Source organism: Nicotiana tabacum, chromosome 19 (genome assembly GCF_000715075.1).
Source record: "Nicotiana tabacum cultivar K326 chromosome 19, ASM71507v2, whole genome shotgun sequence".
NCBI classification, from domain to species: domain Eukaryota; kingdom Viridiplantae; phylum Streptophyta; class Magnoliopsida; order Solanales; family Solanaceae; genus Nicotiana; species Nicotiana tabacum.
The window spans coordinates 80,642,029-80,714,117 of record NC_134098.1 but is presented as its reverse complement, the minus strand read 5'-3'; the positions used below and the strand labels follow the sequence as shown (position 1 = coordinate 80,714,117).

The window sequence follows — 72,089 nt, the reverse complement described above, 5'->3', positions numbered from 1 at the left end:
ATGGTTGTATTTATGATATGTAATTGCTTTTGGCTAGATTTGGGCCATTCGGAGCCGGATATTCGTGGAAAAGGCATTCTTACCGATTGATTGAGTTTGGTTCGAGGTAAGTGGCTTGCCTAACTTTGTGTAGGAAAAATCCCCTTAAGATTTAGAACTATTGTGATATGTGAGCGCCGTGTACGTGAGGTGACGAGTACGAACACGGGCTAGTTGTGGTAAAACCCGATTTTCTTACTGAGGAGCAACATGTTTTCCTTTTATTTTGAGTTATACCATTTTAATGAGTATTAATCTATTTTCATTCTTAATTGAGTGATTCCAATATGTGTAGCTATACGGTTTAGTCTAATACAATATGTCTACGTATCTTAATTGTTTATGTGAATTCTGTGCAGCATGCTTAGTGAATTTTCTGCTTCTTCCTTAACTGGTACTTAGTCTAAATCGTAAGATTTCATGATGTAGTTGTATTTCTATTATTTGCGCTGCATATTTACTTTGGGACTACAAAACGGTATTTCGGGAGATCCCCCTGTACTGCATATTTACTTTGGGACTACGGAACGGTATTTTGGGAGATCCCCCTGTACTACATATTTACTTTGGGACTACGGAACGGTATTCCGGGAGACCCCCATGCACATTTACGTTGGGACTACGAGACGGTATCTCGGGAGATCCCCTGTTGTGTTTCTGTGTACTGAGCTGTTACCATCTATGATTTCATTGTTGTTAAATTTCAGCCTTTATTTTATTGAGGTATTTCATTCTATATTATTTTATTATATATTTACCAGTAGAGCTCTGACCTGACCTCGTCACTACTCGACTGAGGTTAGGTTTGGCACTTACTAGGTACTGATTGTGGTGTACTCATGCTACTCTCTGCACATGTTTTTCATGTGCAGATCCAGGTGCACTTTATCAGCCGCACTATCAGTGAGTCGGGACAGTTTTGGAGACTTCAAGGTATATCTGCCGCGTCTGCAGACCTCGGAGTCCCCTTCCACTCTTTTTCATGTCCATTATCTTCTGTATTTTTCCTTGTTAGACTCTGATGTATAGAGACACTAGATTTTTCCTTCTGTAGTTTGTGATTCACGATATTCCGGATTTTGGAATTTATTGTGTATTTTTGAATAGTTGGTTAAATTTATATTTTTATTTCACTATTTCGCAAAAATGTTAGGCTTACCTAGTTGTGGAGACTAGGTGCCGTCATGATGTCACACGGATGGAAAATTGGGTCGTGACATCAGGTGAGCATAAATGGAGTAATATGGTCAAACATGATTCATATAGTTGACCTTAACTTGTTTGGGACTGAGGCTTAATAGTAATAATTGTTGTTTGAATAAACTATGGTGTAAGATAGGTTTGAGTTGCAATTAAATACCCAGTTGGGAAGTTCACTGTCACGACCCAAAATCCCACCTCAGGCATCGTGATGGCACCTAATCTCTAAGACTAGGTAAGCCGATTTCAATTACATTTCAAGCCATTTTTTAAATAATAAAATAACAACGAAAATAGTTACAACAACCTCCCAAGACTGCTAATACTGAGTCACGAACTCTAACTGAATACATGAAATGATCTCAAGGATCGAATACACAATACTGTTTAAATAATAATTAACAGTACAATAAAATGGAAAGATTTCAAGGAACTGCGACGACCAAGAAACTCTACCTTAAATTCTTGCGATCACACTTTAACTCTATCCGAGTCCGATAGCTCCAATACCTGACTCTTCACAAAAATATACAGAAGTGTAGTATGAGTATACCACGGTCGATACCCAGTAAGTATCAAGACTAACCTCAGAGGAGTAGAGACGAGGTACAGTCAAGACACTCACTAGTCTAATAACCTGTGCAATATAATGTACAAAATAATAGGAAACAAATAACAATAAGGGAAACACAAATCAACCAGTAATAACAACAAGAACACCATTAATATTGCTCAACAATTAATAAATACAAGTACACCCATTTAAATCAAGTCTTTCAAATATAAATCTTTCGCCTATATGCTTCTCAAATAATACTCTTTTAAATATAATTTCCTCAAATCAATATCTTTCAAATATAATTCTTTCAATAAATTTTTTTCAAATATAATTTCCTCAAATAACTATCTTTCAAATACAATTCCTTCAAATACTACTTTTTGAATAAAAATTCTTCCAAATAAATATTTTGAATATAATTCTTTCAATTAAAAGTCACCATGTGACACCTCATTTCATAATCATAAAAGTACGGGTCTCAGCCCTTTTCATATTTTCACAGCACTTCGTGCCCATAATTAAATCATCAAATTTCTCCGGCACCTCGTGCCCATTTTTCATATCACATCTGCATGGACAGTTCACGTGTCAATAATAAAATCATCATATTTTCTCCGACACTGCGTGCCATTGTTTCATATCTCAACTGCACATACAATTCACGTGTCAATATCATCATTATTTACTCATGGCACCCCGTGCCCACATTTCTTTTCATAATCCGCCTGGCAATAGCCACAGGCTCCCAATTTCAACATAAATCGGACTATTATCAATTTACCAACAACAAGACAAATTGCACAAGGTATAAAAATAAACACAAAAAAAAATCACAACATCACATAAAATTACCAATGCAACTACTCCACATCATCACATATCTTCCCTGACAATAGCCACCCTTATCTCTCATATAGCCACCCTTATCACTCCTATAATAGCCTCTTTTATCCCTCTGCCCTGACAATACCAATAGCCATCATTATCGCTCCTATAGCCACCCTTATTGCTCCGTCCAGACAATATCCCAACACACATAACAACAGTGAAATGTCTCCCTTATACCCACATAATATCAACAGTGAAATGCCACCCTTATATCCTCAAAAATAATAACTCAATTAACACAAGATTTACACGGAATATTATCACGGCAATGTAACAAAATCAATTCATATCACAATTTGCCCAATGGCCACAATCAATTCTAAGGATATAATAAAATCAATTAATTTCACAACAAATAGCCCAAGGCTCCACACAATATTTATAAAATCTCAAAATCAAACAATAAAGATGGAAAATAATCAGCATAGGGCAACGCCTTCATTAATTCAAATTTAGATAACTATATTAACACTTCTTCTTAAGCTTGCTTAATTAATTATTTGCATAGGAAAAATTCATAATAAAATTAAATTCCAAGAAATATCAAACCATCGAACTCACGGAATTCACATAAATATACAAGTAATAATTACATCGAATTATCATATAAAAATAAGTTCAATAAATGTGATTCGAGGCATGGTAATTAGATGATTAAATGTATGCCAACAATTATTCAATTTACTACACAATATGCCTAAGACTTTAACTCAATAAATTTTGCACATATAAGCCCGGATACGTACTCGTCACCTCGCGTACACGGCTTTTCACATTTCACAAATGGCACATAAGACTCGATGCCTAAGGGTAATTCCTCCACTCGAGGTTAGGCAAGACACTTACCTTTTTGAAGTTATGCCGATATTCCAAAATCGCCTTCTTGCTTGAATTGTCCTCTGGACCACTCAAATCTATCCAAATTAATTGTATAATTTCATTAAAATTTATCGGAAATAATTCTGGATAATAATACGTTGACTTAAAAAGTTATTCCAAAAAGTCAACAAAAGTCAAGGCGGGGCCCGCCTCTCGGAATCCGCCATAATTTTTACGAAATCCGAACACCCATTACGATACGAGTTCAACCATACCAATTTTATAGAATTCCAATAACAAATCGTCCTCCAAATCTTGAATTTCCATTTTTGAAAAATCTTTACAAAAATTCTCATTTCCTCTATTAAACTTGAATTAAACGATGAATATAATCATAGAATCATGAAATATAATCACTTTAGGACATAGAATACTTACCCAAATCAAAGTCTTGAAGAACTCCTCTAAAATCACCCAAAAATCGAGCTCCAAAATCCCAATCGAAATATGGCATAATGACCAATTTTGGTCCTTTATGATTCTGCCCAGATTCGCACCTGCGGGCAAAATGTCGCATCTGTGCACATCGCTCATGCGATGGCTAGTGTGTACCTGCGGTGGGTTCCGCTTCTGCGCCTCCTCTGCCTGCTTCTGCGATCACGCAGGTGCGGAAAATTCTTCGCACCTGCGGCCTCAGTCCAGCCCAGCCAATTTCGCTTCTGCGATGGTCACACATGCGCCCATAATTCCGCAGGTGCGATTCCAATAGCTGCTGCCATTTTCCAGCAGCTTTCTTCAAGTCCAAATTGCTCCGTTAACCTTTCGAAATCCACCCGAGGCCTCCGGGACCTCAACCAAACATACCAACATGTCTCAAAATATAATACGAACTTAGTCGAGGCTTCAAACCACGTCAAACAACGCCGAAATTACGAATCGCGCATCGAATCGAATTATGAGTTTTTAAATCTTCCAACTTTTATATTTTGTGCCAAAATGTATTAAATTAATTCGAAATGACTTTAAATTTTACACACAAATCATAAACGACGTAATAGAGCTATTCCAATTTCCGAAATCGAAATCCGACCTCATTATCAAAAATTCCACCTTCGATCGAACTTTCCAAAATCTTCTACTTTCCAACTTTCGCCAAATGCGTTGAATTGTCCTACGGACTTCCAAATCCAAATCTGAATATACACCTAAGTCCAAAATTATCATACGAAGCTATAGCCATCATCAAAGTTCTATTCCGGGATCATTTTCTCAAAAGTCAACTCTTCGGTCAAGTCTTTCCATTTAAACTTCTAAATAAGAATTGTTCTTTTAATTAAATTATGAATCTTCCGAAAATCAAACTCGACCACACCCGCGGGTCATAATACATATTGCAAAATTACTCGAGACCTTAAGTCACTGAACGGGACGTAAATTCTTTAAACGACAAGTCGGGTCGTTACATTCACCCATCACCCGAGCTACACGGTCATCAGGAAAAAAGGAAATAGAGAACCTTGGTATAAGATTAATTTGCCAAGAATTGTCCATTATCAAGCTTATATCACCTCAAGTCAATTGTCCATGAATCTAACATTATGTTGCTCCAATAAGAGGTGTTGCAAACTTGCAAACTGTTGGCAAAGGGAGAGATAATTATCTTTAATTGTATATTATAATAGTTACCCATTTTTGACTAGTACATATCCAACCTGACTCGATCGTTTGCCACCCCTATATCATGCCTATGAACGTTTGTTAATCTCTTTTACTATTAGCATCTTTTTTGTATACTATCTGTTCGGCAAAAAATTCAACTTTAAAATATTTTTTATGACAATCGTCAATTATCATGAGTTACATTTTTCCGTTTCCCTCTGCAACCATAAACAAATAATTTCCCTCTAAACCTTAACCCCTTTGACTCCATATAGCTTGAAAAAGCCTTACAATTTCGCAGTCTAAAGCCTTGTGTGTGTATCTTGTGCTCCAAAAATGGTGGCTACACACCTTGTCTCTCACTCTCTATGACTTTCCAAATCTCTCAAATACCCTTCAAACCCAACACCAAAGCTCTCATTTTTCAAACTTGTTTTCCCATTAAAGCCCATTTCAAGAAATCTAAGCATAAGGACAGTTGTATCTACTTCTGAGCCTCAAACTCAGAAATTTCAGCACTGTTTCGGAAAATCTGGAGATAGGTTTTTCTATTGTGAAGGTGTAGAGGTTCAAGATCTTATGGAAACTGTAGGAAAAAAAAGCCTTTTTATTTGTATAGTAAGCTCCAAATTACTAGGAATGTTGAGGCTTATAAGGCGGCTTTAGAGGGTTTGAATTCGATTATTGGTTGTGCTATTAAGGCCAATAATAATCTCAAGATTTTGGAACATCTGAGAGGGCTTGGTTGTGGTGCTGTTTTGGTTAGTGGGAATGAGCTCAAGTTGGCTCTTCGTGGTGAATTTGATCTTACCAGGTAATATTCCTAAATTCAAAATCTTTGTTCTCGGACACCACTATTATTAAAAAAGGATAGGTTTGAGTTCAAGCTCGACATTGATCATGTGGGCGTAAATGGAGTAATATGATCAAACAGAATTCATATAGTTGACTCTAACTTGTTTGGGATTGATAAATAATAGTAGTAGTAATTGTTTGAATAAACTATGGTGTAAGATAGGTTCGAGTTGTAATTAAACACTCAGTTGGGAGGTTCACCCATCACCCGTGCTGCACGGTCATCAGGAAAAAGGAAAATAGAGAACCTTCGTATCGGATTAATTTTCCAAGAATTGTCCATTATCAAGCTTATATCACCTCAAGTCAATTGTCCATGAACCTAACATTATGCTGCTCCACTAAGAGGTGTTGCAAGCTTGCAAACTGTTGGCAAGGGGAAAGATAATTATCTTTAATTGTATATTATAATAGTTACATTATGCATATATCAAATGATTTTTATATATATATATGTCACCAAAGTCTATCATGAATTTTTATTATTTAAAAATTGCTCTACAACTACAAGAATATTCTCATACAAAAGGGAAATATTAGAAGAAGTTTTAAAATCTCAAACAGAGGACTGGATGTGAAAGAGAAAGGAGGGTGACTCTATTTTGGTGACCATACCGTACAACACATCTTGATCATATTATTTTCCATTTAAACAGTTCACCTCTAGAAAGTTATTTCCATCATTTCGAACACTGTTACTTTCGAAAAGTAAAAGTCTGCTCTCTTTATACAAAAATGAATTGGCAGCTGGAGTCGGTCAACTTCTATCAAAGGTAAAACCACCGGGTCAGTGGAATTAGTGTAATTGTTAAAGTAGTAATTAGTAATTATACAGTTTAATAATTATACAGTAGTATAATTATGATAACTTATTTGTTTATCATAATATAATTACAGTGTAATTACAAATGACTGTTTGATTGCACAAGTACAATTACTCAATTAAAATAAATTTTAAATATAAAATTAATTATTAAAAGTTAAGATTTAAAAAATATACATCTTTATAAATAATATTAAATTTAACATTTAAGATAGATATTGTTTCTTGAAAGTATATTAATTACTAATCATATATTTGTAACTAATATTGTAAATTAAAAGTACATATATTGTAAGAACATCATGGATTGCATGCTTGATAAAATGATTAATATTTATAAATATACTGCCATAATATTACTCAAACGTTTTACGAAAAAATAATCTATCAAATCTGACTGAAAAATGAATGGCATGCAATCTGAATTAATAAGTGAATACTACTAAATCAAATAATATAGAAGCGAAAATCTAACTTAAATTCAAAATTCAAAAAAATAACATAATACTCTTATGTAAAATTATAACATAACATAAAATAAGTTTCATGTCACGACCCAAATCTCCCTTTGTATGATGTCGTGATGGCACCTAATCTTAGGAACTAGGTAAGCCTAACATTTACTGAAATAATAATAATATTAAATAACAACTAACAAATACGAAATATGAATCTTTATACAATGCTTGCAATCCCCAAACCGGTAGTACAAGTGATAAACTCTACTGAGTTACTTGTCACGACCCAATTTCACCTATAAGTCGTGATGACGCCCAACACTATAGCTAGGCAAGCCAACTAATAAATTAAGCATACATTGATAAAATTTAAAGCCAAAAAAATATAATAAAACCCAAACTCTACCAATGTGTGTGCCAAGACCTGGTGTCACAAGTGTATGAGCATCTAGTAGATTATACAAAACTCCAAATAATGTCTTAAATGAAATAGACAGAATGTAAATATAAGAAGAGACACTGGTAGTTGCAGAACGGCTCAGAAAGGCGGCTCGCCACTATGCCTCGGGATGACGTGGATATGTGATGATAGGTCCTCCACTAGTACCTGTCTCAGATATTGCACAAAAAGTGCAGCAAGTGTAGTATGAGTACGTAAACAACGTGTACCCAGTAAGTATCAAGCCTAATCTCGAAGTGGTAGAGATGAGATGGCCGACTTTGACACTCACTATGGGTCAATAATAATAATTGAAATAAAACTAGAATATTTAAATCAACATGATTCACAGAATATAACAATAATTTATTTAACCAGCAGAAATAATTAAATTCCTTCAAAATGCAACAATTCTCAATATATATATTAAATCCTTCAATTTTAATAAAATTCCAATTTGTCAAATAGCTTTACAAGCTACGATTCAATTTCAATGGATTTTTCAATTTATCAAATAGCTTTACAAGCTGCAATAAACCGTCAAAGTACCGTGTAATTATTATTATTAAGCACGATTTCTGCCAAGGACGTACGGCCCGATCCAAAGTGTCGTGTACACTGCCGAGGGACGTGCGGCGCGATCCATAGATGCATCTATCCTGCCGAGGCGTTCGGCCCGCTCCACAAAAAAGGATGATATTTTCTTATGTACCTCTTGAAGTAGAGTATATTTATTATAAGATAAATTCGGGAGAAAGAACAATTTCTCTTAACAATTAATTAATTTAAACAGAAAATCAAGTATATGAGATTTTCATCCTTTAATATTTTTATCTAACAAATCACAATATATGTATATATCAAATAATATTAAATAAATAAAGAATACAATTTACACAAGTAATTCATGCTTTGAGTCCTAAACTACCCGGACTTTAGCATTAATAGTAGTTACGTACGGACTCTCGTCACCTCGTGCGTACGTAGCCCCCACAATTATCAATAATTATTTAATTTAAATCACCTATGAGGTAATTTCTCCCTTACAAGATTAGACAAGAGATTTACCTCATCTTGCTCCAATTTAATCCACTATAAGTCCTTTTCCACGATTATCCAACTCTATCTTGCTCGAATCTAGCCAAAAATAATCGATACAATCACTAAAAATTATAGGAATCAATTCTATAAGAAAATATTACATTTTCAATAAAAAATCTGAAATTAATTAAAAATTCGTCCGTGGGACCCACGTCTCGGAATTCGGCGAAAGTTATGAAATATGAACACTCATTCAACCACGAGTCTTCCCATACCAAAATCACTAAATTCCGATAACAATTCGGCCCTCAAATCCTCAAATCTATTCAAGAGGGTTTTCAAACTTTTCCAACTCACTTTACCAATTAAATGATAAAAATAGTGATGGATTCGGGTAATTTAACCAATATTGAGTTTGGAACACTTACCCCATTGTTTTCTCTGAAAATCTCCCAAAAATCGCCTAAATTCGAGCTCCAAATCGTTAAAAATGGAAAATGGGACGAACCCATTTTCAGAACTTAAACTCTCTGCCCAGTGATTTCTTCTACGCGATCGTGAACTTCCTCACGCGATCGTGTAGCACAAATTTTCTGCCCAAACATTAACCCTACGCGATCGCATCAAGTCCCACGCGATCGCGATGCACCAGGTTCTGACTCTACGCGATCGCATCCCTCTTCACGCGATTGCGTAGCACAAACGCGTGGCCCAGCTTCCTCCCAAATTTCCCCTACGTGATCACAAACAATGACATGTGATCGTGATACACACACTGGCCAATCCTACGCGATCGTGGACGTATCCACGCGATCGCAGTGAATAAATTTCCAACTGCCTTAATTAACCCTACGCGATCGCAACTCCATTCACGCGATCGCGTAGAACAAATCCACCTCTGCCTAAATTACTCTACGTAATCGCAGACCAACTTACGTGATCGCGTATAAGGATACGAGAAGAAAATACCAACAGCTATCAGCAGTGTTCCAAAGGCCAAAAGTGATATGTTAGTCGTCCGAAATTCACCTGAGCCCCTCGGGACCTCAACCAATAATACCAACAAGTCCCAAAATATCATACGAACTTAGTCGAACCCTCAAATCACACCAAACAACGCTAAAACCACGAATCATCCCTCAATTCAAGCTTAATGAAACTTAAGATTTCCAACTTCTACATTATGTACCGAAACCTATCAATTCAAGTCCGATTGACCTCAAATTTTGTACACAAGTCATAAATGACATAACGGAGCTATGAAAATTTTCAAAACTAGATTCCGACTCCAATATCAAAAAGTCAACTCCCCGGTCAAACTTCCAAACTTAAATTCCTATTTTAGCCATTTCAAGCCTAATTTAACTACGGACTTCCAAATAAAATTCCGAGCATGCTCCTAAGTCCAAAATCACCATACGGAGCTGTTAGAATCGTCAAAATTCTATTCCGGGGTCGTTTTCTAAAAATATTGACCGAAGTCAAATTTAGCACTTTAAGGCCAACTTAAGAAACCAAGTATTCCGGTTTCAATCCAAACACTTCCAAATCCCGAACCAACCATCCCTACAAGTCATAAATCATTAAAAGCACATACAGAAAATTTTATTTTAGGGAACGGGGTTCTAAGAGTTAAAAATGATCGGTTGGGTTATTACATTCTCCACCTCTTAAACAAACGTTCGTCCTCGAACGGGTTTAGAATTGTACCTGGAGTGCTGAATAAGTGTGGATATCTGCTCCGCATGTCTTCCTTGGCCTCCCAAGTCGCTTCCTCGACTGGTTGGCCCCTCCACTGGACCTTTACTACAGAAATCCTCTTGGACCTCAACTGGCGAACTTGTTTATCAACAATGACAAATGGCTCTTCTTCATAACCCAAACTCTGATCTAACTGAACTGTGCTGAAGTCCAACATATGTGATAGATCAGCATGATACTTCCGGAGCATAGATACATGGAAAACCGAATGAACTCCCGATAGACTGGGAGGCAATGCAAGCTCTTAAGCAACCTCCCCAACTCGTCTCAACACCTCAAATGGGCCTATAAACCTTGGGCTCAACTTGCCCTTCTTTCCGAATCTCATAATCCCTTTCATTGGCAAAACCTTCAAGAGAACTTTTTCACTTACCATAAAGAATAAATCACGCGCTTTCTGATCCGCGTAACTCTTCTGTCTGGACTGTGCTGTACGAAGTCGCTCCTGAATCAACTTTACCTTTTCCAAGGCATTCTTTACCAAATCAGTACCATATAACTTAGCCTCACTGGGCTCAAACCACTTGATGGGCGAATGACATCGCCGACCATACAAAGCCTCAAATGGAGCCATCTCGATGCTGGATTGGCAACTGTTATTATAAGCAAACTTGGCCAAAGGCAAGAAACGATCCCACTGACCTCCAAAGTCAATCACACATGCCCTGAGCATATCCTCCAAAATCTGAATTGTCCGCTCTGACTGCCTGTCGGTCTGGGGATGAAAGGTTGTGCTGAGCTCTACACGGGTTCCCAACTCACTCTGTACTGCTCTCCAGAAATGTGAAGTAAACTGAAGGCCTCTATCTGATATAATAGAAATTGGCACACCGTGCAACCGAACTATCTCCTGAATATAAATCTGGGCCAACCTCTCTGAAATATACGTAGTCACAACAGGAATAAAGTGTGCCGACTTGGTCAACCTGTCAAAAATCACCCAAACTGCATCAAACTTCCTCAAGGTCCGCGGCAACCCAACTACAAAGTCCATGGTAATTCATTCCCATTTCCACTCTGGTATAGTCATCTGCTGAAGTAGGCCACCTGGCCTCTGGTGCTCATATTTAACTTGCTGGCAATTTAGACACTTAGCTACATATTCAACTATGTCTTTTTTCATTCGTCGCCACCAATAATGCTGCCTCAAGTCACGATACATCTTTGCAGCACCTGGATGAATAGAATACCGAGAACTGTGCGCCTCCTCTAGGATCTTTTTCCTCAGTTCATCTACATTAGGAACACACAGATGATCCTAGAGTCGTAAAACACCATCCGCACCAACAGTAACTTCCTTGGTACCACCTCGTAGTACCGTTTCTCGAAGAACCATTAAGTGTGGATCGTCATACTGACGAGCCTTGATCTGCTCAAATAGTGAAGACTGAGCTACAACACATGCAAGAACTCGGCTGGGCTCTGAAATGTCCAACCTCACAAGTCGGTTAGCCAACGATTGAATATCCAAAGCTAATGGCCTCTCCTCTGCTGAAATGAAAGCCAAACTACCCATACTCTCTGCCTTCCTACTCAAGGCGTTTGCGACCACATTTGCTTTGCCCGAATGATATAGGATAGTGATATCATAATCTTTTAGTAACTCAAGCCATCTACGCTGCTTCAAATTTTGGTCCCTCTGCTTGAACAAATGCTGCAAACTGTGATGATCAGTATAAACTTCACAGGACACCCCATAAAGATAATGCCTCCAAATCTTAAGGGCGTGAACAATCGCAGCTAACTCCAAATCATGTACCGGATAATTCTGCTCGTGGGGCTTCAACTGACGTGAAGCATATGCAATAACTCGCCCTTCCTGCATTAATTCACAACCCAAACCAATGCGTGAACCGTCGCAATACATTGTATACATTCCCAAACCGGAAGGTAACACTAACACTGGTGTTGTAGTCAATGCTGTCTTGAGCTTCTGAAAGCTTGCCTCACAATCATCGGACCATCGGAACTGAACACCCTTCTGGGTTAATTTGGTCAAAGGTGCTGCAATAGATGAAAAACCTTCCATAAACCGACGATAATAATCTGCTAAACCCAGAAAACTCCTGATCTCAGTCGCCGAAGTAGGACGATGCCAATTCTGAACTGCTTCAATCTTTTTGGGATTAACTTTAATACCTTCGCCCGATACAATATGTCCCAAAAATACTACAGACTCTAGCCAAAACTCACATTTAGAGAACTTAGCATATAGCTTTTGTTCCCGCAATGTCTGAAGCACTACTCTCATATGCTGATCATGTTCCTCCTTATTGCGCGAGTAGATCAAAATGTCATTAATGAAGACAATGACAAACGAATCAATATATGGCCTGAATATCCTGTTCATCAGATCCATAAATGTTGCCAGGGCATTAGTTAAACCGAAAGACATTACCAGAAACTCATAATGACCATATCTAGTACGGAAAGCAGTTTTCGGAAAATCCGAATCTCGAATCTTCAACTGATGATACCCCGACCTCAAGTCGATCTTAGAGAACACCCTAGCACCCTGCAACTGGTCAAATAGGTCATCAATACGCGGCAATGGGTACTTGTTCTTAATAGTCACTTTGTTCAATTGGTGATAATCAATACACATCCGCATTGTTCCATCCTTCTTTTTCACAAATAATATTGGTGCACCCCAAGGCGATACACTCGGTCTGACGAATCCTTTGGCTAATAATTCTTCAAGCTGTTCTTTCAACTCTTTCAATTCTTTCGAAGCTATGTGATACGGCGGGATATATATAGGCTGAGTATACGGAGCCAGGTCAATACAGAAATTAATATCACGATCAGGTGGCATACCTGGAAGATCTGAAGGAAATACATTGGAGAACTCCCGAACTACTGGCACTGAATCAATAGCCGGAGTCTCTGCAGTAGTATCCCGAACATAGGCTAGATAAGCCAAACAACCCTTCTCAACCATGTGTTGAGCCTTTATAAAAGAAATAACCCGATTAAATGAACTAACCGACGAACCCTTCCACTCCAGCCTAGGCAAAGATGGAATATCCAAGGTAACATTTTTGGCATGACAATCTAGAATATCATGATATGGAGATAACAAGTCCATACCCAGAATAATTTCAAAATCGATCATGTCGTGCAATAAGAGAGCTGCTCTAGTTTCATAACCACCGAATGTAATAATACAAGACCGGTAGATCCGGTTCACAATAACAGAATCGCGGTAGATCCGGTTCACAATAACAGAATCGCCTACAGGATTGGACACATAAACAAGAGTACTCAAGGACTCACAAGAAATACCCAGAAATGGAGCAAATAGAGATGACACATATGAATACGTGGATCCTGGATCAAATAATACTAAGGCATCTTTGCCGCAAACAGAAATAATACATGTAATCACAGCATCTGAGGCCTCTGCATCTGGTCTATCAGAAAAAGCATAGAACCGAGCTGGAGCGCCAACTGGCTGGCCTCCGCCAGGCTGACCTGCGCCTCTAGGACGACCCCTACCCACCTGTCCTCCACATCTTGGTGGTCGGACTACTGGTGGAGCAACTAGTCCGGTAAGTATAGGTTGCTGACCCTGCTGTACTGGTCTACCCCGAAGCCTGGGGTAAAACCTCTGCATATGACTGGGATCCCCGCACTCGTAACAACTCTTCGGTGCGATGGGCTGTTGACTAAGTGTCTGGCTCTGGGGACCTGAATACCCACAGGAAGAACTCTGAATACCTGGTGGGCGATAAGAACTCTCTGGTATAGCACTGAAATAAGGTCGTACTGGAGCACCCCGAGGAGGCGGGGGTACTGGATTTGGGGGCCTGCTGGACTACCCTCTCACGAACTAACCTCTGCCCCCAGACGGAGCACCTTTGAACTCTCCAGAATACCTAAATCGCTTATCTCTAGTAACCTTCTCTCGGCTATGCTGACGTACACCCTCAATCCTCCGGGTTATCTCCACGACTAGCTCATAAGAAGTACTCATCTTAACCTTTCGAGCCATAGTGGCCTGAATGCCAGTATGTAAATATGCAACAAACCTCTGCACTCTCTCCGCCTCAGTAGGGAGTATCATAAGTGCATGGCGAGATAATTCAGAAAACCTCGCCTCATAATCAGTCACTGACATCTGACCCTACTGGAGCTGCTCAAACTGAAACCGCAACTCTTTCTTCTGGGAGGGTGGAATATACCTGTCCAAGAAGATACAGGTGAACCTGTCCCAAGTCATGGGAGGAGAATCTGTTGGTCTGCCAAGAGCATAAGACTGCCACCATCTCCGGGCTCTGCCCTCTAACTGAAAAGTAGCAAAGTCAACCCCATGAGATTCTAATATACTCATATTGTGTAGTCTGTCCATGCAACGATCAATGAAGTCTTGTGGATCCTCTGTCGCTCACCCCCAAAGACAGGAGGATGTAGTATAGTCCATCTGTCCAATAGTTTTTGAGGATCGGCGGCTACAGCTGGCCTGGGCTCAGGTGTAGCTGCTGCCACTGGCTGGGCTCCACCGACGGGTAGTGCACCCTGGGTTTGATATACAACAGTTGCCTGTCCATGAGCATGCGCGATAGGGATCTGTGTTTCCCCGCCCGCCTGAGATGTGGCTGGGTCTGCCAGAAATAAATCGGCCTGAGTCATATTGTCCATGAACCGCAACATACGACCCATGACATCCTGAAATCCCGGTGCAGATGTGAAATCCACCAGGGCTAGCTCTGCCACAGGCACCTCACCATGCTCCTCAATAATGGGATTCTCCGCTGGACCAACTGGCGGCATAACTGGAACAGTCCTGGGATGTCCTCGCCCTCTACCACGGGCTGGAGCCCTCCCTCGGTCTCGGCCTCTAGCAACTGGGGGAATAGCTCTTCCCTGGTCTGGAATTTCATTCGAGCGCTTTCTCACCATCTGTGAGAGAATAAGAGAAGGATATTTAGTACTACATTAATTGCACGATGGAATATGAAGAAAGGTAATTTCCTAACACCCTATAGCCTCTCGAAGATAAGTACATACATCTCCGGACCGATCCGCAAGACTCTATTAGGCCTGCTCATAACTTGTGAGACCTAAGTGAACCTAGTGCTCTGATACCATATTGTCACGACCCAATTTCACTAATAAGTCGTGATGGCGCCCAACACTACAGCTAGGCAAGCCAAGTAATAAATTAAGCATACATTGATAAAATTTAAAACCAAGAAAATATAATAAAACCCAAACTCTACCAATGTTTGTGCCAAGACCTGGTGTCACAAGTGTATGAGCATCTAGTAGATTATACAAAACTCCTGTCTGAAATGAAATAGACAAAATGTAAATATAAGAAGAGACACTGGTAGTTGCAGAACGGCTCAGAAAGGCAGCTCACCACTATGCCTCGGGATGACGTGGATTTGTGATGATAGGTCCTCCACTAGTACCTGTCTCAGATACTGCACAAAAAGTGCAGCAAATGTAGTATGAGTACGTAAACAACGTGTACCCAATAAGTATCAAGCCTAATCTCGAAGTGGTAGAGATGAGATGGTCAACTTTGACACTCACTATGGGTCAACAATAATAATTGAAATAAAACTAGAATATTTAAATCAACATGATTCACATAATATAACAATAATTTATTTAACCAGCAGAAATAATTAAATTCCTTCAAAATGCAACAATTCTCAATATATATATTAAATCCTTCAATTTTAATAAAATTTTAATTTGTCAAATAACTTTACAAGCTGCGATTCAATTTCAATGGATTTTTTAATTTATCAAATAGCTTTACAAGCTGCAATAAACCGTCAAAGTATCGTGTAATTATTATTATTAAGCACGATTTCTGTCGAGGATGTACGGCCCGATCCAGAGTATCGTGTACACTTACGAGGGACGTGCGGCACGATCCATAGATGCATCTATCATGCCGAGGCGTTCGGCCCACTCCACAAGAAAGGAGGACATTTTCTTATGTACCTCCGGAAGGAGAGTATATTTATTATAAGATAAATTCGGGAGGAAGAATAATTTCTCTTTACAATTAATTAATTTAAACTTAAAATCAAGTATATGAGATTTTCATCCTTTAGTATTTTTATCTAACAAATCACAATATATGTATATATCAAATAATATTAATTAAACAAAGAATATAATTTACACAAGTAATTCATGCTTTGAGTCCTAAACTACCCGGACTTTAGCATTAATAGTAGCTACGCACGGACTCTCGTCACCTCGTACGTACGTAGCCCCCACAATTAGCAACAATTATTTAATTTAAATCACCTATGAGGTAATTTTCCCCTTACAAGATTACACAAGAGACTTACCTCGTCTTGCTCCAATTTAATCCACTATAAGGCCTTTTCCACGATTATCCAACTCTGTCTGGCTCGAGTCTAGCCAAAAATAATCGATACAATCACTAAACATTATAGGAATTAATTCTATAAGAAAATACTACATTTTCAATAAAAATTCTAAAATTAATTAAAAATTCATCTGTGGGACCTACGTCTCAGAATCCGGCGAAAGTTACGAAATATAAACACCCATTCAACCACGAGTCTACCATATAAAAATCACTAAAATCCGATAATAATTCGGCCCTCAAATCCTCAAATCTATCCAAGAGGGTTTTCAAACTTTTCCAACTCAATTCACCAATTAAATGATAAAAATAGTGATGGATTCGGGTAATTTAACCAATATTGAGTTTGGAACACTTACCCCGTTGTTTTCTCTGAAAATCTCCCAAAAATCGCCTAAATCCGAGCTCCAAATCGTTAAAAAATGGAAAATTCAGAACTTAAACTCTCTGCCCAGTGATTTCTTCTACGCGATCGCGAACTTCCTCACGTGATCGTGTAGCACAAATTTTCTGCCCAAATATTAACCCTACGCGATCGCATCAAGTCCCATGCGATCATGATGCATCAGGTTATGACTCTACGTGATCGTGTAGCACAAACGCGTGGCCCAGCTTCCTCTCAAATTTCCCCTACACGATCGCAAACAATGACACGCGATCGCGATACACACACTGGCCAATCATACGCGATCGTGGACGTATCCACGCGATCGCAGTGAACAAATTTCCAGCTGCCTTAATTAACCCTACGCGATCGCAACTCTATTCACGCGATCGCGTAAAACAAATCCACCTCTGCCTAAATTACTCTACGTGATCGCAGACCAACTTACGCGATCGCGTATAAGGATACCAGAAGAAAATACCAGCAGCTATCAGCAGTGTTCCAAAGGCCAAAAGTGATTTGTTAGTCGTCCGAAATTCACCCGAGCCCCTCGGGACCTCAACCACTTATACTAACAAGTCCCAAAACATCATACGAACTTAGTCTAACCCTCAAATCACACCAAACAACGCTAAAATCACGAATCATCCCTCAATTCAAGCTTAATGAAACTTAAGATTTCCAACTTCTACATTATGTACCGAAACCTATCAATTCAAGTCCGATTGACATCAAATTTTGCACACAAGTCATAAATAACATAGAGGAGCTATGAAAATTTTCAGAACTGAATTCTGACTCCGATATCAAAAAGTCAACTCCCAGGTCAAACTTCCAAACTTAAATTCCTATTTTAGCCATTTCAAGCCTAATTTAATTACGGACTTCCAAATAAAATTCCGAACACGCTCCTAAGTCCAAAATCACCATACGGAGCTGTTGGAATCGTCAAAATTCTATTCTGGGGTCGTTTTCTAAAAATGTTGACCGAAGTCAAATTTAGCATTTTAAGGCCAACTTAAGGAACCAAGTGTTTGGGTTGGTGTTCCGGTTTCAACCCAAACACTTCCAAAGCCCGAACCAACCATCCCCGTAAGTCATAAATCATTAAAAGCACATACGAAAAATTTTATTTTACGAAACGGGATTCTAAAAGTTAAAAATGACCGGTTAGGTCATTACATTACTAGAAAGGCCTATAAATACAATTATGCTCAAATAACAAATTGACAGTACAATGAAAGGAAAGGACTCCAAGGGATTGCGAAGACCAAGCAGCTCTACCTTCAATCCTCACGATCAATAATCTAACTCTGACCGAGTTTGATATCTCCAATACCTGGCTCTGCACAAAAATGTGCAGAAGTGTAGTATGAGTACACCACAATCGGTACCCAGTAAGTATCAAGACTAACCTCAGTGGAGTAGTGACGAGATACAATCAAGACACTCACCAGTCAAATAACCTGTGTGATACCAAAATAATCGAAAACAAATAGCAGTGATAGCAACAATAATCCATTAGTGCTATAAGCAGTAAGGCAGCAAAAATATCATAACTATTACTCAGACGAATAAGAAATACCAGAACAACCAATTAAACAAGTCTTTCACATATAATCTCTTCAAATAAATATCTCATAGCATAGTCATAAAATACGGTTCTCGATCCCTTTTTTATATTCTCACGACACCTCGTGCCCATATCTCTAATCACAACCGCACGAACAACTCTCGTGCCAAATATTTCAATACATAAGATCCGCACAATTAATTTATTTTCAATAAAGTAAGGTTATAATTTATTTTTAAACCAAGTAAGAATTCAACAAAGAAATGAGTTTATTTTAGAAATAGTTTGAGTAAAGAAAAATGACATTTCAATTTAAATAAAATATCAGATAATCTATTGCTTCGGATGTAAAACTTATTAATTCAAAACATAATAGTAACTTCTTTTATTTAAAACAACTCAGTCATCGAAAATCAGTAAAAATCAGGAATATAAATCTTCAGAGTCTCGTACTAAAAAGCCCAAGCCAACACAAAACAACAAGGAATACAAGAACATAGTAAAAATTAAATAATACATCACGGCAGATCAGAAGGATTGACCTATCACAGAAATACAAAATAACCAAAAACAAGTGCAACCATAGAGAGATGTCAACAAAGGGCACTCCCGAGATACCGTCTCGTAGTCCCAAAAGTAAATGCTCAACAGGGGATCTCCCGAGATACCGTCTCGTAGTCCTAAAAGTAAATATGCAAGACATGGGGATCTCCCGAGGTACTGCCTCGTAGTCACAAAGTAAATATGCAAGACAGTGGGGATATCCCGAGGTACCTCCCCATAGTCCCAAAGTAAATATGCAAGACATGGGGATTTTTTGAGGTACCGCCTCGTAGTCACAAAGTAAATATGCAAGACAGGGAGATCTCCCGAGGTACCGCCTAGTAGTCCCAAAGTAAATATGCAACAAACAACAATACACTTAGGCTATCACAAATACACACACACACACACACACACACACACACACACACACACACACACACACACACACACACACACACACACACACACACACACACACACACACACACACACACACACATATATATATATATATATATATATATATATATATATATATATATATATATATATATATATATCGCCTTGTCACGCCGCATGTGCATAAATCAATAGTAATAATAGCACGACAGAAATCTCGTGCAAACACCCGAACAAAACTTCCCAACAATATAGCGTGCCAATATCACATCTCATAAATTGCACCTCAAGTGCTCAAATATTACAGCATATCACAGATTTGCACATCAAGTGCTCAAAATATTACAATTTATCACAGATTGCACATCAAGTGCTCAACTATTACAATTTATCACAGATTGCACATCAAGTGCTCAAATATTACAACTCGCCAAAAAATTCAACAATACATTATTTTTCACAATAAGGAGCTCATGTCTCGACCATAATGTGCACAAAATCTTAACAAATATATCCGAGAGTGAACGACTCAACAAAATAATATTTAACTTAAAAATCAAGGTGGCAATCACACCAAATCATTATATAAAAATAAATCCAATAAAACAAAGATTTAGGCAAGACAATTAAAGGATTTAATAAGTGCCAATAATTTCTAATTTAATACATAAGGGCGTTTAAGGATCTTAACCAATGTAATTTACACATATAAACCATGTACATACTCATCACATTGCGTGCATGGTTTTCAATTATACAAATTGCACATAAGACTCAATGCCTAAGTGAGTTTTCCCCCACTCAAGATTAGGTAAGATACTTACCTCAAAACGTGAAATTCTTTACTCCGTTGTGCCTTTACCTCACGGATTAGCCTCCGAAAGTCTCGTATCTAGTCACAATTATTTTGATATACTCAATACAAATCGTAGAAATTAATTTCATAGGAATTTACTAATTTTCTAGATTAAAATCCGAAATTCATCTCAAAAATCAATAGTGGGCCCACGTCTCGAATCTCGAAAAACTTACGAAATCCGAACACCAATTCCGAGATGAGTCCAACCATACAAAAATTATCAAATTTCAATGAAAAATGGACCTACAAATCTTAAATTTTTATTTTTGGAAAGTTTTACAAAAATTTCAATTTCTTCCATCTAAATCCGAAATAAATGATGAATATAATCATAGATTCATGAAATATAATCACTTTCGAATGTATAACACTTACCCCAGTCGAAGTCATAAAGAGATTCTCAAAATCGCCCAAAAACCGAGCTCCAAAAATTCCAATCGAAAATGAAGAAATGACAGATTTCCAATCGTTAAGTTTCTGCTCAGGTTCGCATTTGCGGACAAATTGTTCGCAATTGCGAGTGAACAGTGTTTTCGCAATTGCGATAAATGGTTCGCAATTGCGAATGAACAGTACCTCACCAGAAACCAGCAAACTCAAACTTCTCCGAAATGATTCGAACCTACCCTGAAAACCATCTGGAACCTCCCGGACACAAACCATATATGAATTTCAATCATAAAACATGCAACGGACCTGCTAGCACTCAAAACACTGAAAAGAGATCATCTTGACCCGATATTGACCATGGTCAAACTTCTAAATTTTTTAACTTTACTAGTCTCTCAACCAATGATCCAAAAATACACCCCAAGCCCCTCGGGACCCCGTCAAATCATACCAACAAGTCCCAAAATATGATACAAACTTAGTCGAGGCTTCAAATCATATCAAACAATGCCAAAACAATGAATCACGCCTCGAATCGAATTATGAGTTATGAAATTTCCAAATTTTATAATTTGCGCCGAAGCATATCAAATCAATCCAGAATGATTTCAAATTTTGTATACAAGTCATAAATGACATAATGGATCTGTTCCAATTTCTGGAATCGAATTTTGCGCCCGATATTAATAAAGTTAACTCCCGGTCAAACTTTCTAAATATTTTCCATTTTCCAACTTTTTCCAAAATGTGTCGATGTAACGACCCGGTCTGTCATTTTGAGAATTTAAGTCTTGTTCAACGGCATAAGGCCCTGAGAAGCTTTGTATTATATGTATTGACTTACGTGCATGGTTGAATTCAGTTACCAGATGATTCGGAGTGATTTGGGACACTTAGTCCCTAAAACGAAAGCTTAAGTCTTAGTATTTTGACCGTAGTCGGAACTGTGTGAAGACGACTCTAGAATGGAGTTACGTCTGTTCCTTTAGCTACGTTGGGTGATTTTGGACTTAGGAGCGTATCCGGATTGTGTTTTGGAGGTCCATAGCTTATTAAGGCTTGAATTGGCGAAAGTCGAATTTTAGGAGTTTTGATCGGTAGTGGAATTTTTGATATCGGAGTTGGAATCCATTTCCAGAAGTTGGAGTATGTCCAAAATGTTGAATATGACTTGTGTGCAAAATTTGGGGTCAATCGGACGTGGTTTGATAGGTTTCGGCATCGGTTGTGGAAATTTGAAGTTTCAAGTTCATTAAGTTTGAATTGGAGGGTGATTCGTGATTTTAGCATTGTTTGATGTGGTTTGAGGGCTCGACTAAGTTCGTATGGTATTTTAGGATTTGGTTGGGATGTTGGTAGAGGTCCCGGGGACCTCGGGTGAGTTTCGGATGGTTAACGGATCAAATTCGGACTTAGAAGAAATCTGAAGTTTCTGCCTTGTGGTGCAATCACACCTGCGGAACTTGGCTCGCAGGTACAACCACGCAGAAGCGCAATGGACATCGTAGGTGTGCAAGGTCCGCAGAAGCGGAAGGGATTTTCGCAGGCGCGCACGCACATGTGCGGCCCTTTCATCGTAGGTGCAGAGGCATGAGGGCAAGTGATTGCGCAGAAGCGCTCATTTTGTTCGCACAAGCGTACGTGCAGGTGCGAGCCCAGGCTCCGCAGGTGCAGAAATGCCTAGACAATGTTCAAAACCGAAGGGCTTTGTGATTTTTATCATTTTGGACTTTGCAAACTCGATTTAGGGCGATTTTTGAGAGCATTTTCGAGGGATTTTCAGAGGAAGCTTTGGGGTAATGATTCCTAACTTATTTTTTGGTTGTATTCCATTAATCTATAGTTGTTTTCTCCATCTAATTTTGGATTTTTTGGGGTCGAAATTGGGAAAAAATGGAAGAACTTCTTCAATAAAGATTTCGAGTTTTGAAAGGGGATTTGTGGTCGGATTTGAGTAATTCTTATATGGTTGGACACGTGAGTGAATGAGTGTTCGTATTTTGTAAATTTTACCCGATTCCGAGACGTGGGCTCGAGTCGACTTTTTAGGATGGATTTCGGAATTTTTACTAAAATCTTGATTTCATTAATTAGATTAGCCTATTATAGTTGTATTTATGATATGTAATTGTTTTGGCTAGATTTGGGCCATTCGGAGTCGGATATTCGTGGGAAAGGCATTGTGACCGATTGATTGAGCTTGGTTTGAGGTAAGTATCTTGTCTAACCTTGTGTGGGGGATTTTCCCATAGGATTTGAGTCTTCTATGTTGATTGTAGTCTATGTACGCGAGGTGACGAGTGCGTGCTCAGACTTATTTGTGGAATGTTGGCCTTTTAGGTTTCTTAGGTCCTTATATTCATTGAGTATGAAGTTGTTCTTGATATGATTAAGTTCCTATTTACTAGTTTCACTTCTACATGCTTTAATTAGAATTAATTGCTTCAGGATTCACTCTTATTTGACTTAACTGAAGATTTTATCTCTTCTATTGCCATGCTATCTTTTCATATCTGCTTATCTTTATTTGGAATCATTATTATCTCATCCTATAACTGTTCAGTCTTAATTGAGGTTATGATTATCTTTCTGCTGCTTATCCTTAATTGAATTGTTGAATATCCTTCGAAATTCCTCAACCTTAAAAGAAGTTTTAGATATCCTACATCTTAGTCTACTTATTTTATTTGGAAATTATTTGACTCGTGTTAGATTCCCTATTGTTGAAATGTATATTGTGGAATCGTTGCTACATATTAGTTTTTCTTTGTTGAGATGTTCTATTTACGCCTGACATCCTTTAATGTGGTTATTCCTTGTAAATTGGTTCTACCGTTTATTTATGAATTAAAGTTCTTGAGTTGATTTACTTGTCGTACTTTGTATTATTGTCATTGTTGTTGTTGTACTTGTTGTGGTGATGCACGAGGTTTCTGCCATGCAGTTGTTATTATTGTGATGCACGAGGTTTCTGCCGTGCGGTTGTTATTATGGGGTTGCACGATGTTTCTGCCGTGCTATTGTTACTATTGATATTTGCACATGCGGCGTGATAAGGCGGGATATATATATGGGGGGCGCATGTGGCGAGACAAGGTGGGAACATTATTATGCACGTGTGGCGAGACAAGGCAGGCATTTATGTTACTATTGCACACGTGGCGAGACAAGGTGGGCTGTGTCAGGGATTGAATTGTGATGATTTGTGGCCCGGGGGGCATTAGTGTTGTTGATATTTGTGTAGTTTTATACGTACCTGTGTAAACTTTATCTTGTGAAATATGTGAGAAAATATTCTACGTGTTGGCCGTTCTTTTTCCTTATGCTTATTTGCTGATATGGACTATGGTAGGACACTTGCACAAGCATACACGTAGTTAAGCACTCTTATCGGATAAGATGTGTTCTTGATATTGTTGAGCATAGATGCTCACCCTTGTTTACTTGCCTTCTATGTGAGAATGGCTCTATTGGCACGTGAGTCGTCAGTGCGGTTATGAGGTGTTATGAGGGCACAAGATGCCAAGTGTTAGGGTTCAGGTATTGAGACCCGTGAGTTGTGAATTGTCCGAGGTTCGGTACCTCGTGGAGTTGTTGACTAAAACCTGATGTAAAAGCGGTTGTAGTTGCTGAATTATTACTTGCTCTTGCTGTATTTGTGATTCCGGATTTAGGTTGTGTTCCATTCATTTTTCTGTGTCATTTTCATGATATTTCGCTGACACTTATTGTTTCCTTCCTTATTGCCATTACTGTACTGTGAGCCATATTGCATAGTCTTTATATAAACACCATACTTCTGCTGCTCATATACTTGTACCTGTTTAGTTTATTAGACCAGTGGGTGTATTGACTGTTTCTCGTCACTACTCCACTGAGGTTAGTCTTGATACTTATTGGGCGCCGTTGTGGTGTGCTCGTGCTACTCTTCTGCACATTTTTGTGCAGATCTAGGTATTTGTTCGTTAGCTAGCTGTGTGGGCTGTTGCTGTGGAGACTCAAGGTAAACCTGTCACTGCGTTCGCAGGCTTCGGAGTCACCTTCAAGTTTTCGTTGTGCACTATTTATTCCTATTTTCTGGACAGTTGTATTTAGAGGCTTTCTAGCAAAAGGTTCTGTAGAGCTTATGACTTGTACTATCGGTTTTGAGAATTTGTAAGAGATTCTATTTAAATAATGTTGTTGTTTCAATTATTGTTAGGCTTACCTAGTCCCTATGACTGGGTGCCATTACGATACTTAAACGGAGAAAAAGTTAGGTCGTGATAATCAAATTGTCCTATGGACTTCCAAATCCAAATCCGGACACACGCCTAAGTCCGAAATCACCATACGAAACTATTGACATCATCAAAATTTCATTCCGGAGTCGTTTGATCAAAAGTCAAACTCTCGTCGACTCTTTTCATTTTAAGCTTCAAAATGAGAATTGGTCTTTTAATTAAATTCTGAATCTTCCGAAAACCAAACTCGACCACGCACGCGGGTCCTAATACATATTACCAAGCTGCTTGAGACCTTAAGTAGCTGAACGAGACGTTAATTCTTAAAACAACAAGTCGGGTCGTTACATTTCAACATAATTTAATAAATATAATTCAAAAGAAAAGGAAAATATAAATCTATAGCCTCATTCAATAATGATATTTTACTTTAATGACATCACTCATTAAATGCTAAGTTTATTAATGATTCATTACATCTAATATTAGGAGAAGTAGTCTCAAGACCATAATAATAACACAATTTATGCTAAATGAAGGAAAAAAATATGAGCAACTACATGGAATTACAAAAAATAAAATGGAAAATGAGAATATTATTTAATATTAAAAAGTAATCAAAAATATTAACATAGTTAAGTTTGCATATAACCTCATCCAATATCAAAAGTTCAACTTTAATGACATTACTCGTTACAAGCCAATTTTGTGGATGACTTAGAGCCCGTTTGGACAGAAGAATTTTTTCACTTTTTTTTGAAAAAATTTTACTTTTTTCGAAATCAATGTTTGGCCATAAAATTTCCAATTTTCATTTGAAGATGAATTTTGAAATTTTTTAAAAATTTTAAAAACTCCAAAAAGTTGCTTTTCAAAATTTTCACTCAGATCACTCACAAAACTTCAAAAACAACCCAAAATTATATTCAAGTCCAAACACAACTCTAATTTCAAATACTATTTTCACTTGATTTTTTTTTTTTTTACTCTTTTTTGAAATTTTACAATTCTTATGTCCAAACACCCGTTTATTCTTTTTAAGATTATGAAGTATAATATTTTAGAAAAATTAGAATAATAACATAGCTAAGTGTAATAAAAAAATAAAGAAAAAATACTTAAGAAAGAAACAAAATATGAGACATTATGTAGAAACATGTGAAGTAAAGGTTGGGAAATGAGAAATAAGAAAATAAAAAATAATATTTGAAAAAAAAAGGAATTAAACAGATTTTAAAAATTAAAAAGAAAAAAATAGAATTAAAAAGTAAATTAAAAGGAAAAGAAAAGAGATTCAAAAACATAAATTGAAAAAATCTTCTTATCTCTTTAGAGGTTTGGGAATGAAGAGGTCAGTCCTATGACTTATGCAAATAAATTGATAAATGGCAATATAAAGTATAAAAACAACTAATGTTAAGTTAAAATTTTATAAAAAAATTAATTAATAAAAACTCAATTAGAATACGTTTGTTTTCTACTTTTTTAATCCTTGTGTAGCGCTTTTACCAAATCTGGGTCTTAATACTGAAATTAATAGAATTAGATTTTTTTCTTCTAATATGGTATTTTAATTTAAATATTTATTCTTAATATTAAAGAAAATAATTTATTTTTTGTGATTCAAATTTTTAATATTTAAATGTAATAGTTATTTTATCTACTAAGAGTTCTCTTTTTAAAGGATTTGTGTTATAGATAGGACAAAAAACATATAAAATTTGATATTCTATTTTATATTTGTCATGACCCAAAATCCCACCACATGCATCGAGATGGCACTTAGTCTTTAAGACTAAGTAAGCCGATTATAATTACAATTCAAGCCATTTTTTTTATTCAATACAAGTGTCAATACCAACAGCGAAAATAATTACAAACAACCTCCCAAGACTGGAAATACTGAGTCACGAACTCTAACTGAATACATGAAATGATCTCAAGGATCGAATACTCAATATTGTTTGAATAATGATTAACAGTACAATAAAATGGGAAGACTCCAAGGGACTGCGGCGACCAAACAGCTCTACCTTGAATCATTGCGATTTCACTCTAACTTTGTCCGAGTCCGATATCTCCAATACCTGGCTCTGCACAAAAATATGCAGAAGTATAGTATGAGTACACCACAGTCGGTACCCAATAAATATCAAGACTAACCTCGGTGGAGTAGTGACGAGGTACAGTCAAGACACTCACTAGTCTAATAACATATGCAATATAGTATACAAAAATAATAGAAAACAAATAGCAGTGATAGCAACAATAATCAACTAGTAATGCAAACAGCAAGGCAGCAAGAACTCCATAAATATTGCTCAAACAGATAATGAACACAAGTACAACCAATAATCAAGTTCTTCAAATAAAATTCTTTCACCTATAAGTTTTTCAAATAAATATCTTTAGAATATAATCCTTTCAAATAAATATCTTTCAAATAAAAGTCACCATATGACACATCATTTCATAATCATAAAATACGGGTCTCATCCCACCTTCATATTTCCAAGGCACCCCGTGCCCATATTTCTATCACAACTGTACGGACAACTCACGTGCCAAAAATATCAATATATAAAAATCTACACGATCAATTTACTTTAGAAATAGTTTGAGTGAAGAAAATGACATTGCACTTAAATTAAAGCATCATATAATCTACTACTTTGGATGTAAAACTTATTAATTTAAAACATTATAGTAACTTCTTTTGTTTAAAACAACTCAGCCATCGAAAATCAGTAAAAACCAAAAATATAAATTTTCAGAGTCTCGTACTAAAAAGCCAAATCCAACACAATACAACAAGGAGCACAAAACACATAATAATAAAGTCAACTAATACATCACGGAAGAAGACAAGAATTTAAATATCACGAAAAAATAAAATAACCAAAGGCAAGTGCAACCATAGAAAAATATTAACAAAGGACACCCCCGAGATACCGTCTCGTAGTCTCAAAAGTAAATGCTTAACAGGGGATCTCCCGAGGTGCCGCCTCATAGTCCGAAAAGTAAATGCTCAACAGGGGATCTCCCGAGGTACTGCCTCATAGTCCCAAAAGTAAATGCTCAACAGGGGATCTCCCGAGGTACCGCCTCGTAGTCCTAAAAGTAAATATGCAAGACACGGGGATCTCCTGAGGTACCACCTCGTAGTCCCAAAGTAAATATGCATCGATAGGGGCACTACAAGTGCTCAAATATCATAACATTTCACAAGTTACACCTCAAGTGCTCAATTATCACATCATTCACAAATTGCACTACAAGTGCTCAAATATCACAACATATCACAATTTGCACCTCAAGTGCTAAAATATTATAACTTGCCACATAAATCAACAATAATATTATTTTTCACAATAAAGAGTCCACGGCTCGACCATAATGTGCACAACATATTAACAAAATATTCGGGAGTGAACAACTCAACCGAATAATACTTCACAATATGGCACTTTGCCTCAATATGATTCGCGGCCTTTATAATTCAATACCAAGTTTTCAACAACATGAACTGAAAGGTAATTCATCAAGGAACAACACCTTTTTATAAATCACAACTTCAGAAAATAAATAGATTTATTCATCTTATTAATTAAATTTCACATTTAAATTATCTGTAGATAAAATCAATAATGAAAGTATTTTCCATAAAAATTGTAACTCAAACAAACACAGAGTTTACATAAAAGTCAAGTGGCAATCACACTAAATTATCATATAAAAATAACCTCGACAAACAAGGAATGGGGCATGACAAATAAGAGATTTAATGAGTTCCAATAATTTTCCAATTTAATACATAAGGGTGTCTACGAATTTTAATCGATATAATTTGCACATATAAACTAAGTATGTACTCGCCACCTTGCGTACATAGTTTTCAATTGCACAATTTCCACATAGGACTCGATACCTAAGAGATAATTCCCCCACTCAAGGTTAGGCAAGATACTTACCTTTTTGAAGTTAGGCCGATATGCCAAAATCGCCTTCTTGTTTGAATTGACCTCCGGACAACCCAAATCTAACAAAATTAATTGTATAACTTCATTAAAATTCATCAAAAATAATTCTGTATAATAAAATGTCAACTTAAAATTTTACACAAAAAAATTAACCAAAAGTCAATGAGGGGATCGCATCTCGTAACCCAGCAGAATTTTTACGAAATCCGAACACCCATTCGGATACGAGTCAAACCATACCAATTTTATCAAATTCCGATAACGAATCGTCCTCCAAATCTATATTTTTTGTTTTTGAAAGGTTTTATAATTTTCGCCAATTTCTAACTCAATTCACTGATTAAATAATGAAGATAACAATGGATTTGTGTAATATAGCCAAAACAAAGTTAGAATCACTTAGCCCGAAAAATTCTTTGAAAATCCCCTGAAAAATCGCCACAAACTGAGCTCCCAAAGATCAAATGTAAAATAATACCCTAACACTCGTTTATATAATACACAATCTGACCTCTCATTGTATTGACCCTACATTTTCTTGTGCGGTCGCACATCCGAGGTTCTGCGGCCGCGATCCAAATTGTGCGGCCGCACTTTAGCAGTGACTGCACTACTAGGCTTCGGTAAATTAGCCATAACTTTCTTTATAAATATCCAAATGATGATAAGTTTATCTTTATTGAAACTAGATTCAAAGGGTTACAACTTTTATTTTTTAATAATCTCCATATTTCTTGTAGGTTAAAAGATATAAGCCTCCGAAGTCAGACTAGCGAACCGGCGAAAATCACCTTTCTGCGACCGCGAGAAGAATTCTGCGGACCGCACAATTCCAAGTACGGCCCGCACATCTTCAAGTGCGGTCCGCACAATTCCTACTGCTACAGCACTTTAGGAGTTTGCGGCCGCACTTCTGCACTCTAAAATGTGCCCTCCGCACTTCAACTATCACATAACATCATCAGAGTGCTGAAATGCCCCGGCTCGCTCAAAACTCACCCCATAACTCATTCGAGCCACTCGGGACCCCCGTCCGAATGTACCAACAAGTTCTAAAACATGATACAAATTTATTCGAGCCCTCAAATCATATCAAACAATATCAAAAACATAAATCGCACTCCAATTCAAGCCTAATGAAAAACTAACAATTTCCAACTTCTACCTTCAATGATGAAACCTATCAAATCAAGTCTGATTGACCTCAAATTTTGCACACGAGTCATAAATGACATAATGGAGGTATTCTAATTTTCAGAATCGGATTCCAGCCCCGATATCAAAAAGTCAACTCCCCGGTCAAACTTCCAAACTTAAATTTCTATTTTAGCCATTTCAAGCCTAATTTAGCTACGGGCTTCCAAAAAATAATTTCGGACATGCTCCTAAGTCCAAAATAATCATACGAAGCTATTGAAATCATCAAAACTCTATTCCGGAGTCATTTGCTCAAAAGTCAACTCTCCGGTCAACTATTTCTTTTAAGCTTCTTACATAAGAATTGTTCTTCCAATTTGATCCTGAATCATTCGAAAATCAAACTCGACCACACACAAAAGTCATAATACACATGACAAAGCTGCTTGAGACCTTAAGTCGCTGAACGAGATGTTAATTCACAAAACGACAAGTCGGGTCGTTATAATATTTAGCTATGTTAAATAGTCAATATTTTGTTTTAATTTGATTCCTTTGGATTATGTTCGTTATTCTTATTATTATGACAAAAATGAGTGTCTTTATTTTTGAACTCTTATCTTACATATATTGCAATAATTTTAATTTTTGCTTCCTTATTTAATCATATAAGTATTAAGTATCATTTATTGACTATTCCATTATTCAATTTGATTTATATATGTAAGGTAAGTTGCATTACGTTGGTGCTCCTTTTAATATATTTATTGTTTAAATTGAAGTGGTAAAAATTGAACGTAAACATTATGACTTCGTACATAGTTTAAATAAAGAAAAATAAATAAAACTTAATTGATTCTAAAGTCCTAAAAATTTAAAAATAATAATTAAATGACTATTTATTTTAGTGTGAAATCTATTTTGAAAGGGCAAAAAAGGCAAATAATATTTCGCCAAGGATATTTATGTTTTATTACAGTATAAATATAGAGAAATAATAGGTTTACTTGGAAATTTATGTCGAATTATATATTATTATAGACATCTTATTGCCCTTCTCAGTTTTATTTAACAAATTGATGAACTATCTTAAATTTTAAATTTATGGGATTCAAGTTTAGAAGTAAAATATATCGATGCTACAATGGCCGGTTGCAACTAGAAAGAGATAAGGAATAAAAATTCTTTAGTTAGCACTGTAGAGAAACGTATAACAAAGCACCTCTAAAAATAGCATTTTTCCCTAAATAATGTGGAGTTGTATATTAGTTACGGGTAATATGATAGATAAGAGGTATTATAGTTATGTTATACAACTTAAATAAAGGAAGAATTTATATAAAGCAAAAAATCTTCATTGATTTTAAAGTCCTAATACAAAAAGATTTAATAATAAGAATTTTAATTGATTTTGAAGTCTTAAATATTGGGTGATTAACTAAATGACCATTTTGTCTAATCTAAACTTTATTTCTAAAGGGTAAAAAGACGAACAATATTTTGCTAAGGGCATTCGTGCTTTTAATATAGTATACTAGGGTACGCGTTTTACGCGTGTACCTCATCTCGATGAGTAAATATATTTAAAAATATATAGATATTATATTAAAACTATGTTTGAGTAAAAAAAATAAAATTTTACATAATTCAAATAAGAAAAGAATTTGTACAATATATTTAATATTAAAATTTATATACATTTCAAATTTATATAAAATTTAAATAAGTAAGAATTTAGTGCACAATATTTAATTAATTAAAATCTTTAAAATATTAGGAAAAACCTAAATGACGATTTTGGCCAAATGATGATAATGTCGTATATAGTTACATTTATTGTTCTAATAAAGTTCAAAATAAATGGTGACAATTCTGGACTTTTATTTTTGGTGCCTCCGATTACGTTATTGAATTTATCCTATTCTTCTTTATTTTGGAATTAATTAATAGAATATACTTGATATATATAATATAAATGATAAGGATGTCATAATAATATTTTTGTCTCCTCTAGATTTAGATATATTATTTGAAGTTGATGTACAATTATTAAGTGTTCTATTATTAATTAAATATTCTAGAATTTGATATTGAATTAAAGAATATAATGATAGCGAGTAATGAAAAAATTTATTAGATTATGTATTTATGATTTTGTACATAAATGTTATGGAATGAGTGCTTGTTTTTAAGGTTAAAAGGTTATTCAATTTTACATAAGGGTTTTGGTTTATTGATTCACGTGAATTTTAAAAAATAACCTTTGAATATATCTTTTGAAAAATATTATTATTTGTATGGCCAAATATTAAATCCTAAAATTATGGATATTTGTTACTCCATATGCTTTTATCATAATTTCTCAAAGATTTATCAACTAATACAAATAACTTAACATATGAAAAACAACACTGAATTATTTGTTGGAATCAATGGAAAAAGGAAAAACTTCCTTTGGTTAATATGTACTTAGGTGAATAGCCACCATATTTGGTAGGATTTTTGGAAGCCATATTTGGCGCTCGTATGCTTTAAAAATAAATCATTCATATAGACTTTAACGTTTAACTTTCTTTGTTTGAGAATAGAAGTGATAAATTCATTAATAATTTGAAACTCCTAAATATTAGTAATTTATTTATAAAAGAAAATTTAGTGCATTTAATGTCATTATACAAAGATACATATTTCAAATAAAGAAGGATTTAGTCACCAAAATTTGGCTAATTTTAAAGTCCTAAAAATTAGAAAAATAATTAAATGACTATTTTATCTAGTGTGAACTCTATTTTTAAAGGGCAAAAAAGGCGAACGACATTTCGCTAGGGGTTTTCGTGCTTTTAATATAGTATAGATAGATATAGATAAATAGATAAATTTACAAAACTTGATCAAACAAACATGACAAAATTGTGTAATTAAACTCAATTATACCCTAATCCAATTACACGGTGACTTTCCAAACATGCCCTAAGTTTACTTATTTTGTTAGTGTGATGACCCAAAATATCATCTTTAAATTTAATAATTAATTATGTGTTCTAAGACCACGAAAAGTACCATTTATCATTTCTCGACTTGCGTGCGCAAACAGTAAAATTTTTCGGAAAGTTTTTATGTGAAAAATGGATTAAAATGTGAATTAAAGTTTTAAAACTCAACTAAGTTGACTTTGGTCAACATTTTAAGCAAACGGACTCGGATCAGTATTTTGACAGTTCCGATAGGTCCGTATTGTGATTTGGGACTTGGGCGTATGCCCGGAATCAAATTCCGAGGTCCCTAGCCCGAGATATGGAATTTTGATAAAAAATTAAAAGTTTAAGTTCAAATAGTGTCCGGATGTCAAATTATGTGCAAACGACCCCAGAATAGAATTTTGATGATTTCAACAGCTCTGTATGGTGATTTTGGACTTAGGAGCATGATCGGAATTTTATTTGAAAGTCCGTTGTGAAATTAGACTTGAAATGGCTAAAACAAGAATTTAAGTTTGGAAGTTTGACCGGAGAGTTGACTTTTTGATACCGGAGTTGGAATAGAGTTCCAAAACTTTTTATAGCTCCGTTATATTATTTATGACTTGTGTGCAAAATTTGAGGTCAATCGGAGTTGATTTGATAGGTTTCGACATCGAATGTAGAAGTTGGAAATTCTAAGTTTCATTAAGCTTGAATTGGAACATAATTCATGGATTTAGCATCGTTTTAGGTGATTTGAGGTTTCAAATAAGTTCGTATGATATTTTAGGACTTGTTGGTATATTTGGTTGAGTTCCCGAAGGCCTCGGGTGAGTTTCAGATGGTTAACGGATCAAAAGTTAGACTTAAAAAATTGCTGCAATTTTTCCTTCTGCTGGATATTTTGGTCTGTGATCGAGCCCAGGGTCGATGGCCTGAGGCAAAGTCAGGGACGAGGCTCAGTATCGAAGCCACGATCAAAGGTCCAGCTCGATGGCCAGGATCAAGACCCAAGATCGAGGGTCACAATCGAAGGCTCAGACTCGATGCCATGATCGAGGCTATGATCGAAGGACCAGACTCGATGCCATAATCGAGGCCATGACCGAGGTCCAGGCTCGAGCCTGTGATCGAAGCCACGATCGAGGCCTAGGCTCGAGAGCCATGATCGAAACCACGAATTTTGGATTTTATTGAAAAATGTAGTATTTTCTTATGGAATTGATTCCTATAATTGTTAGTGATTGTATTGAATTATTCTTGGCTAGATTCAAGCCAGACAGAGTTGGATAATCGTGGAAAATGCCTTCTATTGGATTAAATTGGAGCAAGACGAGGTAAGTCTCTTGTCTAATCTTGTGAGGGGGATATTTCCCATAGGTGATTAAAGTAATAATTGTTGCTAATTGTGGGGGCTACGTACGCACGAGGTGACGAGAGTCCGTGCGTAGCTACTATTAATGCTAAAGTCCGGGTAGTTTAGGACTCAAAGCATGAATTACTTGTGTAAATTGTATTCTTTGTTTAATTAATATTATTTGATATATATATATATATATATATATATATATATATATATATATATATATATATATATATATATATAAGGAGTTATCTCATATGCTTGATTTTCTGTTTAAATTAATTAATTATTAAGAGAAATTGTTCATCCTCTTGAATTGATCTTATAATAAATATACTCTCTTTCCGGAGGTACATAAGAAAATGTCCTCCTTTCTTATGTAGCGGGCCGAACGCCTCGGCAGGATAGATGCATCTATGGATCGTGCCACACATCCCTCGGCAGTGTACACGACACTCTGGATCGAGTCGAACGACCTCGACATAAATCGTGCTTAATAATAATAATTACACGATACTTTGATAGTTTATTGTAGCATGTGAAGCTAATTGATAAATTAAAAATCTTTGAAATTTAAAGAATTATTATTCCTGCTTGTTAAGGAATTATTGTTATTCCTGTAAATGTGACTAATTGATAAATTTGGAAATTTGTTGGAATTGAAGGAATTTAATTATTTCTGCTGGTTAAATAAATTATTGTTATATTCTGTGAATCATGCTGATTTAGATATTCTAGTTTTATTTCAATTATTATTATTGACCCATAGTGAGTGTCAAAGTCGGCAATCTCGTCTCTACCACTTCGAGATTAGGCTTGATACTTACTGGGTATACGTTGTTTACATACTCATACTACACTTGCTGCACTTTTTGTGCAGGACCTGAGGCAAGTACTAGTGGGGGACTTATCGCCTTACACTCACGTTATCTAGAGGCATAGTGGTGAGCTGCCTTTCTGAGTTGTTCTGCAGCTACCAGTGTCCCTTCTTATATTTATATTCTGTCTATTTTTATTTCAGACAGTATTTGAGATTTTGTATAATCTACTAGAATGCTCATACACTTGTGACACCAGGCCTTGGCACACACATTGGTTGAATTAAGAGTTGCTTATTTTCTTGGTTATTTTAAATTACTGGTTGGCTTGCCTAGCTATAGTGTTGGGCTCCATCACGACCTATAGGTGAAATTGGATCGTGACAGCATGGTATCAGAGCACTAGATTCACGTAGGTCTCACAAGTTATGAGCAGACCTAATAGAGTCTTGTAGATCGGTACGGAGACGTCTGTACTTATCTTCGAGAGGCTATAGGGTGTTAGGAAATTACCTTTCTTCATATTCCATCGTGCAATTGATGTAGTACTAAATATCTTTCTCTTATTCTCTCATAGATGGTGAGAACACACTCTAATGAGGTTCCAGACCAGAGAAGAGCTACTCCCCCAGCTGCTAGAGATTGAGGCAGAGGCCGAGGGAGGGCTCCGGCCCATGGTAGAGGACGAGGACGTCCTAGGACTGTTCCAGTTATGCCGCCAGTGGGTCCAGCAGAGAATCCCATTGTTAAGGAATAGGGTGAGGTGCATGTGGTAGAGCCAGCTCCGGTGGATTTCATATCTGCACCGGGATTCTAGGATGTTATGGGTCGTATGCTGCGGTTCATGGACAATATGACTCAAGCCGGTTTATTTTCGGCAGACCCAGCCATATCTCAGGCAGGCGGGGAGCACAGACCCCTACCGCACAGGCTCATGGATAAGCAGCTGATGTATATCAGACCTAGGGTACACTATTCGTGGGTGGAGCCCAGTCAGTGGCAGCAGCTACACCTGAGCCCATGCCAGCTGCAACCGCCGATCCGCAGAAACTATTGGACAGATATACTAGACTACATCCTCCTGTCTTTTGGGGTGAGCGACATGAGGATCCCCAGGATTTCATTAATCGGTGCAAGGATAGACTGTACAACATGAGGATATTAGAGTCTCATGGGGTAGACTTTGCTACTTTTCAACTAGAGGGTAGAGCCCGTAGATGGTGGCAGTCTTATGTTCTTGGCAGACCAACATATTCTTCTCCCATGACTTGGACAGATTCACCCGTATTTTCCTGGACATGTATATTCCACCCTCTCAGAGGGAAAAGTTGAGGTTTCAGTTTGAGCAGCTCCAGCAGGGTCAGATATGAGTGACCGGTTATGAGGCGAGGTTTTCTGAGTTATCTCGCCATGCACTTATGATACTCCCTACTGAGGCGGAGAGAGTGTGGAGGTTTGTTGCGGGTTTATATACTGGCATTCAGGCCACTATGGCTTGAGAGGTTGAGATGGGCACTTCTTATGAGCCGGTCGTAGAGATAGCCCGCAGGATTGAGGGTGTACGTCAGCGAAGCCGAGAGCAGGTTACGAGAGATAAGCGGTTTAGGTATTCTGGAGAGTTCATAGGTGCTCCGTCTGGAGGCAGAGGTCAGTTCGTGAGAGGGCAGTCCAGCAGGCCCCCATATCCAGCACCACCGCCTCCTCGAGGTGCTCCAGTTCTACCCCATCTCAGTGCTATACCAGAGAGTTCTTATCGCCCACCAACTATTCAGGGTCCTCCCAGTGGGTATTCAGTTTCCCAGGGCCAGACTTTTAGTCAGCATCCCATCGCACCGAAGAGTTGTTACGAGTGTGGGGACCTTAGTCACATGCGAAGATTCTGCCCCAGGCTGCGGGGTAGACCAGTGTAGCAGGGTCAGCAACCTATGCTTACCGAACCAGTTGCTCCATCAGTAGTCCGACCACCAAGAGGTGGAGGACAGGTGGGTAGGGGTCGTCCTAGATATAGAGGTCATCCAGGCGGAGGCCAGCCAGTTGGCGCTCCAGCTCGATTTTATGCTTTTCCGGCCAGACCAGATGCAGAGGCCTCGGATGCCGTGATTACAGGTATTATTTCTGTTTGCGGCAAAGATGCCTCAGTATTATTTGATCCAGGATCTACGTATTCATATGTGTCATCTCTATTTGCTCCATTCCTGGGTGTTTCTCGTGAGTCCTTGAGTACTCCTGTTTATGTATCCACTCATGTGGGCGATTCTGTTGTTGTGAACCGGATCTACCGGTCCTGTATTATTACATTATGTGGTTATAAAACTAGAGAAGATCTCATATTGCTTGAGATGACCGATTTTGAAATTATTCTGGACATGTACTGGTTATCTCCATATCATGCTATTCTAGATTGTCATGCCAAGACTGTTACCTTGGCTATTCCAGCATTGCCTAAGCTGGAGTGGAAGGGTTCGTCTGTTAGTTCATTTAATCGAGTTATTTCTTTTATAAAGGCTCAACACATGGTTAAGAAAGGTTGTTTGGCTTATCTAGCCTATGTTCGGGATACTACTGCAGAGACTCCGACTATTGATTCAGTGCATGTTGTTCGGGAGTTCTCCGATGTATTTCCTTCAGATCTTCCAGGTATGGCACCTGATCATGATATAGATTTCTGTATTGACTTGGCTCCAGATACCCAGCCTATATCTTTCCCACAGTATCGCATAGCTTCGAAAGAATTGAAAGAATAGCTTGAGGAGTTACTAGCCAAAGGGTTCGTCAGACCGAGTGTATCGCCTTGGGGTGCACCGGTATTATTTGTGAAGAAGAAGGATGGAACAATGCGGATGTGTATTGATTATCTCCAATTGAACAAAGTCACTATTAAGAACAAGTACCTGTTGCCGCGTATTGATGATCTATTTGACCAGTTGCAGGGCGCTAGGGTGTTCTCTAAAATCGACTTGAGGTCGGGGTACCATCAGTTGAAGTTTCGGGATTCGGATGTTCTGAAGACTGCTTTTCGGACTAGATATGGTCATTATGAGTTTCTAGTGATGTCCTTCGGTTTAACTAACACCCCGTCAACGTTTATGGATTTGATGAACATGGTATTCATGCCATATATTGATTCATTTGTCATTGTCTTCATTGATGACATCTTGATCTACTCGCGCAGTAAGGAGGAACATGAGCAACATATGAGAGTAGTGCTTCAGACACTGTGGGAACAAAAGTTACGTACTCGTCACCTCACCTACACGGCGCCCACACATCAATTAATATCAAACATCTTAAGGGAAAAGTTCCCAACGCAAGGTTAGGCAAGCCACTTACCTCGAACCAAGCTCAATCAATCGGTCACAATGCATTTCCCACGAATATCCGGCTCCGAATGGCCCAAATCTAGCCAAAAGCAATTACATATCATAAATACAACAATAATAGACTCATCTAATTAACGATATCAACATTTTAACGAAAAATCCGAAATTAACTCAAAAAATCGCCTATGGGACCCATGTCTCGGAATCGGGTAAAAGTCACAAAATACAAACACCCATTCGCTCACGAGTCTAACCATATAAAATTTGCTCAAATACGACCACAAATCCCCTTCAAAACTCGAAATCTTTGTTGAAGAAGTTCTTCTAAATGTTTTCCAATTTCAACCCCAAAAATCCGAAATTAAAGAGGAAATTAATGATAGATTAGTGGGATATAACCATAAAGGAGTTGAGAATCATTACTCAATCGATATCTCTGAAAATCCCTCAAAATCCCGTCCAAATCCAAGCTCCCTATCTCAAGTTTTTGGTAAAATGGCAAAACCCCCGTTTTTGGAAACTTTAACACTGCCTAGCGATTCCTTAATCGCGATTGCGGAAATAGCCTCATGATCGCGAAGAACAACTTTGCTACCCCAATAATTACTTTACGCGATCACGTAAAACACCACGCGAATGCAATGCTCTGGCTCCCCTACTCACGCGATCGCGAACATCTGCACGCGTTCGCGATGAGCAAAGCGCATGGTCCAGCTTCGGTACACTTAACCCTACGCGATCGTGACCTTGTCTCTGCGTTCGCGAAGCACCACCTCACATCACTATGCGTTCGCATGCCCATGTCCACGAACGCGAAGAACAATTCCATCCTCTGCCTAGCTAAGCCTACGCGATCGCGGATCACCCCACGCGATCGCGTATAAGGAAACCAGAACTCAGACACTAGAAAACTTCAGCAACCTCCTAAGTCCAAAAATCGATCTGTTGGGCGTCCGAAACTCACCCGAGGCCCCCGGGACCTCGACCAAACATACCAACCAGTCCTAAAACACCATACAAACTTAGTCGAGCTCTCAAATTACATCCAACAATGCTAAAAACACGAATCACCCTCCAATTCAAACTTAAAGAACTTGAAACTTCAAAATTCTACAACCGATGCCGAAACCTATCAAATCACGTCTGATTGACCTCAAATTTTGCGCACAAGTCATAATCAACATTACGGACCTACTCTAACTTTCGGAATCGGAAAACGACCCTGATATCAAAAATTCCACTACCAGCCCAAAACTCCAAAAATTCGACTTTCGCCATTTCAAGCCTAAATGAGTTACGGACCTCCAAAACAATCCGGACACGCCCCTAAACCCAAAATAACCTAATGGAGCTAACGGAACCGACATAATTCCATTCCAGAGTTGTCTTCACATAATTCCGACTACGGTCTAAATCCTAAGGCTTAAGTTCTCATTTAGGGACTAAGTGTCCCAAAATACTCCGAAACTCAAAACCAATCATCCCGGTAAGTCACAATAGCAGAAATAAATATGGGGAAAGCAGTTATTAGGGGATCAGGGCTCTAATTCTCTTGGCTATTTCTGATAAAGCAAGCTTGGCTGATGAACTTGAATTGGCCAGATCTGAGGTGATCGAGGCCAATAAAAGAGCTGATGCTAAAGTGGCCCAGTTCAGGATCGATGTTGAGGTCAACCAAGCCAAAGCCAAGAGCATGGTCGAGCATGCTAAATGGCAGGCTCGGAGAGAAGCTCTCGAGGAGGTCAGTGCTCAAGGCTTCGATGTTGGGGCCGAGATTGAAGTTGCTAGGGCGGAGTAAAACAAGGCTCGAAGACTGGCCTTCCCTAAGGAAGACCCCGATAGCTCGAGCGAATCTGAAGGTGAGGAAGATGTCGAGAACGCGGCCTCCGATGAAGATCAAGCTATTTAGGACCTTTGGTAGTTGTTATTTTTTCTTTTGAGACTGCTTTCAATTTTTGTAAAGAACTTCCTTTGGGACGAGTTGCCTTTGTACAAGATTTGTATAAAAAATTTCTCCATTTGAAGCAAAATAGCCTTTTACGTTTGATATGTAGTCTCCAATTCGGGGCAATAGTTTAAATCTGAATTGCATAGCCTTCGATTTTTGTGGATAGTCCCCCCGTTTATCGAGCTCGGATTAAGGTAGCCTTCAAGCTTTAATGGTTAAATGTGTGTTTGTTCGAACTCGAATTAACGTAACCCTTAGGCTTAATAGTCGAGTGAGTATTTGCCCGAACTCGAAGTAATGTAGCACTTAGGCTGAATGGTCGAGTGAGTGTTTACCCGAACTCGAAGTAATGTAGCCCTTGAGCTTAATAGTCGAGTGAGTGTTTGCTCGAACTCGAGGTAATGTGTAGCCCTTAGGCTCAATAGTTGAGTGAGTGTTGGCTCGAACTCGAAGTAATGAGTAGCCCTTGGGTTTAGTAGTCGAGTGAGTGTTTGTCCGAACTCGAAGTAATGTAGCCCTTGGGCTTCATAGTCGAGTGAGAATGATTTCTCGAACTCGAAATAAGAATAGCCCTTAGGCTTAGTGGTCGAGTGAGGACTTGCTCGAACTCGAAATAAGGTAGCCCTTGGGCTTCGTAGTCGAGTGAGAATGATTTCTCGAACTCGAAATAAGAATAGCCCTTAGGCTTAGTGGTCGAGCGAGTGTTTGCCCGAACTCGAAGTATGTAGCCCTTAGGCTTAATGGTCGAGTGAGTGTTTGGCGAAACTCGAAGTAGTGAGTAGCCCTTAGTAGTCGAGTGAGAATGATTTCTCCAACTCGAAATAAGAATAGCCCTTAGGCTTAGTGGTCGAGTGAGGACTTGCTCGAACTAGAAATAAGGTAGCCCTTAGGATTTATGGTCGAGTGAGTGTTTGCCCGAACTCGAAGTAATGTAGCCCTTAGGCTTAATGGTCGAGTGAATATTTGCTCGAACTCGAAGTAATGAGTAGCCATTGGGCTTAGTAGTTGAGTGAGAATGATTTCTCGGACTCAAAATAATAATAGCCCTTAGGCTTAGTGGTCGAGTGAGGACTTGCTCGAACTCGAAATAAAGTAGCCCTTGGGCTTCGTAGTCGAGTGAGAATGATTTCTCGAACTCGAAATAAGAATAGCCCTTAGGCTTAGTGGTTGAGTGAGGACTTGCTCGAACTTGAAATAAGGTAGCCCTTGGGCTTTATGGTCAAGTGAGTGTTTTGCTCGAACTCGAATCAATGTAGCCCTTAGGCTTTATGGTCGAGTGAGTGTTTACTCGAGCTCGAAGTAATGTAGCCCTTGGGCTTCGTAGTCGAGTGAGAATGGTTTCTTGAACTCGAATTAATGGCAGCCCTTGGGCTCGATAGATAATCCTCGAGTGAGAATGATTGCTCGAGCTCGAGTTAGGGTATCCCTTAGGCTTTATAGTCGAGTGAGGATTTGCTCAAACTCGAAATAAGAACGAAATAGAGGAATTTTTCTGGGATATAAGATATCGGTAAAGAAGAATTTTTCCTTTATAAGTCATTATACATGTGTTCATGTTTTGTGTCAGGGCTCGGGCCAACTACATGGGCATGGCTCGTTTGACCATTTGGCCTTTGCAATTTTTCATGTCGAGACCCTATTGCCATGAAGTAACGAAGTAACTTTCTTGCACCGAACTTGATAATCATCGTTGATATATTCGATGAAAATGCCCCCAGTATTCGAGGTTGATTGTAAGGAGGCCTCAGATACTGTTGAATTGTTCCAAGTTAGCACGATCAATGGTTGTCTCATTAAAAACCTTGCCGAAAAACTCATTTGGGACAAAAATCGGTCTAAGCGAAAAAGAGTGCAACACGTGCTTGCAGGCCTAAAGGCTTCGAGTTGAATAATCCATCCTTGTTTTTGGTCGAACACCTGCAAGGGTTAGTTTCGAAATATAATTGAACATGGGAGGGTCGTACCTTAGCAGTAGTGTCGTTTTAGGTGTGACACGTTCCAATTGCTTGGTAGTTGATTGTCGTTTATCACATCGAACTTGTAGGATTTCCACTATACGACCGGTATCGGTCCCCGATTGGCTTTTGTTCTCGGTTGATGTCCCTTTTAATAACGGACCCAGAACCCAACTGGTCGTCTTCGACTCTAATCTTTGATTGATACCGATTATGAACATCGGCCCGGGTAACAGTTAGGTACTCGATCAGGTTTTGCTTCAACCGTCGTGAAGCTATCGAGCTTCGTTCGTCCAGACCTTGAGTGAAAGCTTGAACAACCCAATCGTCTGTGACTGGTGGTAGGTCCATTTGCTCCATTTGGAAACGAGATACGAATTCTCTTAGCATCTCGTTATCTTTTTGTCTTACCTTGAAAAGGTCCGACTTCTTGGTCTCGACCTTTATGGCTCCAGCATGTGCTTTTACGAAAGAATCTGCAAGCATAGCAAAAGAATCAATAGAGTTATACGGTAAATTATGATACCATATAATTGCTCATTTTGATAGGGTTTCACCGAATTTTTTCAATAATACAGATTCGATCTCGTTGTCTTCTAGATCGTTCCCTTTAATGGCATATGTGTAAGAGGTGACGTGTTCGTTGGGGTCGGTCGTTCCATTGTATTTAGGAATTTCGGGCATGCGAAACTTCTTGGGGATCGGTTTTGGAGCTACACTCGGGGGGAAGGGCTTTTGTACGCATTTTTTTGGAATCCAAGCCTTTCAGTATCGGTGGAGCCCCCCGGGATCTGATCAACCCTGGAGTTATACATTTTCACCCTTTTGTCATTTACTTCAATCCTCATTTCTCCTGACTCTATTCGTTTTGTCAGTTCCTCAAGCATCTTAACAATTTCGGGATTAGTCCCCGACTCTTGCTCATTTAATCTTACTACAACTGGCCGAATTTTGTGGGTGATTTCTTGGGGTGGATTGGGCTCCATCCTGGTCGGTGCTTGTGTTTGGCTCTGCAATTGGACTATTGCTACTTGTTGAGCTTGTAACATTTCTAAAATCATAAGTAAGTTGATTCCGTTTTCCTCAGCGTTTTGGGTACTTTGAGCTGCAGATCGAGTTCCACCATGAATGCTATTTCCAGAGCCGGAACGTTGGTTTGCCTCGATGGCCACATGTGAATTAACGTCTATTGGCTCTTCGATCCGAGCTCCAACGAGATCGACAAGTGGCCTTCCACCCCCGGGGTTAAGTTGTTGTTCTCATCTTGAAGGCCAACTTCGTTGTCGATAGGTAGAACCATTAGTTGAGAATTCGTCGTTTTCAACCTGAAATCAAAGATACTTCCAAGAGCAAGTGTAAAATAGTGTGTTTCACAGAGATTCATACCAAATAACCACTATTATCCTTAGCCCCACGGTGAGTGCCAAACTATTTACCCGAAAAACGGATAGAGTTTAATTTATACGTAGTTCTAAGAATACGTAGTATAGCTTGGCACAAATCGAAAAAATGAGTAGAAAAGTATCGAATATTGATTGTAAAAAAGAATGAACTACAAACCAAATTGAGTGGAGAATGATCTATAAACAAGCAAGAGGAATCAATGTACAAAGCCTACAAAATGATAATCTCTACTGTATTTCTCTGTGAATATCAATAATCTTTTCAATATGGGAGTATGTAAATGCCTCCATGTTCCCCCTTTACAAAAATGATAGCCACTCCTCTTATAGTGGGGGAATCCTACTTTGGATATAATTAAAAATATATAGTGAATATCCCATGATAGATTAATTAATTGACTTTTTCTTAATTCCCGCAGAGATTCTCTCCCTTAGTGCAGCTATAACGACTCTTGTCTCTTAGCTCGATCTTGCCCGGACTTGGTAGTGGTCGATCTCCATGTTTCGAGCTCGATATTGACTCGGGCTCAGAATTGACTCGGGCCCCGACTCTTGAGCTCGATCATCTGGCTTCGGATCTCATCTCAATATTATGAAGACGACCTTCGGTCCATTATGTTCCAATCTTGACTAACTATACGAAGGTCGAAACCGGTTTTGAACGTATAAATACTTATCATTTTCTGATGTCGATTACTTTGATAGTTGAAATTTTGGAAATACAGTAATTCTTATTACTCTAAAAGAGAATTTTTTTTACTTCCTTCATTAGTAAACATAACTAATTTTTCTTTACAAATATTACAACTTTTACTTCATATTACTTGTTTTAAGCAACGTGTTAACATTAATTTCACTCTTTTACTACTAAATTATATTCTACCCTTTGTATAGTTAATATCTTCTTTATACCTAATATCAACTTAAATTATTTTTTATGAGAGTCTGTTTTTCACTCAAACTGTAAACCTACACACCGTTGACCCATATAATCGGTAAAGCTAAAGCGTCTGTATCAAAGGGTCTGTATCTTTTGCTCCAAAAATGGCGGCGCACCTTGTCTCTCAAATCTCTCCATCACTTCCCAAATCTCTCAAATACCCTTCAAACCCAAAGCTCTCATTTTTCAATCCCCTTTTACCACTGAAACCCATCTCAAGATATTTAAGCAGAGCTGCTGTATCAGCTTCCGAACCCCAAACTCAGAAATTTCAGCACTGTTTCAAGAAATCTGGAGATGGGTTTTTGTATTGTGAGGGTGTTAAGGTTGAAGATGTTATGGAAACTGTGGAAAGAAGGCCTTTTTATTTGTATAGTAAGCCCCAAATTACTAGGAACGTTGAGGCTTATAAGGCTGCTTTAGAGGGATTGAATTCGATTATTGGTTATGCTATTAAGGCCAATAATAATCTCAAGATTTTGGAACATTTGAGAGGGCTTGGTTGTGGGGCTGTTTTGGTTAGTGGGAATGAGCTCAAGTTGGCTCTTCTTGCTGGATTTGATCCTACCAAGTAATATTCCTATAGTTCAGAATCTTTGTTTCTTGATAATCCTGTTAATTTGTGCTATATCCTAATACAATATACCAGCATTCATTAATTTGTAGCATATTTGCAAAACCTTCAAATTTGCTTCATTGAATGAAGTTTGGTTGTTCGTCAAAGTTACCCGGTTCATGTTCTGGCTGGAATAGTTTAGGCGTGCGCAAGCTATCCCGGACAGCCATCATTTTAAAAAAAGGATAGGTTCGAGTTCCAACTAGACACGCAGGTGAGTGTAAATGGAGTAACATGGTCAATGAGGATTCATATAGCTCACCCCAATTTGTTTGGGACTGAGGCGTAGTAGTAGTTGTTTGAATAAACTATGGTGTAAGATAGGCTCGAGTTGCAACTACACACTCGGTTGGGAGGTTCACCCAACACCTGTGCTACACGGTCATCAGGAAATATGAAAAAGAAAAAGAGAACCTTGGTATAAGATTGGAGAATGGGATGTTATTCCAGTAGTTAATTCTTACTCATTTGCTTGGTGATAGCGGGTATTTTCTAGTTTTCTGGTGCTGAATCAGTACTAGGTTATTCAGTACTAGGTGTATACATGTTATGCCCATAATAGACAAATCTGTCCTGTGCGTTGGCCTAATGCCCACAATATTGTTGGAAATCAAAAAGAATTTCTTGTGGTTACATTAGTGTGTATTGTACCGAGAAGAAATTGTTACTGAAAGAACCCTGATTTATCGTACAAACCTGTTACCATTTCAAAACAATATACCCATACAAACGTTCCTAGCTTACCCAGCTACAAATATGATGCCTTTATCATGAACTCTGTTGCTCTCCTTTACGCGTTAGATCAGACCTAAAAATTCAAACTCTTCCTAGACTAACTACAATAAAGGTTATTCCTTACAAAGTTAGTTGGTGAGTATACTTTCTTCTTTTATTTATCTTGGACGCTGTGATGTATTTATAAACTTTAGAAGTATTTGCAGAGGAGCAAAAACTGAAAAGTGAAATCTATCCTCTTTGTTTTATATAGACTTGTTTTTTCCTCCTATACTTTTTAGCTTAAGGGGATTTCTGCTCATTTGGCCACTCACCGTTTGTATTAAGCTGATTCAACAACTTTTCTAGCATAGGTGTATTTTTAATGGAAATGGGAAGCTGTTGGAGGACCTAGTGCTAGCTGCCCAAGAAGGTGTATTTGTAAACATCGACAGTGAATTTGACTTGGATAACATTGTAGCAGAAGCACAGATGCTCCGGTACGGAGGTGTGAGCAACTGGTTATGGATGGCACGAGAAGAGGTAGAGGGCGACCTAAAAAGTATTGGGGAGAGGTGATCAGGCAGGATATGACGAGGCTCCAGATTTCCAAGGACATGACACTTGATAGGAAGATGTGGAGGTCGAGTATTAGGGTTGTAGGTTAGGAGGTAGTTGAGTCGTGCCTTACTTCATACCATTGTGGGACTAGCCATGTAGGGTTTTTGTCTAAGATAGCTATTGGCAATGTTGTGGCTTACTATTTCGCTTTTCAGTGCATGTCCTATTTACTAGCTATCGCTTTTGCTTTGCATCTTTCTTCTAGATTTCATGGTGTTCCTATTTTTCTTATGATTGTTGTGGTGATACTAATATTTACTAATATTGTCTCCCTTTGCTTTGCATCTTTCTTCTGGATTTCATGGTGTTCCTATTTATCCTATGATTGTTGTTGTGATACTAATATTGTTTCCTTTTTGTCATTTTGTCATTTTGTCTTTTTATTTTTTTGAGCCGAGGGTCTTTCGGAAACAACCTCTCTACTCCTTCGGGGTAGGGGTAAGGTCTGCGTACACACTACCCTCCCCAGACCCCATTAATGGGATTTTACTGGGTTGTTGTTGTTGTTGTATTACTAACATGTCAACATGATCAGGCTAGTGCTTTAGATAATTTGACTTTCACGTCTAGAGAAAGAAAATAACAATTACATTAATCAAAAACCTCGAATGGTCTGCTCTTTGTTCATTGATCTTCAGCTTATTTGACAGCCGGATGTCCCTAAAAAATCAAGTTCATTCTTTTGTTGCATAATGTTACAGTGAAGTTAAACATATGATATTTCAGTTCAGCATGCCGTCATTGATCCTGCTCTTAGTTTTTTTTTCCTTCTTTTTTTTCGATTGGCATTCTGCTGTCATCTAATAAAATCATAAATATACCTGTTAGAGAGTTATTTTTATAAACCTATTCGTTTGAACTTTTCAAACAATCAATCACGTACTCTTTCCACGAGTACATGATGCTTGGTTCAAGTTCAATTTAGATTACAGCTCTTTTTGGATCGAAGTTGATCCAGAAAAGGAGGATTTCAAGTTTTGCCAACTAATAATACAACATCAATAAAAATTTGATTCCACTAAATTTGGATTTTGAAGTTGCCAAACATCTAGTAATATTTCATACTGGCTGATGAATCACGATGCTAGTAATCAATTTTGAACTGACTTCTTGATTGGGCTAGGTTCATCCTTATGTTGCCACTGGAAATAAGAGCTCCAAATTTGGCATCAGAAATGAAAAGCTTCAATGGTTTCTAGATGCTGTCAAGGCACATCCGCAGGAATTGAAACTTGTTGGAGCTCATTGTCATCTTGGGTCAACTATCACCAAGGTAATATTATGATTGTTTGCATTTAGTTTCTATAACATAAATTGGTCTACTCTGTTGAACTTCTCTGCGCTTCTGTATTTGGATGTTGACTTGGCTGTTTAGTATCTGTAGTTGGATGTAGTACCAATGGAAATGTGACTCATAACATCCTCTAATGCTTTATTGGGTGTCATATATTTGGTGGCTGACATTTCCTTGTTGCCATTTATAGCCTGTTTGGCCAAGCTGGAAAAATCAGCTTATTTTGAGAAGTGCTTTTTTCAAAAGTGCTTCTGAAAAAGGTACTTTTGGAGAGAAGCAGATTGTGTTTGGTTAATCACTCTGAAAAGCACTTTTGAGCAATAATTTGTGTTTGGCCAAGCTTTTCAAAAAGTGCTTTTAAGTATCAAATTACGAATAAGGATATGAATAAATTTACTTAATAATTAATATTATAAGTAAATAAATAATCTCAAAAATTTGTTATTACAACAATAATTAAATCCTTTTATTTTATTTAAGTAAAATATGGAAATAAAATTAAAAAGTACTTTAATTCTTTTAATATTATTCAAATATATTAAAAATCATTCAACAAATATAAAAGCATTCACCCCTAAAGTCACTATATATTAGAAAACTATCCTAACAATAAGAAGAAATACTTATACATTAATATCCTAAGTATTAGATTTAACGGTTATTTTGGTATATACTATATTTTGTTAAGGGTATTTATTGTAAGAAGAAAAGTCAAAACTGCTTCTACTTCTTCTTTTGGGAAAAAACTACTTTTTTCTGCTTCTAGAAACTAATTCTGCTTCTTTCAAACGCATTTTTCCCCCCATAAAAGCTTGGCCAAACACCTTAAGTTAAAAAAAAAGTGCTTTTGAAAAAAAAACCCTTTTGGCCTTTGGAGATGCTTGGCCAAACAGGCTATTAGTCAGCGCTAAATGATATGTTTCAAATTTTAGTTCATTACAACTTGTTCATTAATACTCCCCTGCTCCATTTGTTGGTGGAGCCATATGCTATGTTTCTATCTAGGCGTCTTGGACATTGGATACCATATGTAGCTGATCCTTTAGGGGTTGTTTGGTTGGGAAAGTTTCCCATGATTAATTATCCCGGGATTGTTATCCCACTCTCCCATTGGGATAAAAATAATACTATAATTCCTGGATTAGTTATACTGCGATTTTATCCCAACCAAACGTGAGATAAACTCATCTCAAACCGGATTAATTATCCTTTATCCCTTGTACCAAACGAGCCCTTACGGTGTTGTCAAAGGCTCATTTGAGGCGCGCTTAAGCTCTGGAGCTCAGAGAAGCTTAGGGTAGGCGCTTCGCCTCACTTAGGTTGCACTTCAGGCCAAGCCATTAAGGTGCATGGCTCATTGCCCATAAGTTCTATCTTGAACAGTGTGGTACTAAACAATAAATATGATTGGCAAAAAAGATATATTAATTGTTATGGAAATCACTATGAATGAAGTTGTTACTTTTTTCTTGCATTACATATATATTTTTATTCTTTTCTTCCTCGCGCCTTTATTAATAAGACCACGCTTTAATTGCACATTGCGCTTAAAGCTGCGATAGACTTGGAGTGCTTTTTCATGCTTTTTGCCTTTTGACAACTTTGATCCTTTAATGGTTTTGTACTTCCTTTCTCTTTAAAAATATGTTGTTATATGTAATATATGTTTTGGAAAATAATATTCTTTATATAGAAAATGTAATATCTCAATGGTGGATGACATTCCTCCCTATGGTTTGCTGACCTAAAACTTTTGTTGTCTTTTCCAGGTAGACATTTTTCGAGATGCAGCTGTCTTGATGGTGAACTACATTGATGAAATTCGATCCCAAGGATTTGAAATCAATTACCTGAACATTGGAGGTGGCTTAGGAATTGATTACTATCATTCTGGAGCTGTCCTTCCGTCACCTAGAGATCTTATATGCAATTACTATACTGCTCCTAAAAACAAATTTAGTAATAACCTAGTAATGTGATGCTTAAATCAATGCCTATAAGACCAATGTTTTAAAAGGCGTGGGCGTAAGGCGAGGCGTTTTACATATGCCTCAGCGGGGTGTAAGCCCCATAGGTATTTAGTTTTTAATATTTTATAAAATAATATAATGACAGTAAATATTTATAAACATGTAAAATTGCATAAAAATTAAAGAAAGTTATATATATATATATATATATATATATATATATATATATATATATATATATATATATATATATATCAGTGCTCCATCCCCACAAAAATCTAGTCAAAACAATCTATTATACGTTACTTAGAAGCACAAGTAACTTGAGTCGAAAAGAATAAAGTTTTCTACATGGAGTAACAAAAAGGATGACTAACCTGTAATTTGAACTTTGAACTTGCTGCGATGAAGTAGAATAGAGTTCTCTTTGTATTGGTAAATTTTTTTTGAATATTCGTTGCTTTTGGGAGATAGCCGACTAGCGGACAAGATAAAGAATTGGGAAAGACCATGAATTAGGGCTTTAAATTTAATACTTTTTAGTTCCTTTTTAAAACTTTTGAGTAATTACCAAGCTGAATTTTGAGAATTTGGGTATTATACGAAGGACTTATTCAACAAATTTTGTTTTAATTTGAAAAACTCTCTGGGGCTTACGCCTCACTAAAAAACGCGCCTTAAACTCCCAGGCATACGCCCAAAAGTGTTGGGCGTACGCCTCTTGAGACTTTCGCCCCACACCATCGCCTCAAGGCGTTTTTGGTGCACTTCCCCCAGGGCTCGCCCCGAAAACTCTTTTAAAACACGGGTAATGACAGTTAAAGCTAGTGCTCAAACTGTGGGCGTCACCTGTGATTGCGTTGACACTTGCCGCTTTCATGGTACTGCAGGTCCGAGAATTAGTCCTCTCACGGAAGCTCAATCTCATTATTGAACCCGGAAGATCACTAATTGCAAACACATGCTGTTTGGTTAACAGAGTTACTGGAGTTAAAACCAATGGGACCAAAAACTTTATTGTGATTGATGGTAGCATGGCAGAGCTTATACGTCCAAGTCTTTATGATGCTTATCAGGTGAGGTTGCCAAATACTTTCTTTGCAGCTATCAGAGTATTAACTATATATAATAACTTTTGTCTCAGTAAGCTATTTAGCTGGGTACTGTTCTTCTGTTAGCATATTCAGACAATTCCCCTTTCCCTTTATCTTTATTCATGATCCTCCCCCCAAAACCCCACCAAACTCCCCCACCCAAATAAAATAAAAAGATCCCCCGGCCCCTTCTCCTTTCTCTTATGTTCTCCTATTCTTTGGTGGTGGATTTAGCTATGATTTTGCTTCCCAAGGTGTTTACTTAAAATGTTTGCACTGAAGAAATTGTATGATGTGCTTACCTATGTTACCCGGACTCGCCGAAAATGTAGGCGGGTGCGTGTCAGATCCTTCAAAAGTAGGACATTTTTGAAGGATCCGACACGGGCGCGGCAGCATTTTGGAGAGTCCATGCAACGTAGGTGCTTACTCCAAAAATAAACGGTTGGTTCTTGTTTTTGTTGCCACCTGTTCGTAGTTATACTCATTGTATGAGCATACAATTTGGACCTACTCATTATTCCAACTATGCATACATGATTTGCTCTTGGTATGGATTTTATTATCTTCGCAACCCTCTTGCTCAGTAAATGATTTTTCGATTGCAGCACATAGAGCTTGTTTCCCCTCCACCTCCAGAAGCTGCGATTTCTAGGTTTGATGTTGTTGGTCCTGTATGTGAATCTGCAGATTTCCTGGGAAAGGACCGGGAACTTCCCGCCCCTACTAGGGTAATTTGTTTTGACCTTTCATAGTCTATTAGAAAAGGACAAAGTTTAGCCTCTCATTTGAGGATTTTTAGTATACTTTATAGTCATACTAACTGTGACATTTGAATTCAGGGCACTGGTCTGGTAGTTCATGATGCAGGAGCTTACTGCATGAGTATGGCATCAACTTACAATCTCAAGATGCGACCACCTGAGTACTGGGTATATTGTCTTAACGTGTTATTAAATTGATGTTCTGCTCCTAATATTTCTTTATGGTGTTACTTTACATTCCTTAATCTATGTTCAAGCCTAGTCATGATGGAAAAAAACTTGGTATTTCTGTCAACGTCGTACCCAAAGTAAAGAGTACATGGTTACACAACAATTAACTTAGTCCTAGATCTTAAGTTAGTATATTTCATTGTCAAGAATTGAGAGTTAAGGTTGCTATATGACTAGTATTTCTGGAGTAGGAATAACCTTGTGGTTACTGACTAAGCAATCTAATGACAAGATCTATAACTTACACGGCCCTTTGCTTTCCTAAAGACTGCGAAAAATGTCCCTTAAATGCTAGTGGTTTGGTTTTAATAAATGTTGCTCGGAAAGAAGCAGTGCAACTTTCTTTTCGTGTAAGGGGGAATCTGCTCTTTTCTAATGTCCAACACTAACTTGGTGCTCGGCTGGACTTTGTTAATGATATACACAAGATAAGAAGGTCGAGTGCAACTTTTCTACATGTAAGACTGTATTCACTTTCTACGAAGTTATGAGGGTGCTTGAAAACTCTTGTGATTCATTTGTCACTTTGAGTGATTGCTTCAACTTAAATCATTCTGAAAATCTTTTCATTGCAAGCACTATGCCATGATTTATCGGGTTGCTGTATGAAGTTATCGAATTAGCAGCATCGTTTCCCTTGACGTTCACATCCATGGCATTCATCGATCATCTTCAATGTGATTCTATTGGTACAAACTTTTTGAAAACTTAATTCGGATTGCATACTGCTGTTTGTAGGTGGAAGAAGATGGATCAATATCCAAAATCCGGCATGGGGAGACATTTGAAGACCATTTGAGATTCTTTGAGGGTTTGTAAAATCTCTGGTCATTTTAAGCACTTAAAGCATCAGCAAGATGTGAAACTTGGGAATTCCCCTAGTAGTTTTCATCCTGTCATTCTGTACTTTGGATTATTTCAAAATTGGATTTTTGTTACAATTTATGTGTGATGTGATGTGGGATAATGCAAATCCCTCTGGTCTCTTCGCTTATATCTTTCACCCATTATGGACGTTAATTTTTTTTTAAAACAAAAACTAGCTTAGTTTGGTGTGATTAACACATTTCTTTCTTGTAATTGGTTCTTCATTGGCCTTTCCTAACTAAAATGTATTGCTAAATGTGACCTTAATTTATAATTTTTTTTTTATATAAAAAAGGTGACCTTAAAACTAGTTAGTAAACTAAGTTAATTTTACAAGAAATAAAACATTGCGTGTGAAAGTGACGAGCATTAAGACTTTTTAATTAATTTGGAGCAAATATTTGAACAAATTTTAAAGAAAAAGTGTTCATTTTGATTTTTGACAAATTAGTCTTACTAATAATAATAATAATAATAATAATAATTAGTTTCTCATGTTTATGAATATTAATAAATGATAAGTGTGATTGCGATTACTTCTTAAATAAATATAATTTGCATAATATGTAGGATTACTTTCAATAAGTTACGCTTCATTTCAAACTAATAGTCAACTATACAAATCATTTGTATTCATACTGATCTATTGTATTTCAATTTATCATAACTACGAATATAATTTTATATTTGATTGTCAAATTGCCATAACACTTCTTTTTAATTCTAATACTATATTGGTTATACTTATATTTTGATAAACTTTTATAAGCAGAGGTAATGCACGAGATTACTAATTTATCATTTTTATTGTATTTGGAAAAGAAAAAAAGACAAAATTAATAATTTTTAAATGATCTTTTCTTTTACATAATCAATAAAAGAGAAACCTAACTACAAAAAAGTGAAGATTATGCACTACAAACTCAAATTTGTTAGTTGTGAGTTGTGAGTTGTGACTTGTGAGCATGGAGCTTATCGCATTACCCATTTATTTATTTACTTTAAAATACTATAAAAATATAAAGGAAAAATGAAATACTGGACTTGGCGCTGCTCCGCGTCAACCGTACCTTTTGGATTTTCGTGTAGTTTTCGCTCCATAGTCCACACCTCCACCCTTCTTTCTCTCTCTCTCTCTCTCTCTCACACACACACACACAGAGTCTGTCTCTCTCTAATCTGTATCTATATACAGTATATTATAGATTCACTCTTCAGCGCAGAGAGATTTTGGAAACCGCCTTTTATGCGCTACTAGTTTTTTCTTCCTTCTTCTTCTCCAGTCACACCATTTGCACAAATGCTTAACGCACACACTTGAATCGGAGCCCTAGTCTGTTCGTTTATTCTCCGCAATTCTCTACGGTTTTTGGTCAAACTATTCAAAATTGCCTTCATCTCTCGCTTTGCCTCCCGATCGGTAATCTTTTACTGCATTTACTGTTTTCGTTTTTCGTACTTTTGTTATGTCGTTAAATTGATGATTGATTATTCGATGCATTTTAGTTTGTGTTTAATTTCATCTATAAAATGACGAGTTTTGGTGATTCCTAGTTTCTTACTGCATTTCCTTTACACGCTTTGCGTGATGTGTTCTTCGCTTATTTGCTCTAACTAATTGTATCATTGAATTTGTCTAGCTTAACGGAGCTATTAAAATCAGGTGCATTTAAGTACAGTTAGAAATTAGTAAATGAATATCTTTCAGATTTAATGCTTCGGCAATCGGTAACAAGCTTTCTTAATAGTTGATTATTTTCAGTTTGTATTTGTTTCATCTATAAAAATTGTTCGTATCGTGTGAGCTTTTGCTAGTCAATGAAGTGGATTAAGATCCGTAAGATCTCAGGTTCAAATTCTAGTGGAGCCAAAGAAATTAAGTGATTTCGTGCCATTTGTCTAAGCTGAGTTACCTAGTACCTGTTACTGGGGGAAGTAGCAAGTACTCCGTAAAATTAGTCCAGGTGCGCATAAGTTGGCCTTGGCACCACCGTTATCAAAATAAAAGAAATAGTGTGAGCTTTTGCTGCGTTTCCAGTACACTCTTCTTGTGATGTTGTCTTCGCTAATTTGCTTGAGTTGTATGGTTAAATTTTCTCTAGCTTAACTGAGCTATTAAGGTTAAGTACGAGTTAAAAATAGGTATATGACTATCTCTGTCGTGTAGTGCTTCAGTAACTGTTAACAAGCTTTGCTAATTTTCACCATTTTATATTTATTATTTTTTGGTATTCTTCCTCATCGTACCAGTTCAGTTCCCTAATTTCTTTGCTGGAATAATGGCAATTATTTGATCGTTATTCTGCATTAAGCAGTGTTGTCAAAAGCGAAAAGCTCTAAAAAGCGCTCCAGGTCTATTGGGGCTTTAAGCGCAAAGTGCAATTAAAATGTTAGTAAAAAACGGCGCAATGATGGAAAAAATAAATATATATGTAATTCAAGAAGAAAGAGTAACAAATTCACTCATAATGTTTGACTTAACAACTGAAACACTTATTTTTCAATTATTGTTGTTTAGTATTGCTCTATTCAAGATAGAACTTATGGGCAATAAGGCACACGCCTTAATGCTTTGCTTACACTGAAGTGCAGCTTAATCGAGGCGAAGCGTGCTCCTTGAGCTTTTCTGAGCTTCAGGGCTTAAGCGCGCCTTAAATGAGCCTTTGACAACACTGGCATTAAGAATAAATTTTATATAGTTCGCTCAGTTAAGTTTTCAGTTGTAATTCGTGACGATTAAGTGAAATAATTGCTATGATTTTAGCATGAATCCTGATACGTTATCTGAAACTATCACATATTCTTGGTTGCCGGATTAGCCCGGCTAGTTGCTGGAGCCGTTTATTTCCTGCTTGGAGTGAGTGGCGACTAGATAGTAGTACCTGAACTCTTGCATTATAAATTTCTTATCGATTCCTATGTTTATTGGTAGTATCACATAATTATATATGCACTTACTATATATTGTTAAATAGGTCGCAAGTGATTATATCCCTTGTTCCAAATTATTTTTCTCCTATACAGCTGTAGTAAACTTGAAATTTGTCTGTCTAAACTTTTGAACTCATTGACCGAGCGATGTTTGCATCTCCTTGTAGACTATTTCCGTAGTCTTTCAGAACACATCATTGATAAATTTGGCTCCTTGTGTATATTTCAGGTTTTATTGCATTTTCGCAGAAACCAGTCGGTCGATCTTCGGTGCAGATCATTATCATTCAGTTCATTCCAGGTCTCTTACTCAGTTATGGCCAGTGAAACAATTACAGGCCTTTCCAATGGTAGCATCAATGCTCATTCTACTCCACAAAGGACTTACCAGGTTGTAGTTGCTGCAACTCGAAATATGGGTATTGGTAAGGAGGGGAAGTTGCCTTGGAGATTGCCTTCAGATCTCAAGTTCTTCAAGGGTATCACTGGGACTACGTCAGATCCTTCAAGAAAGAATGCTGTTATTATGGGTAGAAAGACTTGGGAAAGTATTCCTCTTGAATATCGCCCTCTTCCTGGCCGCCTCAATGTTGTTCTCACACGTTCAGGGAGTTTTGACATTGCTACAGCAGAAAATGTTGTCATATGCGGAAGTTTAGGTTCTGCTCTTCAACTATTGGCAGCCTCACCTTATGGTCTCTCAATAGAGAACGTGTTTGTTATAGGAGGTGGCGAGATTTTCAGGTCAACTTTCTTGCTGCTCCTTTTTTATAGCTAGCCTTTAATGCTAGTTTATAACATTAATCTTTTTGATGCAGAGATTCCCTAAATGCTCATGGGTGTGATGCAATCCATATCACTGAAATTGAGACTGATATTGAATGTGATACTTTTATTCCTGCTATTGAAACCTCGGTATTTCAACCCTGGTACTCATCATTTCCGGTGGTTGAAAATAAGATTCGCTATTCTTTTACCACCTATGTCCGTGTGAAGAATTCTGAAGTAGAAACTGTTAATCAGGCAAATAACGAGACTCCTGAGATTGGTTCAGATTCTTTTAATGTTGAGGTTAAAGCATTCTCCTTCTTGCCTAAAATGATATTTGAGAAACATGAAGAATACATGTACCTGAGACTGATTGAAGAGATCATCTCGAATGGCATGCCAAAGGATGACAGGACTGGCACTGGTACTTTGTCAAAATTTGGTTGCCAGGTAATGAGAAGTATAATAAAGTTCAGTTTTGTTTTTGTCAGAAAAGATAATATTCGTTTTATATGCCTTTTCTCTCTTTTCCCTTTTTTTTGGTTGTGTTTGAAGAACTGATTACGTCAAGTATGCTTAGTTGGGAGAAGAGAGTCTGGAAGTAAAATAGTTTGAAGAAGGGTTCATTTGATCACAACGTAAATAATAAAGAGGGGAAGGAAAGGTGAAGCTTTGCATGTAATCTTACTATCGGAAGAATATCAAACAAACTCCTCTCTAATTGATTTCCCTGTTCATATGTACTGGTAACTTAATGCCTGTTTGGTGTATCTGCCATAATGCTCTGATGTTTTACTATTGCTGCAGATGAGGTTCAATTTGCGTAAATCATTTCCCCTTCTTACTACAAAGGTATTGTATCTTATTCTGGTTTGTAGTTTAATGTGCTTTTGATTACCCACGTCCAATTTTTCCTACTACTGCAACGTGAAGGGCGAGCATAGATCATTTGACTTATTTTGTTTGTTATTTTGGGTTTTAGAAAGTTTTTTGGAGAGGCGTCCTTGAAGAACTCTTGTGGTTCATCAGTGGATCAACAAGTGCTAAGGTATCTTTCTATTCCTCACTGATTGCATAATTTGGGTTCTGTTTTTTGTCACTAATGCTTGGTGTAATTGTTATGGCATCTTGGAGATTGTTACGGTTTTTTAGTGATTTCTGGCCCATTTAGCCTGCATAACTAAGATATTTAGTTTAGGTCCTACAAGAGAAGGGCATTCATATTTGGGATGGCAATGCATCCAGAGAGTATCTTGATAGGTAAATTTTGCTCTCTCGATCTTGCTATCATACCTATTAGAAATGTTGGACTGTCTTAAGTTTGGCGTCCCATTTCAGTATTGGCTTGAAGGACAGGGAAGAGGGTGATTTGGGACCAGTATATGGGTTTCAGTGGAGGCATTTTGGTGCCAGGTCAGTGTTCGAACTTATTCGTCTGACATACAGTTGGTCGAAACTCTTTCAGTTTTGTGGTAACTTGATCTATTGGACCTGCTATGTACAGGTACATTGACATGCATACTGACTACAGTGGCCAAGGGTTTGACCAATTGGCTGATGTTATCAACAAAGTTAAAAACAATCCAGATGACAGACGTATTATTCTTTCAGCTTGGAATCCGTCTGATCTTAAACTGATGGCGCTCCCACCTTGTCACATGTTTGCTCAGGTTAGTATAGTCATGGTTTTGTTTAGGGTTCACTTATTGTTTATCTAGTAAACTTCTCTTTCATCTTGTGGTTGCAGTTCTATGTAGCCAACGGGGAGTTATCCTGTCAGATGTATCAGCGATCTGCTGATATGGGTCTGGGAGTGCCATTTAACATTGCATCTTATGCGTTGCTGACATGCATGATAGCTCATGTTTCTGGTATGCTGTCCGGGTGCCTCTAGCAAATTGTGTAATAACTACTAGCAATTTCCTACCTACTTAGAGAGAGGAATGTAGTCTAATTAAGCGAAAAAGATACTGCAAAAACTCATACTAGGTGAGGAATTTGGAGATGGAAATTATGCCTTCTAGCGAGACTCAATCTTTGTCCCTTATTAGAAAATCTTATGCCTTATTATTTTAGTTAAGGTTCAAAGCAATACTGTTGATGGTAATGATTCTTGTTATGTGTAAAACAGGTCTAATTACAAAAAGGATTTGGCACTTTAGAACTTCTGATTTGTAGATGTTGATGTATATTAGTATTAAAGACATACCTTTTGATGGTCATTCGTTGCTCATTCTACGTTCACCCCACGTCAGTCCCCTTTGTTTTATGATGCACCTCATGATTTTTGCTTTTCCTTTATTTTACAGATCTAGTTCCTGGTGATTTCGTCCATGTCATTGGAGATGCTCATGTTTACCGCACTCATGTCAGACCTCTGCAAGACCAGCTTCAGAAGTTACCGAGACCTTTCCCAGTAAGTAATGGAATGTTCGTTTGTTTGCTATTTAATCTCTCTCTCTTCCCCTCTCTAACTTTGGTTGGTCCTGAATGGGTGTAGGTGCTGAAGATCAATTCACAGAAAAAGGATATAGATTCCTTTGTTGCTGCAGACTTTAAACTTGTTGGTTATGATCCTCACCAGAAAATAGAAATGAAAATGGCGATATGAAGTTCCATAGATTTAATCCTGGAATTCTGCGGCTCTTAAGATATGTTGCTCATATTTTGAGGCAAGTAATGGAATTATCCATTTCCTCTTTTCTGCTCTCCCCCAAGTACATTATGTGACCTAATTTTCATTGTTCAGAGTCTAGGATGAGAGAATCTGATTTCAACATTTAGGTTTTGAATGTGAGAAAGATTTTATGCAGGCTTTGTCTCAGACCCTATATGGTTTTTTTTTAAAAAGAAAAAAATTGAAGTGCTTGATGTGTACTGCTTTCCGTGCTTAGTGGAGAACTCATGTTGAGGTTGCTTTTATAATTTTGCAGGTAGAGTAACTGGGGATGTTTGAGGAGCTATGCTATAATTTGAATCTTCATTAGTATACTTGAGAGAAACTGAACTTGTAGGATTTGTGAATCCTTTAGCACCACATGATGGTTCGTGGTTGCTAAGGTGATTTAGAATACAAATGACATTCCTTTTGTCTCGAGACTTACCTTTTGGACTATGCCCATACTTTATGCAGCTGAACTAAGCATTAGTTCCTTTCAATTGATGTATTGCTTATGTATTCGCTCATTTATTTGTGCATCCTTTCATGGATTTGGTTGCAGCTTTTTTGGTTCAGCTTCATTTGTGTGCGCGCGAGCCGATACCGAAAGAGGGTGGGAGATTGCATATTGCTACTAAGATAAGTTTATTCTGGGTCTCATCGCATAGATGGGGCGGAGGTTGCTAGATGAACAATGATGGATCATGGAATGCAAGTGCGCAAAGGTCTTTAGAATTTGTGTAGTTTCTAATAATATAAAAGAAAGAATTAACCCAAATAGCCGCCCACCTTACAACTTGAACTAAAAATAGTCAGCCAATATATATTATATGCATAATTTATGTATTAAAAATATAATCAATGTATATGGATAGAAAAAATAAATAATTAATATGACTGGCTATTTGTCTAAAAATCCCATGATAAAAGGTGGCAAATGGACTAGTTGGTCAAACTTGATCGGGTCAAAACATGTAAATTAATTAATGGGTTATGATTTAACTCTAATTTGTCCTAACTCAACCACCCATCTAACGACCAAATTTCTCCTTTTTATTTAAAGAAAATTATAGAAGTTAATGTATTTTTCTTAAATTATTAGTTTAAGTGTTGGTCAAAAAAGCTTTGACAAGGTTAATTTTGTAAAATCAAATATGAAAAATGAAAATCAGACATTAGAAAAAGGCGGAAACTATCATAAATAGAAGGGGGGAAATGGAACCTAAAACTGAAATGAAATTTCCAATTCCTTTTGGGAATTAAAACCCATTCCCTTTAGGATTATGGTTGGGAGTTGGGATTCAAAACTGAATTGAGCCAAAAGCTGAATTTCCAATTCGTTTGGGGAATTAAAACCCATTCCCTATAGAATTATGGTTGGGATTCAAAACCCAATTCCTATAGGATTACCGCTCCCAGTGAATTTATAAAAGCAATTGCTCCCTATAATTTCACATCCGCACTACCTATTCCTGCTCTTTTAGCAAATACAATGCCGAAACTACGAAGTCTAGTAAGAAAGCGTGCTGCGCCTAGAACATTTACATTAGTACCAAGTTGCTTGTTCAAAGAAGGTACCGATGTATGTGTGACATGTTCACAATCAAACGGTGGTGCTATGCTTTTAAGAGAAAATTTGTGTAAATTCGATAACAATCAAACCGTACACAGCGCAATTGGTTTTCCACTTAAGGTTTCTGTTGTTGTAATGCGTTGTTCATCAGCCTTGTCTTCTTCGTACTACATCTCAGATCATATAACCGAACAAACTTTTCAGATCATGATGCTTAGAACATTATATCAAAAATAATATGTTTGATGAATGTTCCTTTCTCTTTAGATCACAAGCTAAAGTGGAGAAGTATAGGATATAAAGATTTTAATATTAGCAATACCACATTGGCAAACAAAGACACGTTGATATTCAAGACAATGAAGTTTGCTCAGAGTATGAAGGACTGCTCATCTAAAGAAGACTGCTGGTTCATGAATTTGGAGATTTCAAAGATTACTTATTTACCCCACAGGAAATTTATGGAGATGTATAACAACATGGGACAAGACTATAATTTGAAGACATAGCTAAGTACTCAAGGAGAGTTGAATACACGAATTGCAGAAAAAAGTTGGGATCAAGAAGATGAGATTTGAAGCTAGTGAAATTAAGGACACGTGTTCGATTTGTTGGGAAGAATTTTTAGAAGGTTCTATTGTTTCTTGTATTAATCAATGTTCCCATGTCTACCATGAAGTTTGCATTTTAGAATGGCTTTTAAGGAGGAATTGGTCTTGTCCCTATTGCCGATCCAAGTTGGTATAGAAAGTCTAGTCTAAGGTTACAATTTAGTGATGCAAATTTTTGTATATCATTACACATTTGTCCTATTGTATGAATTATAGAATGCTGATTGAATACTATCTTGTCAAAACTTACAAACAAATTCTAATTTATCTTTGTGATTTTTTTTTCTCCTTTTTTTTTTAATGTGAATTTTTATGTCCTCTTTGTCTCTTTTCATTTTTTTGTCTCTTTTCTTGAGCCGATGATCTATTAAAAACAGTCTCTCTACTCCATCGGGGTAGGAGTAAGGTCTGTGTACACACTACCCTCCCCAGACCCTTCACGTGTGAAATTTTAATGGGTTGTTATAATTTTTATGTCCTCTCATTTCCGTGCAACACAACCCATCTATGAAATTCAGCAATTCTGATAACGTAACCGAAAACAAATTTATTGTATTTCTGCTATCGTATGAATTGTATTAATAACACGTTTACATCCAAAGTGCCGGTCTTAGTCAATATACCTTCATCTCCTACTTTCATTAGTCTCAACAAAGAAATAAAATTTTCAATGATTGTTTAACTTTTTTCCAGAAAGTAATGGCTGAAATAGCAAGTGTAACTTTAACTTTTTTTTTCCTAGAATTTTATGGCTATTATAAAGTGTTCTTTCATGTCTTATATTTGGAGGAGGATTCACAATTTAGAGTTAATAATGCATTTTGAGTCCTAAGGCAGTGAATTTTACCGAATCACATGAGTCATTTTTATCAAATGTCGAAGTTAACGCCAGTATCTTTTGAGGTATATAGATGGTTCAGGCTATTTACAATAATGCTTTTATATTAGTATATATATTTATTTCAAAAATACGTGGCCATCAATGAAGAAGTGAAGTGATTTTCACACAGACTTTGATTCTAATTAACATAAAAGTGATATAATCAAACAAAGATTAAATAAATTGAAAAGTATTAACCAAACAAACCATAATATTTTATAATCTCCATATAGAGAGGACGTGACTCTTAGTTCAACTGCAACATGTTTTTCACATCCTTCCTAGGAGACACAAAAAATCAAAGAGAGAAACAATGGATTGGTGAAAAGAAAGAAAAAAAAATAGACTAAGGATTTGTGGAGTTCATTTAACAATTCAAAAGTTGCAAGATTTTTAGGTCGAACACCACCAGAGATAGTGGAATTCTTTTAAAAGGTTATGCAAATTAATTTTAATCGCAGAAAAGATTGAGAGAGATAGAACAACAGACAGGTGCAATTTTGAAAGCTAATATATTGCTTTTTTAAATATATTCTTTACAAGAAAACTAAGTAAAGAAAAGAAATACAATGATTTTAGTTAGGTGCAAAAATCAGAAAATACCTTTTTCCTGAACTACTATTGTGTCCGGCCAGCTTGGACGCACCTTAACTTATGCATTGGATACCTGCTACCTCTCACCAACACAAATACCAGATAACTCTACATACTAAAATTTAGATAAATGAGAAGAAATTATCGTTTTTTTTGTCTTTTGATTTCTTATGATTTATATCCACTTCATTGATCGATAAGCTACGTTCGGCACAGTAAATAAAGTATTGTTTTGCGAAAAAATAAAAGTTAAAAGAAAAAGGAGAGACATGAAGAGATTGAAGTACTTCTCTGAAGATATCAGTTCCATACTTCAAGTGTGGTCTCACCAATTCAATTTCTAGATCTGCTTTTCCTTCTCTCTTTATGCTTTTTTTCATATGTCTAAAATTCCATTACTCAAATCACTACTCACAGTAGCTCAAAAGCATCAGATTTTTAGAACCAGAATTTAGAATACATTCCACAAAATATTCTTTTTTGGTAATTTTATCCAAAAAATAATAGAGTATCGGTGATGGGTAATGGTATTATGCTGTTTTTCTTAGTTCAAATAGTCCATATATATATGTGAATGCATGAAAATGACTGGACATACTCCCTTTGCGCATATTTCCACATGTTATATGTCTAATCTTTTTCAAATATTTTCTTGAATTAATTTATTAACTCACTTTATCGGATTCTCTTTAAAAAGAATATCTTTTATTTGAGTAATTTTCTTTTGGATTATTACTTATTAGGTGTAGAAATCTTATATCCAAGACCAACTACACGGGGTTCACATTCGATTTAACAAGATTTTGGGATATAATCAACTTTAAGGGCATCATTAGGTGACCGGGATTATGAAAATAATTATGATATCAAATTCAATACTATATTTTAATGCTTCGTTTCGTCACATTTCTATTTTTGTTATAAGTAATATTTTTCCATGTAGTATAAATTTTATACCACATCTAATGTGAGATAACAATCCAGAATTAGCTATATCTAGATCAAACAAGATAAATGACAAAATTATCCTTCTCCAAAGCCTTTTTCACAATAATTAAGAAGATTAAGGTTGAAATTGAACACGAAAGTTCATCCAAATTTATCCAATTTAAAATTGAACACATGTTTCAGATCATATAATGTACAATATATCCCAAAAATAGTGCAGTAAATCAAACAAATCAGAAGTACTAACTAATCTAGGGATATAATTTCTATATTATAATCCCAACATAATTTTATCCGCGAACTAAACGATTTGGTTTGAAGACAAGTTATGTTGGGATTAGTTATCCTGAGATTAGTTATCCTGGTATTATTTTTTACATTGTTTGGTATGTTATATTAATCCTCGGATTGTCAATTTTAATGCTTTATTCTGAGATAGCTTATTATAGGATTACTATTTCATCCTCTGACACGTATAAGTTATCCCGATACTATTTTTAATTGCGGATTAACTTATCTCAGAATTAATAACCAAACAAGGAATAATGCGATACTAAATTTTTGATTCAGAATTATTTTTATTTATCCATCCTACCAAACGGCTGCTAATAATAGAGTCAAACTAAGCCTTTTAGTTCTAAGATTGGTGAGAAAGGAATAACAGAAGGAAAAATGGCAATATATGCAGCAAAAAGTAAGTTTATGAGACAAAATAACAAAGATCTTAGGCAAAGTAACATTTGCAAAAACCTCCCATGGCTTTAATCATTATATATTACTGTACAGATCTATTGTAGCAAGCCAGCAATATGGAGGAGGGCCTAATACCTAGGAGTACTATGTATATGCTTTTCTTAAAAACATAACAAGGGGAAAAAAAAGAGTTTACAAAGGGAGAGAGCAAAAACTAGTACATGAAACTTGAACATGAACTAATTAATAGGCTATGATTCATAAGAATCAACAGCTGAAAACTCTTCTTCCCTCAACAATCTCTGTTGTCTTGCAATAAAATTCTCAACAGTTTTCCTGAATTCGTCACCGCTCATCTCGTCCTCTGGATATGAGGTAGTTGTTATCGTCATAGTTGGTTTTACACTGTCAGTGTTTATAACTTTCCGACATCCTACTGTAGCCGACCGGATCAATTCTCTTCTAGGTTTTTTCTCATCTTGGGACAAACTTATAGAGTTCTCCGAATGGCTACGACGAATTTTCTTTACTACTTGTCTTTCCACCAAAATGCTCTGTTTCTTGCTCTGTTCACAACAAGTATCTTGTACCAAAATGCTCTGTTTTTTGCTCTGTTCACAACAAGCCTCTTTTACCAAAATACTCTGTTTTTTGCTCTGTTCACAGTAAGTATCTTGTACCAAAATGCTCTGTTTCTTGCTCTGTTCAAAATGAGTCTCTTTGTTCATTGAACATTTTTGCTTGTACTCATCGTACAAATCGATTTTAACGTTGTTTGTCGAACCATCTTTAGCAGATGACTGTCCTGATTTCAAGAAGAGGATGATAACAATCGCGTTTCCAAGAACGAAGACGAATCGAGGACTAATAAGGGTGACACCAAGTCCCTTGAAATACTCTGTGGAGAGCTTGAAAGTGAGTGGCAATTGTGCGGAAAATCTTGAGATTATGACCAAAAATATGCTGAATTCGATGAATCGAAACAAAGTTGTCATTCTTTGACGCTTTTTGTATCTCAGTATAGCGTTTGCTTTCTCCATTTTGATATTGTGGAAATTTAAGGATTCCATATTTTTATTTTTCACTTTCCTAATAAAAATTGGTTTCAAGTGAAAGATAAGAGGTGTTTGGTGGATTTTTGTGCTTTCTCCACTCGAATCACAAGTTATTTTTGTTTGTAAAAATGTTGTAGTCGAAGAGAAAAGTGTGGAAAGAAGTTGAAGAGAGCAGAGCAAGTTATAGGTGGGTGAGGGAGTGATTCCTCCTCCTTTGGTCTTATTTTTTTATGTTTGCTTTGAAATTGTGGGGATTTTAGAGGCAACCTTGGAGTATATATAGGCTATAGAAATATATATTCTTTATATACTACTTTCTTTCTTTTCTTCTTCTTTTTCTTGGTTGCTTTTAGCATATTATAAAGTATAAACTTGCTGGCTTAACTAATTTGGCTCCGACCCGATAGCTCACTAAGAATGTACAAATGCTTATTACCAAGAGTTTTGTAATTTTAGGATTCGAAAATTTTGAAATCTGTAATTAAAGTTGAAGTAACCGCTACAATTAGAGTCATGATATATGTGGTTATAAAAGTGTTTCATTAAAGGTAAAGTGGGTAAAATAAAAATTTTAAAGTTAAATTCTTTCTAAATATAAAAATGTATCATTCTTTTTTTGAACTAATAAAGAAAGTGTTTCACTTAAATTGAAACGGGGGGAGTATTTGTACTTAGACTCGAATAAATTCTAATTCATGTCAGAAAAATCTTACATTAAAGGTACTTAAAAGACTTATTCGGTTATGTCTAAAATAATGATAGTGCTTTTGGTATGTAAGAGTATCTTATTCCAGTGCCTCTGTTGTAGTTGGGCACAGCAACTCAATACCAAACTGCAACTTTGAAGAACTCATACTGTTTGGTACAAGTGGATAATTATTTCGAATATGGTATAGCATTTCCAACTCCATTATTTGGATAAGGAATGATTCTTGGTTCTAAATTCTAATAATCAGACACATAAGTGATGGACCCTAATGTTTGTTTTCATTTAATATAAATTAAGAAACACAGAATTAAAAAGGTGAGAAACTCTTATCCTATATGGATTATCCTACAATAATAATGTTTTGTACTAAATGACCACTTGATGCATAGGCTATGTTAGGGGTGTACAAAGAAAGCGAGATTGAAAAATCCGACTTTGTTGGTTTGGTTTGGTTTATAAATTTAAAAACCTGACAATATTGATTTGATTTGATAATTGAAAAATTCGAATCAACCCGACCTATGTACACCTATAGGCTATGCCCTCGAATCTTGCCAGCATTGCACATGTGGACATGGATACACAAAGAATAATCCCTTTATCTAAAAAATTTAAAACAGAAGAAACTGTGACTGGTACAGATAATCTTGGATGTGACTTTTACCAATGCAATGTAAAATATATGGGTATCGAATGTTCAAGACTTTAACCACCTAATAAGTCTCGTTAAAATTTGAAATAATGGTGATGTTCTGTCTTTTTTCTCTATTGTTACTCTTACTCTAATAATCCACATTTCCCGCGTAGAATAACTCACATATTTTCACCTAACTTGTATGGCCAACCAACATTATATTGAGTAACTTAGCTTATATGAAATTTTATATTGTAATTATTTTTTTAGTATGGTAAATTAAATCAAATGACTCCTTAGTGCTTTTTTGTTTGTTTTTATTGGAATTTGTTCTTTGTTCTTGTATAGGTCAAAATATATCTTTAGAATATATAGCATAATATGGCATTAAAGAAAGTTATCGGTCGAGCTTGCCCAAGACGCAACGGGGTCAATGGCCAAGGTGGCGACATGAGTCGTGGTCGAGATGTCGGCAAATCGCAATCAAGATGCCAGCGAGGGTCGAGGTCGAGATTGACTATTGATAATAAGACTTGTAATGGCTAATTTGTCAGGATAGGATACTAAAAGGGAATATTCTAGTGGATATTCCCTATATTTGTACTATTAGGATTTCCTAGGAAAAAGGCCCCAGATATATAGAACAAAGAGGCAATGATAGGGCAGGTAATATTGATTTTGATAAGAAGACTTTTGAGAAGAGGATTCTTTCTCTGCAAAAACACAAAGATTACCTTTTTACAAATATTCTTGTTCATATATTATTCCCCACTTTTCTATCAGATCCGAGGATCGTTCAATGTGAATCTTGGATCAATCTGTCATTAAGGGTGTTCATGGTTCGGATTAGATTGGTTTTTCCCTAAAAATAAAGCAAACCAAGTAAGTCGGTTCTTAAAATGTTGGAACCAAACCAAACTAATTAAGTCAGCTTTTTAGCGATTCGGTTTTTGTCGGTTTTTATCGGTTTTTCGGTTTTTTCGGTTATTTATCGGGCATACACTACCAAACACATATTCCGGCGATTACATTTTCAATGTGACACTATCAAACCAATTGCTCTTTGAGAAATCTATTATTTACCATGATATATTGATGATAATGCATAATTTAAGTACTCAATTAAAAATTGATTATTTTTAACATGAAATAATTCTTGTACTTAGCAAAAGCAAACTATCAATCAAACTAGAATGTAAAGGCAAAGAATTAGATTATTGTAATAGCAAAGAACTAAACTTAAAATATAATCGACTAATATGTACCATAATATTTTAGAAACTTTATATAAAAATAAAAAATAAAAAAATAAAAAATATATATATATAGGTGTAATAATAAATTTAAATAGCTACTTCTATAATCGGCTTGGTTCGGTTTTTTCGGTTATTTTTTTATTAAAACCAAAACCAAACCAAATTTGATTAGTTTTTAAAATTCAAAACCAAAACCAAACCAAACCTAAGAAGTATCGGTTTTTTTGGTCGGTTTGGTTCGATTTTGGGTTTGGTTCAGTTTTTCAAGTTTTTATGAACACCCCTATATGTCATTCATCATTGTCAGACAAAATACTCATCCCACCTATCTATTATCGGATCTACTACCGACACTGGTTGCTGACGTAAAAAACGAAAAGAAGAACCTTTTTTCTCTCTGCATGCACAGATCTAACATGGCAGGTAACAGAGAAGAAAGAACGAGAATAATGAGTGACCTCCCAACCAACCTCATGGACATCATCCACGAGAGCTCTGAAGCAGTGGACAAGGACACAACGCCCAATGCCTCCCCTAGGCGAGGTGGATCGCCCCTCCCCACTGCAGCATCACAAAATTTCTTGGCAAGATAGCCTCCACATCCGTGTGGGAGGAGACACCGCCAGCAATAAAGAAACTCCTCGAGGCCTAGCTGATTGATACACTGACCAACATCCTTCATAAACCCGTTCAGGACGCGGCCGCAGCAAATGCGAGAACCTGTGCTGCACCACCAATGAACGAGCTACATGATCAACCTCCTCCCCACCCGCGACGACAAGTATCACTTATAATATTATTAATAGTGCATGCGATGACACTCGCACAACCATTCTGAAAAGGATGGAGGAAATGGAAAATGAGAACATGGCACTTCGGGATCAAATGAAAGAGCACCAAGAAAGGGTCGATAAAATATCGGGCGCTCCTAAAGTATTGTCGAAGAGAGATGCTGGTCGGTTCGTCAAGCAGACGTACAGTGATAGTGCTGCCCCATATGCTACACCAAAGACTTTCAAAATGCTGCCTTACCTGAAAATATATGATGGCACGACCGACCCCTAGGATCATGTGACCCACTACGTCACCGTTATGAAAGGCAATGACCTCGCCAAAGAACAAGTATCATCCATCCTACTGAAGAAATTTGGCGAAACCCTCATAGGAGAGGCATTAACCTGGTACTCGCAAATGCCAGCTCGTTCTATCGAAACCTTCGAAGAAATGGCCAACAAGTTCGTGACGGCCCATGCCGGGGCCAAGAAGACCGAGGCAAGAGTTAATGATATATTTTCTATCAAACAGTCCCGAGGAGAAGGACTGAGGGACTTCCTTGCCCGTTTTAATCGAGTGAGAATGACTTTGCCCAATGTATCAGAAGGAATGGCAGTAGCCGCTTTTCAAAACGGATTGAACAGAAATGGATCAAGAGAAACAAGAAAATTATTAAGTCGGCTTATGAAATACCCCCCAACAACTTGGGACGAAATACATAATGCATACTGTGCCGAAGTTCGAGCAGACGAAGATGACCTCAATGGGCCGACTCATTGACTGACCTCAGTACAAGCAGAATCCAGGAAAGATCGGAGAAGTGATATCAGAAGAGATCCAGCGGCCTCATGCCCAAACCGGGAATGACATTTGCATATGTCAGAACTAACGTTGTATCCTCACCTCGCCATGAAGAAGGCCCACCCCGATCAAGAACAGGTACTCACCAGAATGAAAGAGGTATGCCCCCTTTACTATCCGCTCATAATATTTGTGTGTCAACTACAGAGATCGTCTACGCCTTAGAGAAGCTCGGACTAAAGGTTAAGTGGACATAAAAGATGAGGTCGAACCCGAATACCAAAAAATCAGACACCCTCTACGAGTTCCATCAAGAGCGAGGACACAAAATAGAAGATTACATCGCCCTAAGACAGGAGGTCGTACACATATTGTGACAGAGACACCTCAGAGAATTGTTGAGCGATCGGGGAAGGACCAACTTTGCGAGGGGACGCGAACAACATCAAGGGCCGCTGAAGCCTGCACCATCCACATGATAATCGACGGTGGAGATGACGCTTCCATCAACAACGTGAAGTTCACCACGACTAGAAGCTCAAACGGTCGATCACCCACAAACGTGTCACGATCCAAAATCTCACCCGTCGTGATGACACCTATCTCGATACTAGGCAAGCCGACAACATTAATAACTCATAATTTCTTTTAAATACTGAAAACATAATAATTAAGTTTAAGAGTAAATCTCACAAATATTAGAAATAAATACACTCCCAAAATTCGGTGTCACTGAGTACATGAGCATCTATACATTACAAGTCTGGGAAACCCGGTCTATAATAATCCGATACCAAATATAATAAACAAAAGGATAGAGAAGGAGAGACAATGTCTGTGAAACATAACAGCTGCCTCTGAATCTCTGGAAAGTCAATTGTGTGAAAGAATCAACACCCGGGGTGTCCAGGATCAACTGGATCTGCGCACACGAAGTGCAGGGTGTAGTATGAGTACAACCAACTCAGTAAGTAACAATAATAAATAAAGAACTGAAAGTAGTGACGAGTTTCTCAGCTAAGTCCAAATACAGTACTTTCCAAAATATGAACGTCCATCTAACCACGAGTCAAACCATACAAATTTTACCAAATTCCGACATCAACTCGACCCTCAAATGTTTAATTAAAGTCTTTGAAGATTTCTACCATTTTCAACCCAATCTTTACTCATTTGAACTCAATAATCTTTCCATAAACCTTATTGTTACGTATAAATAATACTCTTACACGCAAGAATCATACTCTTAATTACTCATCTTTACCCAAACTCGAAATTGAAGACTAAGGGTTAGAACCTTACCTCTTGGGTGAAGATCTTGTGATATTTCCTTGTTGGATTTCAAAGCTTGAACAAGATCTTGATGAACAAAACACTTGAGCTTCTTCCTCTCTCTAGAACACTCTCCCTTCTCTCTAAAAATATCAGATTTTTTCTCCAACATGAGCTTCAAGGGCTATAAATCAAAGTTGGGTCGGGTCAAAAATTAGAAAGAATTGAAGCCCCGACGCAGATTTTCAATCGCATATGCGATCGCATAACACGTATGCGGTCCACAAACTGACCGCATAATTGAAGCTCCAAAACGAGGGGTCGCCTACATGGGTCTGCGGTGGTTATGCGGCCCGCAGACTCGTTATGCGATTGCATAATGCACCATAGACTTGTTCTGCGGTCGCATACTGCACCGCATAACTTCCCTCCGAATATCCCAAGTTGATTCTGTGATAGGTTTTGCGGTCCGCGAAATGATTATGCGGTCGCATAATTGACCGCACAATGGTCCTCAAACTTGGCTCATTTCGTCTTCACTCTGCGGCTATTATGCGGTTCGCAGAGTGATTATGCGGCCGCATAATGGGCTGCAAAAAGGTATTTTAGTGCTCGAATTTTTTTTTTACTCGCCAACGCATTATTCGACCCAAAAAGTCTGA

General features: G+C 37.1%; 3 protein-coding genes across 6 annotated transcripts; 2 read left to right on the top strand and 1 right to left on the bottom strand.

Annotated features, from left to right (window-relative positions):
• The first annotated feature begins 45,126 nt into the window (after nt 1–45,126).
• LOC107794250 (diaminopimelate decarboxylase 1, chloroplastic) lies at nt 45,127–53,396 on the top strand. Its single transcript, XM_075239180.1, has 8 exons — nt 45,127–45,669; nt 46,803–46,971; nt 48,173–48,322; nt 50,113–50,283; nt 51,204–51,389; nt 52,016–52,138; nt 52,250–52,339; nt 53,141–53,396. Exons 1-8 carry the CDS (start codon nt 45,203–45,205, stop codon nt 53,219–53,221), a joined length of 1,437 nt encoding a protein of 478 aa, XP_075095281.1. The 5' UTR covers nt 45,127–45,202; the 3' UTR covers nt 53,222–53,396.
• Nucleotides 53,397–54,305: 909 nt separating this feature from the next.
• Nucleotides 54,306–60,405, top strand: LOC107794251 (bifunctional dihydrofolate reductase-thymidylate synthase). Of its 4 annotated transcripts, none has more exons than XM_075238067.1 (13): nt 54,306–54,689; nt 56,430–56,944; nt 57,019–57,418; nt 57,776–57,820; nt 57,951–58,016; nt 58,167–58,228; nt 58,307–58,381; nt 58,473–58,638; nt 58,716–58,839; nt 59,278–59,384; nt 59,469–59,640; nt 59,902–60,028; nt 60,190–60,405. In XM_075238067.1, the coding sequence occupies exons 2-11, from the start codon at nt 56,517–56,519 to the stop codon at nt 59,577–59,579; spliced, it is 1,584 nt and encodes a 527-aa protein (XP_075094168.1). In that variant the 5' UTR covers nt 54,306–54,689; nt 56,430–56,516; the 3' UTR covers nt 59,580–59,640; nt 59,902–60,028; nt 60,190–60,405. The 4 variants fall into 4 exon arrangements, with proteins under 4 accessions (XP_075094168.1, XP_075094169.1, XP_016472216.1 ...); XM_075238068.1 differs by having other exon boundaries at nt 59,469–59,644; nt 59,906–60,028; XM_016616730.2 differs by lacking the exon at nt 60,190–60,405 and having other exon boundaries at nt 59,902–60,127.
• A 4,511-nt stretch (nt 60,406–64,916) lies between these two features.
• Nucleotides 64,917–66,237, bottom strand: LOC107794252 (uncharacterized). The gene has a single exon (XM_016616731.2). It carries the CDS (start codon nt 65,994–65,996, stop codon nt 65,178–65,180), a length of 819 nt encoding a protein of 272 aa, XP_016472217.1. The 5' UTR covers nt 65,997–66,237; the 3' UTR covers nt 64,917–65,177.
• Nucleotides 66,238–72,089: the final 5,852 nt, after the last annotated feature.

Coding starts and splice junctions, on each gene's coding strand:
- LOC107794251 (XM_075238067.1), top strand. CDS start 56,517: ATGGCCAGTGAAACAATTACAGGCCTTTCCAATGGTAGCATCAATGCT. Junction 58,639..58,715: donor CTTGTCACATGTTTGCTCAG/GTTAGTATAGTC, acceptor TTGTGGTTGCAG/TTCTATGTAGCCAACGGGGA. Junction 59,385..59,468: donor AGTTACCGAGACCTTTCCCA/GTAAGTAATGGA, acceptor GAATGGGTGTAG/GTGCTGAAGATCAATTCACA.
- LOC107794250 (XM_075239180.1), top strand. CDS start 45,203: ATGGCGGCGCACCTTGTCTCTCAAATCTCTCCATCACTTCCCAAATCT. Junction 50,284..51,203: donor TTATATGCAATTACTATACT/GCTCCTAAAAAC, acceptor ATGGTACTGCAG/GTCCGAGAATTAGTCCTCTC. Junction 52,139..52,249: donor AACTTCCCGCCCCTACTAGG/GTAATTTGTTTT, acceptor ATTTGAATTCAG/GGCACTGGTCTGGTAGTTCA.
- LOC107794252 (XM_016616731.2), bottom strand. CDS start 65,996: ATGGAATCCTTAAATTTCCACAATATCAAAATGGAGAAAGCAAACGCT.